The sequence below is a fragment of the Saccoglossus kowalevskii genome, chromosome 17 (assembly GCF_978046115.1).
Source record: "Saccoglossus kowalevskii chromosome 17, keSacKowa6.1, whole genome shotgun sequence".
Lineage (NCBI taxonomy): Eukaryota > Metazoa > Hemichordata > Enteropneusta > Harrimaniidae > Saccoglossus > Saccoglossus kowalevskii.
In genome coordinates this window covers 4319097-4391185 of record NC_140657.1, presented here as the reverse complement: position 1 = coordinate 4391185, position 72089 = coordinate 4319097, and the positions used below count along the sequence as shown (strand labels likewise).

General features: G+C 34.7%; 3 protein-coding genes across 3 annotated transcripts; 2 read left to right on the top strand and 1 right to left on the bottom strand.

Annotated features, from left to right (window-relative positions):
* Positions 1-39682: 39682 nt before the first annotated feature.
* On the bottom strand, positions 39683-42120 carry LOC102805338 (TNF receptor-associated factor 2-like). Its single transcript, XM_085492067.1, has 5 exons — positions 41785-42120; positions 40736-40811; positions 40490-40591; positions 40185-40310; positions 39683-40090 (listed from the first exon to the last, which is right to left on the bottom strand). Exons 1-5 carry the CDS (start codon positions 41955-41957, stop codon positions 39899-39901), a joined length of 669 nt encoding a protein of 222 aa, XP_085348193.1. The 5' UTR covers positions 41958-42120; the 3' UTR covers positions 39683-39898.
* Positions 42121-51207: 9087 nt separating this feature from the next.
* Positions 51208-54957, top strand: LOC144343495 (uncharacterized). The gene is made up of 6 exons (XM_078006018.1): positions 51208-51290; positions 51422-51488; positions 52271-52390; positions 53561-53652; positions 54236-54310; positions 54611-54957. The coding sequence occupies exons 2-6, from the start codon at positions 51428-51430 to the stop codon at positions 54743-54745; spliced, it is 483 nt and encodes a 160-aa protein (XP_077862144.1). The 5' UTR covers positions 51208-51290; positions 51422-51427; the 3' UTR covers positions 54746-54957.
* A 3725-nt stretch (positions 54958-58682) lies between these two features.
* On the top strand, positions 58683-62097 carry LOC100372854 (uncharacterized). Its single transcript, XM_006825309.3, has 7 exons — positions 58683-58835; positions 59055-59129; positions 59749-59862; positions 60261-60361; positions 60686-60763; positions 61076-61205; positions 61969-62097. Exons 2-7 carry the CDS (start codon positions 59072-59074, stop codon positions 61971-61973), a joined length of 486 nt encoding a protein of 161 aa, XP_006825372.1. The 5' UTR covers positions 58683-58835; positions 59055-59071; the 3' UTR covers positions 61974-62097.
* Positions 62098-72089: the final 9992 nt, after the last annotated feature.

The following is a 72089-nucleotide window of genomic DNA, read 5'->3' as shown; positions in this document are numbered from 1 at the left end:
GTGTATTAAGTGAGTGTTTATAATTTTCAAACCACAGAAAAGATCCCTGGATATTTACATTTACACCATTGCAGATGACGTGTTCATGCAGGCTTGCAAATGACATATTTAATTATGCAGGATTGCAGATGACATGTTTATGCAGGATTGCAGATGACATGTTTATGCAGGATTGTAGATGACATATTTATGCAGAATTGTAGATGACATGTTTATGCAGGATTGCATGCAGATGACATGTTTATGCAGATTGCAAAAGATGACATGTTTATACAGGATTGCCTATGACATGTTTATGCATACCTCGGTAATGCAAATTACATGTTTATGCAAGATTTCAGATGACATGTTTATACAGGATTGCAGATGACATGTTTATGCATACCCCGGTAATGCAAATTACATGTTTATGCAAGATTGCAGATGACATGTTTATGCAGGATTTCAGGTGACATGTTTATGCAGGATTGCAGATGACATGTTTATGCATACCCCGGTAATGCAAATTACATGTTTATGCAAGATTGCAGATGACATGTTTATGCAGGATTTCAGATGACATGTTTATGCAGGATTTCAGATGACATGTTTATACAGGATTGCAGATGACATGTTTATGCATACCCCGGTAATGCAAATTACATGTTTATGCAAGATTGCAGATGACATGTTTATGCAGGATTTCAGATGACATGTTTATGCAGGATTTCAGATGACATGTTTATGCAGAATTGTAGATGACATGTTTATGCAGGATTTCAGATGACATGTTTATGCAGGATTGCAGATGACATGTTTATACAGGATTGCAGATGACATGTTTATGCATACCCCGGTAATGCAAATTACATGTTTATGCAAGATTGCAGATGACATGTTTATGCAGGATTTCAGATGACATGTTTATGCAGGATTTCAGATGACATGTTTATGCATACCCTGGTAATGCAAATTACATGTTTATGCAAGATTGCAGATGACATGCTTATGCAGGATTGCAGATGACATGTTTATGCAGGATTGCAGATGACATGTTTATGCATACCCCAGTAATGCAAATTACATGTTTATGCAAGATTGCAGATGACATGTTTATGCAAGATTGCATGCAGATGACATGTTTATACAGGATTGCAGATGACATGTTTATGCAGAATTGTAGATGACATGTTTATGCAGGATTGCAGATGACATGTTTATGCATACCCCGGTAATGCAAATTACATGTTTATGCAAGATTTCAGATGACATGTTTATGCAGGATTTCAGATGACATGTTTATGCAGGATTTCAGATGACATGTTTATGCATACCCCGGTAATGCAAATTACATGTTTATGCAAGATTGCAGATGACATGTTTATGCAGGATTTCAGGTGACATGTTTATGCAGGATTGCAGATGACATGTTTATACAGGATTTCAGATGACATGTTTATGCAGGATTGCAGATGACATGTTTATGCAGGATTTCAGATGACATGTTTATGCAGGATTGCAGATGACATGTTTATGCAGGATTTCAGATAACATGTTTATGTAGGATTGCAAATGACATGTTTATACAGGATTGCATATTAAATCAAAACGTGACTAAATAATATGCAAATTATTTGTGTGTGTCATGTAGATGATTCTTTGATCGTCCGCAATACCATACCATACCATACCTCATCCATGTTCATCTATTAAAGCCTAGATTAGTATTGAACCATAGTTCCAAGAAGAAAAATCAAAGATGGAAGACATTTTTGAGAACCAAAAACAAATACAATTCTGTGATTGGTTGGAATTTTAGAAGCCAATATGTTCTGAAAATCTTCCAAGTAATTACTCGGTTGAACTTTTAGGGGAGTTTCAATGCTACTGTATATTTCAAATCAAATTTTCTTGAATTTTAAGTGAATTCAAATGCATATTCATTAGAATATTGGGTCAATTCTCAATGTGACTTATCAAGTTCAGTTTGAGTGGTTAGCACAACTTGAAGTCTGTGTAACAAGCATTAATTATAATTTCTTCCTTTTGACCCATTTCATTTACTTGTGACCCAAATTTTCATAGTTTCTGTTTTAAAAGGTCAAATAGAAGATTAATGAAAAAAAGTCAATATATACATCACAGAACAACGTCAAGACTTATACTCATTTAATGGTTTCAATGATTGCTTTTAAAGATAAAAAGAATATACTCTTGAGTTCAATCTAGAACTCACTGGATGCAGGGATAGTGTCAGACTGGCTGTATTTCATTTTCATAGTATCATGATTGCAACAACAAAATTTAGTTGAATTAATTATTAATTACCTAAAATCAAATTACCTTTTAAATACAAAACATATCATTTGCCAAGGCAGAAAGGCAAGTTAACATGTGTCAACTGCTAATGTCGATGTAAAATGAAACCAATTGCTAACCACAAGGTGGAATATAGCAAGGTATAATATATCAACTGTGTTATTGTCTTCTGACTGTATTGTTGACACCTGAAAGGCAAAAGTTTCAGAATTTATTTTAACATTGATGCAGAAAATAATTGTTAGCAAACAGCATAGAGTGTCATTTACACTATATATCAGCTTGCCTTCAACTTGTACATGTGTGGATTGGATCACTATAATATGCATCCTTAATGCATGTACTACCTTCTATTACTAGTACAGTGTATTTTAAAGTTGTGCGTACAGCCTTTGACATATTCACTCAAATATTTTTTGCAAATAGCTGCGCATTTCTGATCATTTCTACACCTTCAATTGTGAATTTTCAGCATTTTAGAGCATCATCAAGTCCACTGAATCACATGCAAGATTTCTGAGTGACATTTCAACTATGAAAATATTTGACACAAAGCATTCTCATATACTTGGCCTAGGATAAACACCCAGTTACTTGTATTTGCAACAAAATTTGCTAGTTTAATACAACTTTGCAATAAGATTTGTGTAAATTTAATACCTTATAATGCATAAGAATAATCATATACGTCTCCATCGATGAGGTTACTAAATAATCTAGTACCTTGCTAGTCTATTAATGTCAGTGTTTTGATGGAATAGTCAAATAGTATCAATGATTGCCACATATATTAAATGATATGGCTTAAACATTGGTTATTTAATTCACAAAATTTCAAAAGCTTTTTTTTAGTTATTAGAAACAAAGATCAGCTGAAAATTTAAACTGCCATGATTAAGGAAAAACATCATTTGTTTTTTCTGTTAAGAGAGTTCTTAATATAATTGCTCAAGTGACAGAATTTGCAGTGATGAATGAATATCCAAATAAAGCAGATGATAGCGTTCAGACAGCTGTGAGTGAAGTTTCAATCGAGCATCACGATCTAAAATGGACACCATAGACATTTTATAGCAGTGAACATCCTTTGTCAATCAAAAAACGCATGTTTGTGAAAGCATTCTGTTAAGCCATAAAACTGACGCCGTTATCCACTTAAATTGAAGTCTCTAGTCAATTTAGTGAATGCTGTCTATTCAAGTCCTTTTAAAAAGGCTACTTTATTCTACAGTTATGTATAACAATGTTTGCAGTATTTAGGGCAATTAAATATTTAATATTAACTAATTACTGACCAATTTATATTTTCAATACAAGTGTACATTACTTATAAAGGTGCAGGTGTTCTAGTATTGTCATGTTGTAACCATTATGTTAAATATTTAATGGTACATACATCAAATTATTCCATGCTATCTCTTATTGTGCCTTCAAATCCCGTATTTCATGCCTTAATATATTTCAAATAGCACACACTTTTAAGGATTGCATATTTTGCTTCCCAGATGGCCAATATAAAAGAGGACCCCCTCCCCCAACTGTAGTACAAAAAGGGATCCTATATGTTTACAGAATATATTTTTTTTTCTCTTTACACAATTTTATTACAGAATATATTGCCAGTTCTAGTTTATATTCTTATAAGACATGCTACAAAAAGAACTTCTTCTAACACATGTATTTACACATATTGCTGTGTAATTCATAACAACATAATCCACCAATATATAGAATACAAATTAATGTAGTAGCTATGGCACTGCAATGATTATGAAAGGACTGTATTATATTGCATGTAGATATTTATGACCTCAGTGCACATTTAAATCCACTCTCTTAAAACACCTGTGTTGATAGCTCAGCTATGGTCAAACTTATTTGGATTGGAATAATAACCATGTGTAATGGCAGAGGTCTAAGACTACAAAATTTGAAATATTACTAGGATGAAGCTGCATGGATGGAATCATTAATGAGAATTGACTAACAGCAGAATGATTCACGCAACACAAAGATATATACTTTCAAATATTAAATACGGTTTAATTAAAAATTAACTCATAAATAACATATTAAATAAACGATAATAACTTATAAATTATATTACAAAAAAGTGTGACCAAAGTAGGAGTGAGATGTGAGCATGTCTTAATAAATCTGACAAGGTTTTCTATGTGTAACCATTTAGCAAAGCAGTATAATACATGTACAGTGGATTTCTTTGATCACACAACACAAATACAAGCAGTTTCACAGTATAGCACAACAGACACAGGTAGCTCCAACATGTAGGTAGACCCTAGAAAAGACCACTTTTAGACTAGTGAATCTTAAGAGTACTTTTATATAGTCCTACTACCGAGTACTTTAATATGTGTATGGGCACATCTGAGTCTATGTAAGGCTATCGTTGGTATTGGATTCTCAGGAGATGTTACTGGTTCCAAAGTGGTACACATCTGCGATGATTGTCAAATGTAACTCCAGGAATTCAACTCCCATTTATACTGAAGTTCTGGGTATGTGGACATTTAAATAGCTGTACAGTTTATTAGCTAATGGGTTTTCCTTATCAGTGATTAACATTCACTGTGTATCAATATACACATATGTCTGGTTAAAACTTTGCTTTATTCATCATCTCACCAAGTGTTGAATATGAGGAAGAATATCAACTTTTTTCAAACATGAAAGAAAAATAACATTACCGTTGAAAATCGTCATACCAGTACATATACATGTAGTTGTATATTTGTTTGTATATGCAAATTAGACTTGAAAATGTTCAGCAACCAGTGTAATTCAAAGTCACATATCACATTAAAGATATAATTATATAAATTTAATTTATTGACACAACCCCATATCAAAGTTATACAGCAATCACTAAATACAACTATCAACAACATTACAAATGGAATACACATAGTTTGCAAAATCTATTGTAAGTTTATATTTAATTACATATATATAGTTTAATATATAATCACAACACACATGTGGTAGCAGACCAAGGTAATTGTCAGTACTCTCCAAAACATGAAAAATTTGTCTTTAATAATTATTACATAACTACATGCTATCCCATTAAATGTAATGGCAGTACCAGTTATGGATACAAATGATACCTTGGATATCTATCTATCAGCAGAACAAAACACAGCTAGTAAAGTGAGCCGCTGTGCAGTATTGATTTTCATCTATATCGCATTGAAATACTTATTATGTTATTGGATTGGAAAATGCTTTACCTTTTGTTTTCTGTTTTATTTCCAATTGAATGGCTGAAATGTTTCCTGTTGTGATAAAAAAAAAAGAACAATTACACAGAACTACATAACATGATTCACATGTAACTGCTTTTATTTTATTTTTTTAATAACCAACTGTGCAGTTTATTGTTCAATAAAACAATAAATTGAAAAAGCAAGTATTTTATTTCAATAATATGGTAGGTTACACTCTCACGCAATGTATTCATTTTTCTAGACTTCAAATAAAAAATATGTCTTCCATATTGAAGTATATAGACCAGTGATATAAAAAGTGTTCATCACTGAACTGTTCATGATAATCACTTCCATGATACATATATGGATTTTTTTTGAATTATCTATCATCATTCAGGTTTGTTTTTTTTATTTTTACTGTGTATATGTATGTAATTTGAAAGAACACATTCAATGCGATCCTTCTTGTTTGAAGCTCCCCTGTGTCAACATCTCATATACCTCAGCGATCAAGTCAAGTAAACAATTCAATTTAACATTCATTGTTTTGTGCAAAAATAACTCACTACATCACATAAATGACGTCATGACAGTCTTGGTAAGGCTGAATCTAGCTCAAACCAATCTTGTTAATATGTTTTAAACAAATTCAACACTATAGGTTGAATCAATAATTCAATTCAAATAGAATTCTAGCCTGTACTCAATCTGTTTAATACCATGGCATATCTTCACCATAGCTTTATGTTTTTTTGCTTACCTGTTTAGACAGTGTTTTCTGATTTGATGCAACCATTAATAGTCTCAAATTGACACCTTTGTCTGATCTACTCAGTAAGCTATGTAGAACAATTTATATTGTATTTTTCACTCACTGTACATGTAGCTGCTTTACAAAAGTCAGATTTCTATTTATTTATTTTTTTTATTTTCATTGTTTAATATTGTAACTGGCTGCCACCATATTGGCTTTAACCAACTGGCTGCCACCATATTGGCTTGAACCAACTGGATTCCACCATATTGGCTTGAAACAACTGGTCACCACCATATTGGCTTGAACCAATTGGCTACCACCATATTGGCTTGAACCAACTGGCTACCACCATATTGGCTTGAACCAACTGGATTCCACCATATTGGCTTGAAACAACTGGTCACCACCATATTGGCTTGAACCAATTGGCTACCACCATATTGGCTTGAACCAACTGGCTACCACCATATTGGCTTAAACCAACTGGCTACCACCATATTGGCTTGAACCAACTGGCTACCACCATATTGGCTTGAAAGAACTGGTCACCACCATGTTGGCTTGAACCAATTGGCTACCACCATATTGGCTTGAACCAACTGGCTACCACCATATTGGCTTGAAACAACTGGTCACCACCACATTGGCTTGAACCAATTGGCTACGACCATATTGGCTTGAACCAATTGGCTACCACCATATTGGCTTGAACCAATTGGCTACCACCATATTGGCTTGAACCAACTGGTCACCACCATATTGGCTTGAACCAATTGACTACCACCATATTGGCTTGAACCAACTGGCTACCACCATATTGGCTTGAACCAACTGGTCACCACCGTATTGGCTTGAACCAACTGGCTACCACCATATTGGCTTGAACCAATTGGCTACCACCATATTGGCTTGAACCAACTGGCTACCACCATATTGGCTTGAACCAATTGGCTAACACCATATTGGCTTGAACCAACTGGCTACCACCATATTGGCTTGAACCAACTGGCTAACACCATATTGGCTTGAACCAACTGGCTACCACCATATTGGCTTGAACCAACAGGCTACCACCATATTGGCTTGAACCAATTGGCTTGAACCATATTGGCTTAAACCAACTGGCTACCACCATATTGGCTTGAACCAACTGGCTACCATCAAATATAAGTATTGTCCATTTCTGCAGTTACTGCAATATGTAATCCCCATGTTTTACTACTGTAAAATACATTATTTTAGCTGGAATTAATTATTCAACTTTTTGGATTCTTTATATGGAGTTTATTGATTTTTTTGATGAGTGAATGTGAAATATGGGAAAAAAAGGTATATTCACTGGATTTTATCTTCACTGAATCATCCCTTCAGCGAAAATAAAGTGTTTGACAGTAAATCTCTGAGTTCCTCTCCTAATGGGAGTGTAGTAAGATTGTACTTTGTCCTGTAGGAGCATTCAAGTATATTATTTTATTTCCTTGTCTGATATTTACCCATTGGTATTTGCATTTCCTTTATGTACAGATATATAGTTCATAAAGTGAACATATTTACTCAATGTATATAGTATCTATTACCAACATACATTTGTCATTTTCTACTTTTTAAAATGGCTTAAGATAAAATATTAAAATAATGATTATTTTTGCAAATATGACATTTTATGTTACACAAATGAAAAACAAATTAAATAAAACTTCATTGTTAGTTCCGAGAATATTGCAATAATTTTCGGTTTTAAGAAATTTGGTGATTATTGTGTATGTCAAGGATATATATCTCAATGTCTCTCAAATTTTGTTTGGCAACATTGTGTAAAAATTATGATATAAATGTCTTACGGGGTACTTGTTGATGTCTACAACGAAATGTATTAAAAATTGACATTGTTACCTGTCCCAGGGCAAATAAAGAAGCTGTTCAGTTCTACATGTATGTATGTGTGTGTGTGTGTACTATATTTGATATTTAAAATGGCCATCTCCAACAGAAGCGAATGTAAATGAACAGTGGCATTTATTGTCTACTGGATCATTCAAATATGGCATATATAAACTATAGGCACCTCTCTCATATTATGTGCAATACTCAGAAGTGTATAGATGACTACATACATATGTGAGTATTACAGATGTGACGTAAAAGCAGGTCTTCCCCCAGGAGCCTCTTTTTGAGTTCACCTGAAAGGCCTCAATCTCCCAGAGGGAACAGTGAGGGCGCTATTTTCATGAAAAGGGTCTAGTAAAAGTGAAGGTATATGAAACATTGTATCTCTATCTGACCATGAATGATACTCATGTAACATCTTTAATGGTTTCTTACATATAATAAGTGTTAATATTTGTTATTTTATTAATATTTAGGAGATTCATATAGGAGACAGAAAAGAAACCAAGAAGGGGATATCTCGACCGTTCTTGGGAAGACGAAAAATCAGCAGTCCTGACTTGCCATCTACAGCTAAGACTGCCTCGCTGTTGAGTCGCAAAGTTAGCAGTCCAGAAATCAAAATAACTTCATTTGACAATGATGACAGTCAACTTAATAGAAATGCTGTAATCACAGAGGAATTATCCGACGACACAGGCATCATGATGAATAGTAGTAAAAACAGAAGCAAACTAGCAGTGGAATTATATAAAAAATCCCCCTCATGTGAGGACTGTTCTAAATCAGAGTCTACACAGAATAGCTTGGAGCAGTTAACCACAGCGTCAGCTCCAGGTAGTCCATTATTTCACATTAGTCGTAGTTGGAACTCATTGACTCCAACAGGTACTGTATCAGGGGGATACCCATGCAAATCAAACGAAGATTGTGCCAAGACCAGTAAAGACACATCCAGTACTAAGGCAAAACCTAAACGAAAAAACATTTTTCAACTTTTCACGGGTGATAATAAAAACAAGGACGAGATTGATGGACATGATGCCCCCCCACATGCATTATTTTTAAAAGAACCTGTGGAGGGGAAAAGTCAGGAAACCACATCACCTCGGAGGGTAAGTATTCAATTACAAAATTATCATTAAAATGCTACAATTGTGTTGATGTGTGTAGGTTTTGTACCTTGAAAGAACATAGTGTAATTATTACAACTTTGCCAGATATTGAAAAAAAATCAGGATGGTTGCAAATTAGGCTCAGTTTATAACACTGATTGTTGATGATTATCTGAGTGGAGCTTATCATATGTGAGTGATTGTCCACCGTCGTCTGCGCCTACTTTTTACTTTTCCAACTTCTTGAAAATTACAAGCTTGTTTGCTTTGATCTTTGGTGTAGATTTGTATATTTTGTGATGATATCTTTAATTCTCTAATTTACGAGAATACTTTTCTCATTTTTGGTAAAAAGTGATATTGTCCACTTCTTGTTGAAAACAGCAAGTTCGTTTGCTTTGATACAACACATATAGATACCTCAGGTAGATCTCTCTAAGAATTCTTTTCATTTCACGATGATATCCCCAATTTTTTAAATGAAATGTGCAGTGCTAACAGTGGAGCTGTCTCAGCCGTGAAGCTGCTTGTTCATGTGCATATACTAATCTAAAAGTTTCTTAACATAAACCTTTCTATATATTACAGCAATATATGTAAGCATAATTTAAAAAAAAAAATTGTGTTAGTTTTTGGCAAGGAAAGTGATATACATGTATACTGATAATGAAAAAGCATATTAACAGATCTTAAAGTGTACATGTATATTACTGATGTCTGGTTATCCAGTCAGATAATCTTTTTTTTTTTACTTATTGCAATCACAAGTATAAGACAATTTACGTTTCATTGTCACTGTTGATTGTCAATATCTACAAATAAGTGAGACATGCCACAAATGAACTTGGACACGACACCCTACTTATTAATATGATACCAAAGTTTGAAGATGATTGGATGAAAATTGCTTGAGTTTTTGTAACAACATAGACAAAAATGAGACATTTTCTTTTATACCATTTGTATATGTGGATTTCATGCTAATTAGTTTGGATACATACAGACAAGGGATTGTGAGCATCTACATTTGGATAAAACTGCAGATTGAAATAAATATTATACATCCAGGTTGGAATAAAGATTTAATATCAACCAGATTAAAAAAACAAAACATTAAAAGATTAAACAGAACAGAACTAGGCTAGTGATGCGATTTGTTGTGAGCAGCTCGATTTCTTGGGTCATTGAAACATCACCTAAAGCTAATGATTGGTAACACAACTGCAATATTGAAAATACCTGCAGTCTAACATAGCAACTAAGTGTACAGACATGTGGCAACTTGTGATATCCTGTCTTGCCTACGCACCTCATTCAGTCGTGATTAGATACTCTTGAAGAAAAGCTGAATAAGCCTAAGGGTAACTTTATATTGGTAGCTGAAGTAATTGGCAGCTTTGTGTGATAAGGGTTACTTTCATCGGCATGACAACAATCACAGACAAATGTGAAACTATGACGGTAATATATCTACCGCGTATATTACAATATTTATTCGAAGTTATACATGTACCTTAATTATATCTTAGGAAAGCTCCCACAATGCATTTAAGATTTTTACAGGCATTTGTACATTTCTGCATTAAGATGAACTGTCTCATCTTAACCTCTAGTCTTAGGATTTTACTTTGAAAAAGCTTTGACAGTAAAACAAATACTACATAATACTATAATTTTGGATACAAATAATTCCTTTAGTGTTAACTTAATTCTCCTAATATTTGAGTTTTGTATTTTCTTATTTTTGCCTGTTCACTTTATTAGCTGCAAAAATGACCAGATTCAGACAGATACATAGAATTTGAGATTATGAGCATATTCTTATAATAGTATTGATATGTAAATGACTGTCCCCATAAAGAATTGTGCTCAGTGGTTTATTATATTGTATATTTGTAGTAAAGTCTGTCACATATTCTTTCTACATAGAATTACAAAATCTAGTCAAATATAATCAATTTTTTTACCGAAATGAACAATGCCACTGAATATAATGAACATTTAACAATCATCGTTGAGCCATACATGAACATCTTGTCAATTTTCTTGTCCATTATACTGGTAATATATTAGATAAGATGTATTACGACAGACATTGTATCACCTGGCTAAGCAGAGAGATTTGCATCATTGCAGTTGCTAAGATACCACATCACTTCCTTCACTGCACAGTTGTCATGGCAATGGCTTGTAGAATGGTGTCAGATTCATTATCTTTCACTTAAAGATTATTAGTCAGATATATTTTAACTGTCATTTTAATATTCACTTGTTAAACTGACGTTATTATTTTGTCATATCCATCCTCTGTTATAAGATATGAATCAAGTTTGGTATATAATATGAAGAATAATTTGCATGAAGATTTTCATAATCATACATGTATAATCAGTCACTATTGCATAATTATGATATTTGAATAGGTATTCTATTTTATTAATTTTGTCCAGACTTGTAACTTTTTCCTATTAATTGTTCAAAATATTCAAGCATCCACAGTTCCCCTGCAGGCCTCACTTACATATCCTCAGGCATGCTAGGTTAAGTGCATAATTTTTTTAAGCAGATGAGTTTGGAACAAATAACATTAGAACTGAAATGAATTGAATTCTAAACCATTAGATGTTTTTTTTAGTCACATTATCACACTTTCATTGTCGTGTTTGTAACAATATTTCACTCGTACAATCACCTGTATTTTTCCATGCAAATATTTATGATTGAAATCTACAGCTAATTTCTGAATTCATAATTAACCGGTTACGTGAATAATTAAGTATGTGAATAATTATGGGCACACTATCAACATACCCTTACTATTATTTGGCAGTGTGTGAGTGGGATGGTATTTAAATTGAAATTGAATTATCTGTTAAATGTGGCACTTAATTAATGTCTAATATATTAATTATAGATAACGTTTATCGGAACAAATTAAATGATTTATTTACATGTACATGCAAGATTTAAAATAATGTGGCCTCCCTATTTATTTAAAGCAATGTGTAGTTTAACTGACACCCCCACCCCTACCTCTAGGGGATTGTTTGGTCAAACTCTAGGGACATATGATGTAATAATTCAACTGATTTGGTGATAGCAATTGATAACATTTATAAATAGAACAGGTTTGGAGGGAAAATGACGTTATCTGTATTTCAGTCTACCCGGTATATTAGATCTCGTACTAAACAACAATGCATCAACTTTAAAAGTACGGCTATTGTACACATTTGAATAGAAGGGTTTGTCTATTTTTTAATAATAAATGAATAAATATGCAATAATGTGACTGTGTTATGTCACGACTTGTTTAATCTTAAATAATAAACTAGCCGTATAATTGTGATTTTCACATTGTTACAACGTTAAAGTTGTTGACATTGTATTGGTATTTATAATGTACCCTACTCAATGTCTGCCTCTCTAATGTATCTATTAATTTAGACATTATTACTTGTCTGTTTTCATCCATTTTGACATTTTCTTGTCTTCTCACATTTACAATGTACGTGATAAATTTAAAACTAAATATGTACACGAATCTAACGTGTGTACGTGAGTGAATTTCCAAAATAATATGATTACATTTATATCTACAGTGTCAGGATATAATAACCACACTGGGAGATACAAAGTTCATTTTCCCCTCCAGCATTGCAATCCTGCCCATTCAAATTGATCAATGTCATTTTGGAAATCTCGTTATTAATTCCGTGAACTAACTCCTATATGCAAATTAAATTATTGTGAAGTTCATTATCCGCAGTGTCTTTACATGTGCATGTTAACATCTTTATACTATCATGCCGCTATTGGAGAAGATATTTGAGTTGATTAATTGTCACATTGAATATCCTGGTTGCTTGAAATGGTGATGAGTATAATACCCCATATCAAATTTAATTTTTTTTGTTTGTTATGTAATCAATAATTCTCAAATTTAGTATGAGTATCATTAATAAGAGGTTATTCCACTGCACATAATGATACTCCCGCTGTACTGTCTTCATGTATACTTTGTAGTATCCTTGTAATAACCTTATTATACATGTACATCTTTTCCATCCAGGAATGCATCATGGGAATGCAGAAATCCAGAACGTTTAGAACAGATTTAAAGAACCTCTTTGTGTGGGATCTGATCAAACCCTGGGGCAGCGATGTTTGTTTTTACAATTAGAGAACACTAACATGCGTAATTGTTCCATATTTGGATTTTGCATTTCCTAATATAGTAGGATGAAAATACCCAGTGCAATACTGCAAAATTACAGCATGCTGCAACTTATGGCATTACAGTGACAGATGTATAATAATATTGAAAATCAAAAAGTACAATTGTTATCAGCTGATATATAATTACAGGTCACATTTGTCCTGTCCATATAAGATCTCACTGAAATTATTTCATGCAAAGTAACTCATATTCATTTGTGTTTCTGGTCATCATATGGACAACAGATAAAAATGTGAGCATCACAGGTTTTTAGTCTCTGTGCGTCTGTCTCTATATCTGATTGCATCTAGCATATGCACATTTCATTCACTTATGATATTATTCAAGATAGCTGACCTACAGTGCTAAAATTGGCATTAAAATTTATATTATTCCAGACCACATATCAGCTGTGCATGGATGGATTTTGTTTATACTTAATTGGTATATACATCATGCAATATTTCGTCAATTTTATATTAATATTGATATTGAATATTTTTGCACAAAAAAGTACATATTTTCTTTCTCCTTGGAAACCATTAGCCTAGAAAGTAATTCAAAATGTATATAGTAATAACCGCCTATATTTGGTTTTCAACATTACGCATTTTCTTCAAATTGTTTGTGATCCGCACTTTTTACATAAAAATAAATTGTAGTCAATCTGATTGGCAGTAAACTAAGTAATAAGAAATGATTTTGCCTTCAGCAACTATAATCATTGTCATTTCAAGACTGGGTACTGATTTGATCAAAAGCACTGAAAAACATATGTCATTGATTACTGTACAGTTGTGTCTGAATGATGCGTGCTTGTAGGCCGTGACTGATTACAACATTTAATTCTTGTTTTATAGACAATAACTCGCATGCGGTCACGGTCGGTTGGATCAGAAGATGAGGCAATTGAAGAAGAACTTGAAGACCCTGGTTCAGGATCTGATTCACCAACAGATGATGCATTGCAGCTCCCTTCATTTAATACAGACAATGATAAACGCAAGAGAAAAAAAAATTTGTAAGTTTTCAATCTATAATTTCCAAATAAAGTAGTGCCTGGTGAGATAACAAGATACACAGTGTCTTCTTATCCAGTATGAAATGAAATATTTCCTTTCTCATTACAGAGCAAAAGATATGAAAGAGAAACTACGGTTTCTAAGGAGGCGCCACACTGACGGGTGTATTAAAGATGCAGAGAAACTCAAAACACTACGACCTTCTTATGCACAAGCCATTAAATGGAGCGAATCATTTGACAGTCTGCTGGCAGATAAATGTAATTATACCCGCTTCAACGCATCTGTGAATTATTATTAGTTTGTTCGAATTGACATATTTTCTTGAATGTGTCATTATGCAATTCAAAAATGTACATCTCTTCTCACTATGACAACCAATCATACCAATTAAACTTGTTAGTATTAATAGTAAATTGAGGTAAGAATGTAGAAGTCTGCTGACAACTCTTCCTAAAATGAACATAGTCCAAATAGATGTGTTCTTGGTTTTATGTCTTGGTCATGTGACCCATTATTCTGACTGTGTGTTTATTTCTCTATCACACTTGGTCTTATGTCTTTATGTAGATTTCTAATCAGTCACATGTTTTTCATAATGCAGATCTGTAAACTTAGAGATGGTCGTCATCAAGGTTTGGAATTTTAGAAATGAATGAGAGTTTTTTCTCAATACCTGGCCAACAGCTAATGCAGTTCTTTTAATTTATCAAACTCTTTTCTAAAGCAAAGTAACAGAAGTTTAACTACATTTCTGTTAATTGCCCATTAGAATTGATTTACTCACTCAGTTCATTGTCACGAATACACCTGCAAGGAACTGTCATCTAGTTTTCTGTAACACATTGATTTTCAAATGCATTTGGATAACACAAAGACCCTCTGGCTTTGATTGGCTACTACAATATTAAAGGCCAATCAATTAAACTCTACCAAAAATCTATCAGTTAATGATTTGTTGTTGACCTTTCCTCACATTATTTACCTTGTTCCAAACTGCCAGTACCTACAATATATTTACCTTGTTCCGAACTGTCACTACCTACAATATATTTACCTTGTTCCAAACTGTCACCACCTACAATATATTTACCTTGTTCCAAACTGTCACTACCTACAATATATTTACCTTGTTCCAAACTGTCACTACCTACAATATATTTACCTTGTTCCAAACTGTCACTACCTACAATATATTTACCTTGTTCCAAACTGCCAGTACCTACAATATATTTACCTTGTTCCAAACTGTCACTGCCTACAATATATTTACCTTGTTCCAAACCGTCACTGCCTACAATATATTTACCTTGTTCCAAACCGTCACTACCTGCAATATATTTATCTTGTTCCAAACTGTCACTACCTGCAATATATTTACCTTGTTCCAAACTGTCACTACCTACAATATATCTACCTTGTTCCAAACTGTCACTACCTACAATATATTTACCTTGTTCCAAACCATCACTACCTGCAATATATTTACCTTGTTCCAAACTGTCACTGCCTACAATATATTTACCTTGTTCCAAACCGTCACTACCTGCAATATATTTATCTTGTTCCAAACTGTCACTAACTACAATATATTTATCTTGTTTCAAAATGTCAGCACCAACAATATATTTACCTTGTTCCACACTGTTCCTTTTGTAAACTTTTCACAATCATCGTCACCCTTTCAGGCCCATTTTAACCCATTTCATTGTGTTCACCAATATTTTGGAGGAAAAAAAATATGATTGAAAAGAAAGCCTCATGTTGTGTCTTTTGTTTTTTAGTCCCTGTTTTTTGAAAATGTTGTATTTTGGACATGCTTTGTCAGTTTTCATTCAAATTTGGCACATACTTTATACATGTTAGGATACATGTCCATGACAATTTGTTTCAAAATCGGATCAAGGATGGCCGATTGACAGCCATCTGACTTTTTGGCCTTACTGCTATATTTCCAAGATTTATGTATCATTTTCATTTGTATTTGGCACATGCATCATACATGTCACTTTGTTTCAAAATCAGATCAAAGATGGACGAATAATGGTTGTATCTCTGTCACCCATGTATCATTTTCATTGATATTTAGCATGTCATAAATGGATACATGTACATGTTAATTCAATTTGCAATTTGATCAAATTTGTTTGTTTAAAATGTGATAACTTGGACATCCTTTCACTTGTGATCTATGTTTTTTTTGCTATGTCTTAAATCGGACGAGTCGTCACACAACACATGTTCAAATTTGATGTAAAATAAACAATCTGTTGTATACGTCACTTGGGACTCAAGTTTCAACAACATGCTCGCAACAACCCCTCCACTGTAATATGACGAGCACAAAGAGAACTTTCAAAAATTTGACGGGGACTGTGTCATTTTCAATGACTTGTCATATTTAATCTGTGAAGTAACAATGACCTTTATGTGAATTACAATGTGAATTTCACTACTGTATCATCTCAGTAAATCATTCAAAATTTTCTTGTGATGATACCCTTATTGCATGTCATTCATGTTTAAAGCCTTACAGGACAAGAAGGATGTGTTTTTAAGAAAACATTTTTTTATGCAAAAAATAAATTAGGAATTCATGGATAACTTTTACTAATATACAATATTTGATGTCGTTTTGTCAAAAACTATATTGTTACATTACAGTAACTCAACCTCTCTTGCTGGATTTCTGAGTATTTCTTTTAATAGCACAATATCATTCACTATTCCAAAATTTACAATTGAGATATAATTACTAATTTGATGGGAATGTTTTGTTTCTTTTCCTAGATGGCTTGGCTTCATTTCGTGCATTTCTTAAAACTGAGTTCAGCGATGAAAATATAGAGTTCTGGTTGGCTTGTGAGGATTACAAGAAAGTAAGACCCTCAAAGTGGTCGTCCAGAGCACAGAGAATTTACAATGATTATGTTGCAATCCAAGCACCTAGAGAGGTAAGTCAATTTGGCATTTACAAATCAATATCTATCGCTTACTCAGTATTGATGTGTGAAGCAATTTATTTCTCTCTAAATGTACTGAGAACATCTTCTCGTTGTCTTTGATTAGGATTCATAGTACGTAATTTCAAATGAAATTGTTAATTTAGGATTTAAGTCTACAGCATATAACCATGATTGCATCAATAAAGTAATCCCTATGTTAAATCGCTGCCATTATTAGGTGGGAATTTCTCCATTTGTGGGATTTCTAGTTTCTATTAGAGTATGTTCATGCACGACTTGCTTGTCATGGATTTCTGAGCGGGTGTTATAAATTTTTTTTCATTTCCTGATTTGCCCCAGTATATGTAGCCATCTGATATGTGTAAATTGAGACACAATGTGAAAACAAAATTTTATTGGTTTTATGTTATTTTTTACTGATTTCACTGCTACATTTTTTTGGTAAATTTGCCTACATATTTTTTCTTCATATTTTGATTCGACAACATATTAAAATTGTAAAATATACAACACACATTATTCAGGTACATCTATTTTTAACCTTTTCATCATCAATTCCTTTTTTTCACCAGAAATTCACAAAATAGTCCTATTTATAGCATATATTTTTATATATTTTTTTTCAAAAGATTTGGACAAAGTAGCCACATTTTTTGAATAAAAACTGAAAATTTACTCAAATTTTGTCTGTTGGCTTCAAAATTAAGGTTTATTTCCAGAAATATTGAAGAATATAAAAAAAAAAAAAAAATAAAGAAAAATTCAGGTGAGAATATCTGGTGGTGAAAAGGTTAAAAGATGTATAATTAATTAGACCATATTTGTTAAACCTGATCTATTTATAGCTTACAGTACTGATCCATGTTCCTAAGAAATCTATTGATTGATTTACAGGTGAATCTAGACTCTCATAGTCGACTTGCTACTGTCTCAAATCTCAGTAACCCTACAAAGCATGCTTTTGACCTGGCACAGAAACGCATTCAGTCGTTGATGGAGAAAGATTCATATCCACGGTTCTTACGATCAGAATTCTACCAGTCGCTCATCAATGACAAAAAACAAGTCAGCAATTGTTAAAATTGCCCAGTTGCTCTTCTGATATATGTCGTCCATCCCTCTGAAGCAATTTCTATGATGACCAAATATGGTGTTGGCTATTTATTTCTTTGTCACCAACCCCTGGAAGAATGACCAAGAAAAATTGTTCAGTTTTGAAAGCCATGATGTAAAATAGATGTGTTTTCTCTTCTTTCCATCTTTCTCAATTTCTGTCTTATTTTACTTAGAATTAGAGTTTATGTAGGTACAGTTGAATGAGCTGAGGATCAACAATGCTGTCTAAATTTACTTTTTTCTTCAACGTATCAGAATTTATTGCTCTAGTATACTTTTAAAATTTGCCTAATTTTAAAAAAAAAATGACTGTGATGACCAATACTAAGGGTAGGTTACAGTTATTTTTAGTATTCATGTACAAACTACAGACAGTGTCTGAATAACCAATGAACACTGCCCTCTGGAGGACAGTTTTTGCTGTAATATTATGCTGAGAATCACGTGTAAATACTTCAATCCAGCAGCATTGTATTTTGTTTTATGCTGTCACAACAAAATAGGCTGAACAATTTACCTTTTAAATCTTGAAAAAAAAATGTTGTTTTTACTGCACTTTTACATCACTCTCTATGCTACAAAGTGACAACAGATTGACAACTAATATTTGTAAAATATCATCAAAACTGTACACATGTGAATGAAAGGCTTTATTGACCTTTGACCTGACCTGCTAAAAGCCTGGTGCATATTTCCAAGCTAGTAAAATTGCCAAAGCTAAATTAAATTAAGGCTGGGTCATTAGTTTGAAGCTCTTTATGACAAGTATTAGTTATGACTTTTAGTAATGTGTATCACATTGCAGTCATATTGCAACCAACTTGTAGAAGGTAATGTACATGTTGTTAGGACAGACCAATCAGGAACACTAGAATTCTGAAACTGTGACTCTAAAGCTGTTTAAACATGCCCAGAAAGGATGCCTCCCAAAAAAAAAATTTTTTTTTTAAAAGTACATCACAACTTTCAACCTAATGTCCAGTTGATAGGGATTTACAAAAAAACTAAGAGGTCACCTGTACATGTCTTATATTTTTATCAAATTTGGACTGCAGCACTAACCTTTGACCTATACATATAGTAAATATATTTGTGAGATATTGAGGCTGAATAAGCTTCCAATTGACAGTATGTTTTCAGTATCATGAGGCTTCACAACAGAATTTATAGACAAAATATTGCTGAATACAAATCCAGTGTGAAATATTGTGAAAAGCAAGTAAACAACACTTTCCACCACCAGTTACTATAAGTGTTTTGTTTTTGAATAATGCTTTCACCATGCAACAATCACATGTTATTTTATCATACATGCAGTTTTTCCACCAATATCGTCAATAAATGATTTGTTGAACATAATTATTTTGAAATCAAAGTATTACCCATAATGCATGGCTAATTGAAAAATCACACTCTTACTTTAAAACAAATTTAATTTTGAATTTACAGTAAACTGAAGCTTTAACTTAATGGATCTCTTACCTTTTGTACTTTCATCAATAACGCCATGCATTGTGAGACTTCCAGGGTACATCTTCCTTACAGACAAAAACATTTCTTTGCACATAAGTGAGATGCATCATGGGTAACACAGTTAGTGTTGATTTTCCAAAGAGGGCATGTAGCTGATGTAGCTTTCACATACAAAAGACTTCTGAGTCAGTGCCAAGCTAGATTGAACCTGATTGGCTACCCAACCCTAATACCTGTCAGTCAGGCCAATAGGAAAGCAGCTTGTATGTATCAAATTTTGCCATGTATATATGCTTCAACTCACCTGTGTATTCTACTTGTTCATGCTTACAATTCATCATAAAGAACTGTACAAACTGATGTAATTCAAGTAGTATAACATTATTGTTTTTTTTATTTTGCCACTCTTTATTTCTTAACACAATCAAGCGTTATCAGAATGCGGGTTAAATATTTCAAAAGACGACCACAACGTGTATATAGAATATAAAGAAAAAAAATGTACTTAAAAATCATCTGCATGAAAATGTTGTATTTGATTCTCTACTTTACAATGTCATGTGAATATTCCAACAGTTTCAACATCTGTTATAGATACTTAAGTATTAAACATATTTCATATACAAAATGTTTGCTTGGGTGGTCTGCTTTTTGAGTCTGAAAGCTCCCCCAAATTAGTATTCAGTATTTTGCCTGTACAGTCACCTCATGTGACGCTCTGCTAATATATGCTGCTTTCAATTTTTTGATATTTTCGAATTTACAACTGCAGGGTTTGATATGCCAACAACTTGGGTCAAATATACATATACATCTACCAACGTTACAATCGCTTTGCACAACTTTGCACAGCTTATTATTAACATGTGCCGACCGCATCAACAACTTGTGATTTGATCATTAGGGGAGACATGAAAACTTTTCTTGAACTTACAAAAATTCATTAGTGTAAGTTTTACATATATTGGCTGCTTTCAACTGGTTTTTATTAAATTTGATGACTTTACAACTGCGCGTTTCTATATGCCAACAACTTAGGTCATATATACAAATACATCTACCAATTTTGCAACAACTTTGCACTCACTTTGAACAACTTTGCACGGTGTGTGAACAGCTAAAAACCCACTACATGCCAACAGTACCAACAACTTGTTCTCGAAAATTAGAAGGAATGTGAAAACTTGCCATTAATTAAAAACTTTACAAAAATGAAACGATTTTCCACTATAAATGATTGACATCGCAGTAAGGAAAAATGCACGAACGTTGCCTTGTATTATTTCCATGTGTGTGATGAAAAAAAAAGTAAAGCTAATTTCATTAGCTTGATTACTCAGGGACTCTCCCATGGAAGTACTAACCACGCCCGACTGTGCTTTACTTTAAACATTTGTCCGTCACTTAACAACACAGATGCATGAATTACTTGAAATTAATGCGAATTGGCGGCTATATCATGTTTTTGGAAGTTTTAAAATCGATATCGCTTGCACAAGTACCTTCTAGGATTGACTTATGACCTCAACATACTTGGGGTAACACTACGGTAATTTATCATCAATTTGCGAAATATTTATTCACATTTTCGAACTTTTAACTTTGGGATATGTTAATATGATATCACAGGTAACAATCCCGAATGAAACTATCAACTTTGTAATTGCTTTTCACAACATTGCAATTTTGCATGGTGAATTAACAGCTTAAAGCCCACTACGTGCCGGCAGCATCAACAACTTGTTCTCGAAAATTAGAAGGAATTTGAAAACGTTCCATTAATTAAAAAAGTTACAAAAATGCCACGGTTTCCCACTATCAATAATTGAAATCACATTAACGAAAATGTGTGTGATGAAAAAAAAAAGTAAAGATAAATTGAACAGGCCGTTTACTCAGAGAGTCTCCAATGCAAGTTCTAACCACGCCCGATTGTGCTTTACTTTAAACATTTGTCAGTCACCTAACCACACAGCTGCATGAATTATTTAAAATTATTCAATTGCGAAGAACAAATCCGATGCAAGCGAATTGGCGGCAAAAGAAAATGAAAAATTAGTTTTATTTTGTTGAATTTAAAATTACATTTCCGGCATACAGCAAAATATAGCACTAAAAGACCAAAAATGAAAGCCGCCAAAAGCGAATGTTTAAAGTGTCAGATCGACTTGGACGGACTTGATAGCAGCGCCATCCTGAGGCGACGACCGATTGGGGATTCTATGTAGAGCAGGTAAGCTTGTGAACGCAAGTCGCCCTGCGCTTTAATTGCTCCAGGGTCTGAAATGACTGAAATGCGAAAGTGGCGCCTCCACGGCGAAAGCTGTGACCGGAGTCGCTGTTTGGGTAAATGATGCGAAAAACAGAGGCGCTTCCGAAGGTGCTGGCAACATGTCCACCATCTGCTTGTAGGCTGATACTGGGCAGAGGGCGGATCCGGGGATAGCCAGGATGGGGATGCAGTACACGTTCACCGAACTGTATGGTTTTGGACCTTGTGATACGAATGATCAAACCTGTGGTGTAATAGGCAACTTGCGGCGAGGCTGGTGGATGGTTATCCGCTGTATTCCTCGGAGAACAAGTCGCAGTTTGAATGAGTTAAGTGAAGGTGGGGTCTCTGTGACGAACAGATGCAGCAGACGAACGCCGTTGAGGTAGTTGCGAATAGATGTTGTGTTTGAAAACGAGCGGGCGAAGAGCTGTGTGTAGCAAATAATCGTTCGTATTGTGGCCGGAACTGGCTGAATGCAAAAGAAGCGGCAGAAAAGCAAGAATTAACGCCATTGGAGTGGAGTGAGCGGGACGCCTGGTGGTCCAGAGCGGCGAGCGGAGCTCGACTACCTGCAGAAGTGAAAAAAAAATGATACAAATTACCAAGGATGAATGAACTGGAACGTTTCCTGAGGTACAGCGACTTCTGAGATGCCAAAGTTTGATTGTAACTCTTCCACACTCTTGTAAATGCCAGATAAATGTGAACGGCTTGGAGCGTCGCGACATTGCTCCGACCAGGGTTGTGTACAACTCAGAGATTGAATTCGAAAAGTGCTTGGAAGTTTGCGATCTCCCACAAACAGCTGAGTTCAAAATCTGAATGGGTATGATGAGAGTTGATAAATGCAACCGTTGTCATGTCGGAGGTTATTTGCAAGCGAAGTCCGCAACAAGCATGGGAGCAGAGTTTGAGTGCGACCACTACTGCAAGCAGTTCCAATGCGTTGGTAGACAGTCCCATGTTGATAATGTGTTGTGGGAAAGGCGAGCGGAAGAACTTGGTAACGGAAACAACAGTGTCTGACGGAGACCAAGGTTCGTTGTGAATGATCAAAACGCCGTTATAGTCCTGTAAAAATGTCTTCCACCATAAGGGTCTTTGCGAAACTCTGCATCAATACGGGTACGGGAATGTGCGAAGCGTGGACAGCATGCAGGAAATAAACAAGCAACCCGGGCGAGTATAAATAACAGTAATAGAAAATGCACGAACTGTAAACAAACAAAAAAATACCAGCTAGTTTTGTCAAGAAGTCTCCAATGCAAGTAATAACCATGTCCGATTGTTCTTAACTTTAGACATCGGTCGATAATATAACAATATTGCTGCCATACCAATTAGATGTTTGTCTAAATTGGCGGCTATTTAATATTTGTTTAGGTTTCCAAATTGATATCGTTTGCTTAAGTAACTTTTTGAATTGACCTTTGACCTCAATATGCTCCGAGTGACAATACGCTAATTTAACGGCATCTTACAAAAATATTTGTTCACATTTTCGAACTTTTAACTATAAGTCCCGCAAATATAGCATCATAGGTCACATTCCCAAATTGTTCAGCTTTCTGTCGAGATAATCTGCATATATACGGAGCATTTTCCAGATATTTAGTTCATGTTTTCAAAATTTAACTGCGGGGTTGGCATGAAAATGACTTAAGTCAAATATACATTCACCTCCACCCACTTTTTAATACCTTTTCACAATTTTGCATGGGTGTTTTAAAACATTGTACAGTCTAATGTGACGATCTGCTAATATAGGTTGTGTTCCTCTCGCTTTTATTCATATTTTCGACTTTACAACTGCGGAATTAGCTATGCCAACAACTTAGACCAAAATATACAAAAAACATCTACCAACTTTGAAATCGCTTTGCCCAACTTTGCCCAACTTTGCACAGTGTATAAACAGCTGCAAGCCATTATGTTCCGACCGCATCAACAACTTGTTATTTGATCATTAAAGGGGATTTGAAAACTTTTCTTGAACTTAAAAAAATACAAAAATTTCCACGCCTATCTAGTATAAATATTTGACATAACAGTAATACAATATACACGAAAGTTGATTCAAATCTTTTCAATGTCTGTGATGAAACTAAAAAAACACCAGCTGGTTTTGTCAAGGAGTCTCCCATGCAAGTACGAACCACGCCCGATTGAGCTTTACTTTAGACATGGGTCGATCATATAACCTTACTGCTGCCATACTAATTTGATTTTGTCTAAATTGGCGGCTTTTTCTTATTTGTTAAGGTTTTCAAACTGATATTGTTTGCTCAAGTAACTTCTTGAATTGGCCTCTACATGCTCCGAGTGACAGTTCGCTAATTAGTCCCCGTTCGGACGCAGTCCGAAAACGGGGACTTATGTTTTGCCCTGTGTGCGTCCGTCCGTCCGTGCGTCCGTGCGTCCGTGCGTCCGTGATCACCTGTATCTCGAACATGCATGGACCGATTAAGTTCAAACTTCACTCATACATCACACATTATATGGGACATATGCACATGCATTTTTTTCATGATCCGATTAACGATAGCCGAATAGCGGCCATTTTAATGCCGAAAATGCATCAAAATCGCACATTTTCACCATTCCCGACCCGGATCTCAGTTATGCATGGACGGATTTTATTCAAATTTGGTACATACATTAAACATAATAGGACCTTGATGCACATCTTTTTTTTTTTGGATCGGGTTCGAAATGGCCGACTGGCGGCCATTTTGTTTTAAAGAATTCAGTTCTGGATCCGTATCTGAGACATGCTTGGATTGATCGAGTTCAAACTTCACACACACAAGGTACATCATGTCACAAATATGTGTGTGCATTTGTTTCATGATCTCATTAACGATAGCCAAATGGCGGCCACTTTAAGGCCGAAAATGCATTGAAATCGCACATTTTCACGATTCCGGACCCGGATCTCAGTTATGCATGGACGGATTTCATTCAAATTTGGTACATACATTAAACATAATAGGACCTTGATGCACGTCATTTTTTTTTGCGGATCAAGTTCGAAATAGCCGACTGGCGGCCATTTTGTTTTAAAGAATTCAGTTCTGGATCTGTATCCGAGACATGTCTGGATTGATCAAGTTCAAACTTCACACACACAAGGTACATCATGTCACAAATATGTATGTGCATTTGTTTCATGATCTCATTAACGATAGCCAAATGGGGGCCGCTTTAAGGCCGAAAATGCATTGAAATCGCACATTTTCACCAATCCGGACCCAGATCTCAGTTATGCATGGACGGATTTCATTCAAATTTGGTACATACATTAAACATAATAGGACCTTGATGCACGTCTTTTTTTTCGGATCAAGTTCGAAATGGCCGACTGGCGGCCATTTTGTCAAAGAATTCAGTTCTGGATCCGTATCCAAGACATGTCTGGATTGATCAAGTTCAAACTTCACACACACATGGTACATCATGTCACAAATAGATATGTGCATTTGTTTCATGATCTGCTTAACAATAGCGGAATGATGGCCATTTTAAGGCCGAAAATGCATCAAAATCCCGTATTTTCACAATTCCAGAACCGGATCTCAGTCATGCATGGATGGATTTTGTTCAGATTTAGCACAATGTGTTGTACATATGCAGGTGCATTTCGGTCATGATCTGCTTTGAATGTATATGTCACTCAAATATGAACGGAACGGGGACGTGTCATTGACAATGACTTGTTTAACGGCAATTTATGAAATATTTGTTCACATTTTCAATCTTTTAACATATGAGTAATACAATATAACAATACAACATCATAGGTCACTTTCCAAAATGAGCCAAACATTGCACTCACTTTGCACAACTTTGTAAGCAGTTTGTCTTCTGTTTTTACAGTTTTCTGATGAGATAAGAGTATTTTATAGATGTTTAATTAATGTTTTCAAAATTTAACTACGGGGTTGGCATGACAATGACTTAGGTCAAATATACAAGCACCTCCACCACCTTTTCAATCGCTTTCCAAAACTGTGCAAGCTTGTTTTAAACATTGTGCAGCCATCTAATGTGACAATCTGCTTATATAGGCTGCTATCCTCTGAATTTTATTCATATTTTTGACTTTACAACAGCGGGGTTTGATATGCCAACAACTTAGGTCAAATATACATCCACCAACTTTGCAACCGCTTTGCACAACTTTGTACCATCTGCTCAATACAAGCGTAAGGTCAGTGACATATAGACCGAATGCCAATACCAGATAAATATTATCAAGTCGTGCAAGTGTCTCTGTTGTTACCAAGTAACAATTTGAGTATTTTATGCAAATACGATGAAACAATTAATATTCTTATGGTTGTGATTAATATATATGTTAACTGTTTATTGTATTTATTCAGAATTCTATATCTTACGTACTATAGAGTTATTCAACAATTGTTGGGCCGATATTTCAGTACAAATGCTGTCATTTCAGAAGTTGACAAAGACCTTTCAAGCGATTTCAGATAGCATTAAGGTACAGTTTAGTCATGTCTATATACACGTTTAACACGACACTTTGTAAATTGATTAATAATTGTAACTTCAGAACACAATTCATATTTATTGTTTCAAGGTTACAGATGAAATACATATCTATGCAGAGCCCCGGATGTGAATGACACTAACGCTTGTAGTTAACAACGTAAAGGCTTCAGATTGTAGTAGGGTTTCGGAAAAAAATTGAAAGATCAAGTTTAAGCCCTAATATTTGCATAAATGTTTTGGTAAATTTGTGGTACATATAATAGTACTTATTGAATATTTCTGTAATCACGGACCTGTTTGCAAATCAGAATAACAACTCTCGTACTATGATGTCACCTGACTAGGCTATAGTAATGATCCGTGGTACATCGTGGTCATTCCAGGATGTAAACTCATTCTTACAATTGAATAAATACATCATTAGTATATTAGGCCCATTTTATATGTCATTTCAATCGTGTGCATGCGACGCAAAACTTAATATATTGCCGAATATTTTGATTTTAATTATTTCTATGAGATTGCAAATTCAGTTTGTTTGTTTTTTTGGCAAATTTATAATTCATTACTAGTATCAGTGTGTTAAAATTTTTGCGAATTAACATAATAGAATTTTACGTCTGTCAAATAACGGCCAAATAAATACGTGGAATCATTAATTACTACCTGGCGTAGAATTGAAAATTACTGCAAATAAACAAATGTCCAATTCGGGAACAGGATAATTGTATATTTGGTTATTGATGAAATAGTAGGGCGCCACCAGATGGTCTGGCTTAGCAAGTGCGTCGTGTTTCTCTCATGAAGTTGACGCTGATTGTGCACAAAGGAAGCCGCTCATCCCGCCATTGGATGGCGGCACATCGTGTATGTGGTGTTCACAAAAGACGTTTAGATGATCCGTGGTTCGTCGTGACCAAATAATAAAATGATTGGTTGTCCAACTGTGGGCGTGTCATTTATTTCTGTGCTATGTGCAACACCAAAGTCCCGCCATTTATTTCTCATGGTTGTTTGACCATCGTCGTCTGCACCAGTATCGTGAGTTCTATATTTGGTTTACTATGTTGGTAAAAGCGCGCAAATTCATTTTGCTGACACCAGTTAATTCCGCTACCAGACACGCCCTAAAACAGATGACGAGATTTGACAAGATCGGCCAATGCGCATGCGTATATAACAGCTGGTACTAATATCCTAATTTTTAATAACTTATTTTTCACTCGTACAATGCAAAATACATATTTGATTAGGTTGGTTGGCCATCAAGTACTATCCTATGGCACCCAATTCATATATCACCAATACCATAGTACAGAGTTATGTTAACAACGATTCAAAATTAAGACTAATATACTAACTTTTTATTTAATTAATTGTAAGGATGAGATAACATTGTGAAATGGCCACGATGTAACACGTATCATTACCTGACTGTTCAAACACATGACATTGACAGTTGTTGCACATACAATATTGTTCTCTGTTATGCCTCTATATCACTACAACACCATCATATAGAAATCCTACAAGAAAACGGTTAAACCGACCTCTAATTTGTGTTGGGTTGTATTCATAATCTAATATCTATGACAAGCCTTTGGAGAAATACGATTATTTCATGAGAAGACAAAACGTTGATACGTGACTTAGAAATACAATTTTAAAACTTTTCTCCTTTAGACCCAAGTTAATATCCTACCTTAGATATTGATTAAAAGTTAAGCTCAGTGAAAAATACTGCAGAAAAAAAATGGTAAATTCGTGTGACTTTAATGATTTAATATTGCAATAATCACTGCTTCTTCTACAGAATAAATCACAAAATAATTTAAAAACGTAACGCCCTATACCGGCATCTTTATGGTTTTTTATGTTAATTAATGACTGACCACATACATGCATATATCAAACGATATACTATGCTAACATATGATAACAGGGATACAAATAAATGCAACAAACTACCACTTCAAACGAATTCAATATTATTGTTTTCAATATATAAAATGAAATATGCAATTAGGTGAAAACAACTGTTTATTTTGCGAGAATAAGTCTATTCATGCCTGATTACTGGAGACTTTACTGTGATTTGGACAGTTGGTAGGAACGTCAATAAATTTGTGTCTGCGTTGCGACAACCTGACAATGAACGAATTATAGATTTATAATTAAACAGTAAATAATCAGATCTGGCACTTTTTAACTAGCGCGAAGTTAACAGTTTACACAATATAACACACCACTACTATGTTAGTCATTATAGATAACCTATGATTGCAAACACTCAGTGGATCTTTGTGAACTTGAAATCACACTAGTATACAGTGGAAATGCAGTTAACGTTGCCCTCGTGATGACGACGTCAAGGATGGAGTTACTATGAATTAAATTATAAATGTTATCATAGTATTAAAGTATGAATTTTAAATATATATAACATTTTTGGGTATTTCCTTGTTTTAGGAAGAATGTTCGTGTTTTCTTTGTTGAAAAAAAATATTGTCTCTTGTTTTATCTAGATTACCACATATATATTTTATAAACGTTGTGCCAACACGCCCCCAACGGCCACTTTCAAAATATACCATCCTTTGCATCAACTATCATAAATAATTGATGATTTATTTATAGTTCTGCTTTCTGCCTGTGTAATTAAGAAGATACAATAACTAAAGGTGAAAAGAGTTGAATAATATCCACCGTCAACTACAAGGCTGTTAAAACACCATCTAAATAATCAATACGCAATAACATAATATAATTGTCACATTAATTTTTATTTGACCTACATCTATGTGACGATGAGTTAAACTTCATTAACTAAAGATATGGCTGACGCAATATGCCCATGTAGACAACTTGTTTAGTCTCAATTATTTGTCACCAATACGCTAAATTGTAATTGTTTACACTACCTAATGGCAATAATGCAGCAGCGGCAGAGTCTCTCGCGTCTGTTTTGTTATGGAATGACTTTGCCCATCATTACAAAGTGTATCATTAGTGTGATAGAAAAGTACTAGCAACGTGAACGTAATAGCTCCCGGGATGATAATCATCGTATCACTAAATTAATCTAAAAACCTGTATATTTTCTGATTTTTGGGGAGTTTCAAAACAACTCAAGTCAACTATACAACAACTTATGATTTTATTCGATACATCAGTATAAAACAATGCTTGCTTTTTGTATATAAATGATGTGATTTATCACTGAATAGCATACATTGTCATTTACGATCGAAAAGAGCATCCATAAAAATCGCCTAACTTAACATTAATAAAATGCGGGGAGAAATTAAAAATTAGCCCACCAATTTTTAATGATATGTTTCGATAATAAAATATCAAACCAAAGACAAATATTGGTTTCGCGTCAAGAAGAAAGGTACATAAAATAGAGTTCATTTCAATCACCCCAGAAGTCAAACACAAACAATTTTTGGGTAAAGGTATGAAAATTTGTTGCGAAAATGTATCGCTGCCGGTAAAATAGATAACTGTATAAACATTGATTTTTATTTCAGCTTCATCTGTGTGGGTAAGTTTCTCGGGTCAGGTTTGTTATTGCATATCTAGTCGTCGTATTTATTTCTTAGCCCTGGTGACCTTTGCAAATCGTTACAGACCGACTGTGTCATAAGCATGGCATTATTTAAATTATTTGAAAACAATTGAATATCATATTGTAATCCAGATTGAAATACTGAATCACTGAAAGTGATTAAATAATATGTACGATTGAATGACCCGATAATAACGCATCTAAAATGCTGGTTCTTATATAGAATTACCCAGAGATTGATTCAAAAATAATAACGCCCTCCACCGGCAGCTATACCGAAAATTCATGAGATGTTATTAATTGTACTGCATAACACAGATATACACGTATTTACCAATGAACCATGTCATCATATAACAGGTGTGCAAATAAATACTACAAACTGTCTCTCTAACGGATATAACTACTCATTGAATATAAGAACGTAAGTTTTTTTTTAAATAAATCTTTAACTTGCGAAGTTGAATCTTTCAATTTATTCCTGCTGTGTAAAGGATTTACTATAATTTGCACAAGCGGATATGGTCGTCAAAAATTCGATTTCTTTGTAATTAATAATAATTTAAAAATAAGTAAAAATAATAACACTTTTATGACAATTAACAAATAAAAGTTTATTTTAATTGTAGAAATACTAAGTAATAGACTTTATAAGTAACGTCTCTATAACATAAGGCAAACACATGTCGGATTGCCACACACAACCCAAAGCTCGTGTCATGACCGCCTACTCTGTCTAAATCAATCAAAATTAGAAAATTTATGATTTCCAAATAAAATTGACAATATAGAGAGGTTCACCTGAAATACTCAAATATGAAAGTAATATCTATAATGTAAATAGCAAATCTGAGAGAGCCACCCGGGGTAACTATGTATTAAATATCAAAACATGCTTAATATTTACCAAAACCTATTCATAAAAATCACAGGATTGAAGATAATTGCATTTATTCTTGCATAGGACAATTTCGTGATGTACGCGAAATAAAAACGTGTAATTTATCCTCCGTATCAACACATCGTTTATTACTGTTAATGCCGTATCTCATCGGAAAACAACACAGCCTACATTACTTACTGATGCACCCACACAGCTTGACACAAACAGCTCAAAGGTCGTGTCGTACACTGTCTCTTGTCCTTTGACCTTTGCTATATAATCTCGAAAACAGAGTATTTATATACCTTGGTTAGACTTTTGTCAGATGTCTTAATTTCGTGACGCTATCTTCAATTCTAAATTTTTAGCGAATACTTTTCACAATTTTGGTTAAAAAATGCTATTGTTGACGTCTTGTTGAAAACAACTAGCTAAATTGCTTTGATACATGGGTTGACCTCCATGAGATGTGTAACATGATAACAATTACTATTTTATTGTTATTTTATGTCGTGTTTAATAAATACGTATTCTATAGCTATAGTCATAGCTAGAAGCAGTTTAATACATGGTATATTACCAATCTGCCAATGTTATAAACCAGTCATTTTACTGTTGTTTTGTTTTATATTTCCAATTTACACTACATCTATACTCTTGAATGGTTTGATTATAAATAAACAACAAATAATATACCGAGATCGACAATAAATAGCTACGTATCTGGAAACCGACGCCATCTTAGTGGCATTGAAAAAAAAACATTTTTCCTTTGAAATTGATGTTAAAGAGCATCAAACAACCGCCAGACACACACTTTGACAATTTGTCACGAAACCCTAATCTTTCTAGACAATAAACATTATACTATCAAATAACTAGTAAAAATACAATGTAAGATTTAGCTAACTGCAATATATCCACAGTGAAATTTATTATTATGTGTCACAATTACTACCATACAGTTGTGATTCAAACAACACATACTGCATAAAATGTCACTAGAGATCAGTGATAACAAACAAACAAAAGTTCGCCAAAGTCAATAAATGTATAAGCTAATGCACATCAAACTAAATCAGTGAAAATCAGCAACCATGTTGTTGACATATTTTCCGTACAAAGTGTCTAAAACTCACGCACAGGCGAACACAATTTCGCCTGGAAATAAACCGACACGGACAACACCGAAAAAAACATGGAAAACATCGATATTCCCCCAAAGGTGCTCCACAGTCAGTGAATACAAAGGTAATAAAACATCGTTACGTACATCATTTCACTGGTAAACTGGAAAGCCCAGTTAATCAGGCAAGACTAATACTACATTTTCCAATCCATCACAGTGTTTGATGCTAAGATGATTCAGAATTACAGTTGTATTTACTTCCTACGTTTAGATGCGTTTTGCTCCCTATGTTAATAAACAACTCGAGTTGTATAACAAAGTGACATTAAATGGCAAGTTGCCGTAAAAGGGTGCTATATATGGAATTGCATTATTTGTTCATGGCTGTTGTTTTGTTTGACAATAACACGGTGATGAAAATAACTATATTTCTTGAACTGGATCGTGTAAGCATAATATTCGATCTGCTGTCTACTTACTAAGAATACATTTCATGTACCAATAGAGTCTTGAACTAACCTTAGATAATTTATAGCAAGTTCATATAACCCGTGGTTCGTTATTCACCAGGTTTGTAAAAAAAATAATAAAACAAGTCTAATAAAGAATAGGAGCCTGCGGCTTAATTTGACCCAACACGGGAAAACTCACCCGGCCCGGACACGGCGAGGATTGACAGATTGAGAGCTCCAAATATATATTAAATAGACCATAGTCAATAATTTCTTTTTTAGATAATAGCATATTTATGAAGTGATTAATCACTGAACCTTAAACTTAATGCGAATTTGCTCAAGTATGCAATATAGGAAGTGTTTGAACTTTCAGCTCATTTAATTCCATTTTTATGTTATCTAGTTCTTTTGTCATTATTCGCGCCTCATAACTCTAAATGGGTTGGTCGAAAACCATGCGTAGTTTGGATATATCACACTTCATACAAACCATGATTTTCTATCTTGGAAGATCAGCAGTGACTTCATGATTAAAATAAAGAATACTAAAAATGTTAGTGTATAGACACTATGCGCTGTTATGATGATGGTAATGTTTACAGATACATCAAAATACAATTACCTGTCTATTGATTATAACATCACAAACGTCAATAGTTTCTATCTGATGTATGGTCGGACGGATACTCTCAGCTCTGCATCTTCTATCCAGACAAGGAGATTCCAATAAACAGTTTTCCATGTGATCCTGTGGGCAAATGAAAAGTAACCATATATGTAAAAGTAAAGTGTGTACAAATAAAGCATATCTACTAGCAAAGATTATTTTAACTCGACGTTAATGCCTAATTGAAACAATTATTTCGATAATATATTAATTGGGTAGTAGTTGTGGGAAAAATACACAACATTTCGTAAATAACGTAAAATCCATTCCAATCACATCCAATGCTAGGAAAATTAACATAAAGTTTCTGAATATCTTTGGCACATGCTTTGCCTGTGTGAATCTGATTTAATATAACAATTCAAATTATGAATGTTTAACGTATAGCAATTATAATACATGTTTCTGAAAGTTTGATGAACTAACTGAGAATTTTAAAATTGATACATATAAACTAACACGTTCACAAGTATGATTTCACATTTTTCATTTTTGTCAATAGCTTGGCATTCCATCTTCATTGTCACTGAGTTAAGAAAATAATACAACTTAGATTAGTGTAGCTGTTCTGATTTCGAAACTACCCAGAGTAGTTTGAATGTTCTTGCCGCTACTCGAGAAATAGCTTGCTTGTTGTTTATAACCTAAATGAAACTCATTTACAGACAGATTGTATGAATGTTTGCAATGAATATAATCAAACAGACAGTGATTGTAATCATAGATATACCTATGATTATAATCAGATTACATACACATACCCAGATCACCAGAAACATCCTACTCATGTTACTGGTAAATTACAAACTCTAAGATTGAATCATCAAAATCTATGATAGTGAACGCATTTTAATTATTAAAATATATAATCATTTATATTCATAGATGGACACAAATAACACCTGTTCCAGGTCGATAAACTATGTATGACGTAAACATCACGCGATCCTGTCACACCACTTACCATGCAACATTGTTGTAAACAACAAGATGTAAGTCAACGCTCTAACCAGGTCTTCGAAAGCCTATCCACAATATATGAATGTAATTATCATCCTAGCCGACAAACACAAAATATCATGTTTTTAACAATAAGCGGTTCTATGGATTTGTTTTTAATATTTTAGTACTCCGTCTTACAACATGTTATATATCATAGATGACTTACCAACTGAAAATGCAACCGACGGCATATGTATTTCGGCATACAAAAACAAGTGAATCACTGTACCCACACGATTCCAATTAAACCGGAAAAGACTTGCTACAATATGTGAGGAACAATCCACAACAAACTATTCAGAATTATCATGCGAGTCGCATTTTTTTATGAGCTTTATGACCATTTTATTATTATTTTTTTAAATTATTAAAAGTACTGAGTATAAGCAGTGTTATACCACACGGGCAAAAGTGATATAAATAAATTACACGACTGTCTCCGTGCTATTGATAAGCGGCTCTTTTTCAATTGTTGCTATCCAGTCTCAAATTCTTCGTAATCATGCATTCACGCCGAAAAAATAATACGTATAGTTTGATTGATTGAGGGATTTATTGATAACCGCCCACAATCATATGTAGTTTCTATAGTACAGTAGACACAGAGAGTGGTTCGTATTTCGTGCCCGGACTTCAGTGAATGGGTATCCGATGATGAGTGTCATGGATCAACTAATGATTGACGCAATACTGTGTGAAGTCATGCCATTTAAAACTAGGAAAGCGTGGTTAAAATATTGAATATTAGTGGGTGTTTGGGTTAATAGTTGACCCGACATCGTTAGAGCAGCCAAGGTGAAGGATATTCAGACTTGTTGACCACAACATTTGTAGTACAACACCAAGTGCTGCACTGCAAGATTCCCCTTGTCCGGTGAAGCATCTAGAAGATTCTTAATTTATATTTCATAATCTCTGCTGGTGTGCAGTGTGATGTCTACGTAAAAACTGGGCGTAGAGTAAATTTGGTGAGCAGAAAATGTTAAAGTTGCTAGACGTATTAAGTGAAAGTTCAAATATATATATATACATATATTGACCGGAACATGCGCGAATCTGATTGGCTGATAGCGCTATGAGTTGCAATAATTTACAAAATATACATACGATTTAATCATCCGCCGATTATCTACTATGTTTTGAAGGAACTGGAGAATAATCTCCTGCATTTTCTCTGAAAGTTGAACAAATGAACCAAACAAACCAAATAACAAAACTGTACAACTAAATGACCATTATTGATGCATACCTGGGAGAGCCACCTGAAATTAACAATTAGATTAACAATTAATGGATAATGTTGTCGGTGATAATGCATTTTGGAACACATTCTCTTAGATTGACATACAATTTATGTAGCTTTCGCTTCACATAGATCTCCCCATAATAATTCAAAAAATTACAAAAATGGACAATATTTTGTTGTAAAACAAAACTTCATTTATAACGCAGAAACTATCGTATGGCGTTGCTGACCGGGCAACACAAATAGTATATCTGTGTAAATTATTTTCATTAAAATGCAACGCATTGCTAGGAATAGGGCAAGCTGTTAATGTGGATTAAATAAAAGCATGCATTTAACTTTTCGTGTCAAAGCGTCGTTGAGTTTATGGATGTAAATTCCGTATTCTGCCAGAAAACCATGTAGTCTATATTACTCACTAATAAAAAAAACACAGATTGACATGAACAGCCTACAAATCGTGATATGACCGCCTTCACGTGACACTAGGTAAACGCACACTGCCTGGAGCTCTGAATTCTATATCTGAACGCATGTCAATTAATCAAATTATAAAATTGACGTTTTCGTCATGAAATGAACAAAGAGAGGTTAACCTGAAATACCTAAATATCAAAGCAGTATCGCTTTTTATCAAAAATGACAAAAATCTTCACAGAAATGTGTTATCGCGAAATATCTGAGATAACTATATAATAAATATGAAAGCATCTTCGCTTGTTGAAAATATCACGTTTTAAGTGTATAAAAATATTGTCGATAATTGGGTTTATTCTTGGATAGGCAAGTTGGTAATGTTTGCGAAATAAAAGCGTGCATTTTACCTTATATATACCTCTACCTTATATCAAAGCGTCGCATATAAATGCCGTGTTCCATCCAAACACCATGCAGTTTACATTACTTACTGATGCAAACATGCATGGTGATACAAATAGCTCAAAGATCGTTACATGTCCGCCTTCACTGAACAAACATTCACCGGTGAAACAGTGATTAAATAATGTACTCGTAAACTGGTATAAGGTCGACCTGTACTATAGAACGATACACCTCAATGTCCGGTAATTAAAAATTTTGATATAGTCCCCTTCACTAAGGGTTTATCTCAAACACCTGCACCCTTCGCCATATGTGCCGACATAGTTCCTTAATGGCGTTTTTCAATGATAAAGGAGATCCAATATATTAAGATCTTTTAGAAGATTCATACCCCCCTCCAAATAAACCGAAGGTCATTTGTAGAGTCAAAACATTAAAAATCTCAACATTGGAATTGATCTACTCCGTTTTACTTTCGGACATTGAAATGCACATGACGAAAAACTTGACCATGTCTATATGATGAACTACATATTTTGGCTAACATATAGCAGAATTGTTCAAAAGAATGTCCCTTGCACATCTACGAATCCCATGTAGAGCTGATTATATTTGGCAGTCACTATGCATTTCTCAGCTTGCAATAACCACAGTGAATTAATGCATTTGATCATCAATCGCTATAAGATTTTTTTCTTGCGACCGTTACATTTGTTTAGCTCCGCTGTTAACTAATATAACAGAGTAGAGCTGTTAACGAAGGCAATTGATGCTTGGTATATTGGTAGCTTGGGTAGACTATTGGCAGATATGTTCATTTCGTGTAGATATTTTAACTCTCACGTTTTGGCTAAAATGTTAACATTATTTGGTAAAAATGCTATTTGCCACGTCTTCTTGGAAACAACTAGCTTAATAGCTTTGATACTTTGTAAGTAGGTAACATGAGTTGACCTCTGTGATATTTGTAACAACTAAATGTTTGTGATTGAAACATGTCCATAAATACTCAAAAACATGGCTAATTTGTGATTCTATGAAGAGATATTTTAGGCAAGTTCAAACAATGTCTCGAACATTGTACACCCCTACTGACATATGTTTATAACATAACTGAAACATTTCCGGTGGAAATTATCATTTTAAAACTTGTTTTAGACTAGTCTATTAAATGCTGGCATGTTTTAGGGTAGTCTGGAAAACGTCTCAGACATCTCAAATGTTCATACCATGCTGTTCATTAAGATGTATTCAAATTAAATAGATGGATATGGACATTTTTCAGACTAGTCTCAAATGTGTCTAGTCACACAATATATCACAAGAATTTTTGAGATATGAAGTCGGTCATGTTGGATTAGTTAAACGTGGTGTAGTATCATTGCTACAGTTGAGAAATGCCATAGTCTCAGCAACCAATGCCCAAGGTCTCTGCGGCTATTTATTGGACAGTAATTTTCACAGCATCACAATGCCAGGCATGGCGTTAGTCCTGTTGATGAACACGTGATTTTTAGCATATTAATGAATATACAAAACAGTTTTACTGCTCACATTGATGATTTAATTTTCAGATTTACTGACTCTATAACTGAAATCTACTATATATAAATATGATTTTAATAAATTAATTTGTTACTTTTAGGGTTTTTGATTTTGACATATAATTTATTCGGAAAAATGTTAAATAATCACTGATGTCAGAGTATCTTTGTTCATTATGACCACTAATTGTATTCATGTTTGCAATGTGCCTGAAACATATTTATATCAAGGAAATGTTTGAAACATGTTTCAGATATGGTCACATAGAATGTTTAAAGCCCCCGAACATGCCTACACTGCGTGTTTTTGTAGCAAACCTACATTCATGTCCCAAAAGTGTCTGCACCAGTTTCCGAAATTATACTATTTTCAAACTAGTAGATGAGTCTGAAACATGTTTGTGACACATCTGAAGTATGTCTCAGACACAGTAACCAAACTTGTTTCATGCCAAACATGAGTGAAACTACTCTTATTTCGGTAAAGGATGACAAGATTATTGTGGGAACACTATTAATCAGGACACACTAATTGAGAAAACATCGTCTAAATGCCGATGTGACTATATAATATTTCACCTCAAACCTAGTACATAATGTGACTGATATTTCTAAAATTTTATTTCTACAACCAATATTTTCTATTGTTATAAAATCAGATAAACACGTTTTCTCTACAATATAGCCATGACTATAGCCAGGGGAAGTTTACTATGCGGTATGGTACTGTCTGTCACAATACTGCAAACAATCCTTTTATCGTTAGGATGTCGGCCTTTTGTTTCATATTTCCAATTTGCAATAACTACGTATCTAAAGATCGTCTCGACAAACCACTCAATAGCATTAAAACACATTTATTTTTTGATAGTGATGTTAATTTTCTATTGTTTGGTGTGAATGCTGCATGGTCCAGATTTACATATAGATAACATATCATGGAATATAAGGATACTGATTAAACCAGCAACAGTAAAAATAGTGCATACATGATTATGCTGGAATAAAGTGTACATACACACTTCCTAAGTTTTGAAGCTTTTTGCTCGACATATCAATAAACATCCCAACATCCCAAACAACGAAGTGACTAAAACTGGCAGGATTGCCATAAAAGGGTTCTACCTCTAGATTTGCAGGCGTGACGTATGGCTGTTGGTTTTGTTTGAAATAATACTGAGATCAAAAATTTACACAAAATATATACTTTAGAATATATAGAGCTTAAAATACAAGAAAACGCTGTTGTAATAGTTTCTCACATAAGATAACCTTGGCATTGTTAGAATTACGTATTGTGTATCAAAGGTTTTGTGTACCAAATCGTCTATCACTGAAAATACCTTTCATGTATCAATTGAGTCTTAACTAACGTTCAATAATTACGTTATTATACAGGGGCATTTGATAAATTGCGACATTCGTGAATAAAATGATATAACTCCGCACAATGACAAAACACACAAGCTAATAAATGCGTAAGTAAACCAAAATATCAATAATAAGCATTTAATCAATTCATCAGCTAGTAGTTCAAAATCAATTAACATAACACTATTATAATACATAGTCTAATCCGTGAATACAGCCAGGGCGTGAATTGTGTTCAAAATGAGTAAAATAGTTGTTATGACCTTTAAGTTGTAGAGGATTTGTGTATTATTTAGTATGTGATTAATCGCTGAACTTTAAACTGAATGCGAATTTACTCAAGTATGCAAAATAGGAAGAGTTTGAACTTCCAGGTCATTTAATTCCATTTTTATATTCTTTAGTTTCTTTGTCAGTATCCGCACCACGTTGCTCTGAATGGGTTGATCGAGAACCATGCGTAGTTTGGATATATCACACTTTATACAAGCCATGATTTCCGATCCAGGAATCTCAGTAGTGACTTCATGCTTTAAAAAATGTACACAAAAACAAGTTAGCGTATAGGCACCATGTGTGCTAATTATAATAGTTATGTTAACAGATACATCTAAATACAATTACCTGTCTATTGATTATAACATCACAAACGTCCGTATTATTTATCTGATGTATGGTCGGACGGATACTCTCAGCTCTGCATCTTCTATCTAGAAAAGGAGATTCTAATAAGCAGTTTTCCATGTGATCCTGCGGGAAAATAAGTATTTATTGGTAAATGAAAACCTTTTATGTAAAAGGAAAGAGTGTACAAATAAAATAAAACTAGTAAAGATGATTTTAACTCGACATTAATGTCTAATTCAAACAGTTATTCCGATAATATATTAACGGGAGAAATATATAGCAGTTGTGAGAAAATTGCATACCATTTCGTACTGAACGTGAAATCCATTCCAATCGCATCCAATGCTCGGACAATTAACACATAGTTTCTGAATATCACTGGCACATGCTTTGTCTGTGTGAATCTGTTTTAATATAACAATTCAAATTATGAATGTTTAACAAATAGAAATTATGGTATATGTTTAAGAAAATGACCGTTTCATAAAAACAAACTAAAAAACATGATATAATTATGTCAATTAGCATATATTTGGTTACGTCTGTACCTCTTCAAGTCTAAGTATGGCTTCACATTTTTCATCTTCGTTAACAGCTTGGCATCTCATTCCATTTTCATAGTCACTGAGTTGGGAAATACATATAAATTAAACATTGGTGTTGCTGCGAAGCTGTTTTCATTTAGAGAACTTATTGCAACTATTAAATGGCATTAAATGGCATTGTTGATCAAACTAATATGACAATATAACAAGATACATTTGCTATGAATATAATCGGAAAGACAGTTTTCTATTGAATACAATCAGACATGCAGTTTGCCCTGAACATAATAGGACACAGTGTGTGCAACAAATATAATCAAACAGGCTGTTGAAATGATGTTATCAGAAATTTGAAGAGGACAGTTTCCAAAACAGGCAAAATTCAATAATCAGACAAATAGTTGCCATACATATAATCGGATAGTTGCAGTCAATGAAAGAAAAAAGATTGAATGTTAGAAAGACCGTTCGCAATGAATACAATTAGACAGACATTTTGAAATGATTGTAATAAGCAGCAATCTGCAATAAATAGTCAGACAGAAACACTGCGCTCATGAGGAAAAAAGTTCATATAATGTACATACTTAAATTTATATATACAGATTTTTACACAAATAATCCAAAGTTAGCATCTCTCGCTAATAAAACACACACTGTATAATTGGCTTTTAGACTAAATTAGCGACAGAAAACACTGTAACCCTATTCCAGGTTGCAGTCCGATATAATATGACACTGTATGATGTAAACATCACGAGATACTGTATCATGTGACATTGAGCAAACATTGCTTGTTTGCAAACAAGGCGTGGGCCAAAGCTTTAACAAGGTCAGTTCAGTAGGTTACTTCGTAGAAAAGTTTATCAACAATACGAATATAAACATCACCCTGGCCGACTGGATATGAATTTACAGTGGATTCTAGGATTCACATAGTCTGCAAGCGAATACGTGAGCGGTTCTTCAAGGGAATATATTTTAAATTTAGTACAAGTGAATACTGTTAGACGACAGTACTCCGTCTCAAATGTTATAAAAAAATGACCTACCAACTGAAAATATTCTGCCAACAACGTCTACAATAGCGGTGTCCACATTGTGTTTGTACTGGGTCTTTTAAAATGTATGAACACTTCGCACACGAGTACGTCTTATCTAGGGGTTCAGACGGTGCCGGTGCCAGTGCCAGTGCCGGTGGCCGGGTAGTCAGCGATTCAGGCATGATGATCAGGATCGATGATTAAGCGAGTCTAGTCGATAGGTTGGTGGTGCTCTATTTCACGCCAGCAGTTCAGAAGCATAGCAAAATGTAATTCAAAAGTCAGGGACGATGAAAGCATAATACCAAACTGACGGAGACTAAAATTACTGATGCATGATCGACAACGACATGCAAAAGACTAAAGGTTAAACGAACAAGGTATTTAAGTTGGCTGCTTCACATACCATGTATCAAGGCGCCATAGTTTTACACCTGTAGTTAAAGTTGTGTCCGTCCATGTTTAGAGATGTAACGCAACTTTTACTATATAAATACGTTTCTAGGATATCAATAACTTCTATATTTTCAATGTGCCCCAAAACGTTGCGATTTTGAAGTAATAAAGGGTTGAAACGTGATAGATTTCAGTGGTATATGTGTGCATCGGTCAATGAATTGCGTCGTCGTCTCAGACCACAGACCTGGCAATTGTTATTGTAAAATAGCTGGGCAATGCATCTTGCTTAGTCAGTAGGACGTAATGAATTAAAAGTTATTAAACTTTTATGATCAGCAATTCGAACGTGTTTCAACGGAAAAATCAATCATCTAGTAAAATATGATTAACGGATTTAATACCGTCGGATACCTAGAAGTTACCGTAATGTCAATCTGCGATAACCTGTTATTCTGCATAATAATCAAGGTGATATACGAAATAATGAATAAGTAGATACAATAACCTTATTGCGCATGAGCGTGTCGATAAAGCATGGTTTGAAACTCAAATTCGAACCACTCGGTTTTTTAATCAATCTTCAGAGGAATATTAAAATATGGCGTCGAAAGTGGTTGTCGATTCTGTGACATAAGAAAAAACGGCAAAAGATCGAAGAGAAGCAGCAGTCCAAACAAATATGTGGAGTTCATGTTTGAGGCATGATAGCAGAGTATGCCTAGATTGGTTTTGACAAGACTCGGAATTGTGCCAAATTCATTTATTAGAGACAAATTACATTTTTAGATTTGCAAGATGGTCATCATGTCCGTGTATAGAACAGTATAGGCAGATAGGTGGAATACGAGTGTTTGATTGTGATAGAAGGACAATAACCGTTTTGTTAAATACAAGAATAACTGATCCTTAAAACGGTGGGGTTGGCACCTGCGCATGCGCAGGAATTGAGTCCAAGCGACTGTAACAACGCACACTAAAACGCGAAAGCTCATGGATAGACTTTATGTCCGTTTGGCGCATGCGCAGGTGACGATTCCCCCCTTTAAGTGAAAACTAACAGTCTGCCGTGAACTTGGTCAGCATTTCAAAGATTGACATTACCTATATTATTAAATTTTCTTTATGTTGTTGTATATTCTTCACTGTTTTGATTTGAATAAAATACACAGAAAGTCTGCCATGTCACGTGATTCACGAGGGATATATGTAAAACGTTTATGCAGTTTTCTATTTAATACATTATTTATGAAAGGCGCTGTAATTTAATGTTCTCTACCGCCGCCCACATGTACACATTTTCTGGTAAATCTAATATTCGTAAATCACAACATAAATATTATAGAGTATACTTCCACATTAATTATTTACCTTAAAGTTTTTTTTTTGAATTTTGAAATTGTTGAATTGTTTCCTAACCCTTTTGAACACATTTCCTTATGCGTATATTATTCGGAAATCAACACATACAAAATGTTTCAAATTTGAACCAACAATATATAACTATCTACCGTATATCATGTACTTTTGTTATCAATATAACTGAGTGTGGTACCGTACAGAGGTTATTTTATACGCCTCATATCAGAGAGGTTGACTTTATCTCTTGTCTAACTGTTAGCATGGCTGTAAAAACTATTCTTCGTAGTGTGAAATCCACCAACCACCTAACATTTGTTCACTGCATATTATTTTATCGATACACTAGTTTAAATCTTTCGTGGTATCCCATAAGCTGCGAGCATATACTGGGATTAATTGTTGATGTATGTACATTAATGATAGGGTATCTTAGTTAATATCTGTTATGTCAACTATAATTTTAATAAATGCTACGTCATTCTTCACGTAAGCACAACGAAAACTACGTTTAGAAAGAGGCAAGAACAACGGACACCCACTAGCAATATTCATGTCTTGTTCTGGTCGTTTGAAAAAACTGGACGTTGGGTCAGGTCGAAATGAATCAATAACATGCTCTCTATGATTTTGATCCAGCCACATTAAGGTACATTTCTGACGAAATGACCATCTCAGAAGAGCGTCAAACTGTCCTTTCATGGTCACAAAGAACAAAGACACATGATTGCCCTTTCCCCATTCCATCTCCATTCAGGTAAATACAGGCACACATTTTGTAACCATGGCGACTAGAGTAGAAACGTGGGGAATAAATTGATATTGTTTTGTCCGAGGTCGCATCATTACGTCCAAACAAATTCGCCATCGTAGCATGTCATGTTTAAATGTTTTCTTTCGAATATTCTGCTCTGAAAGTGCAAAATCCTTCAATGTCAGAATTCTGTCTCGGGTGCTGATTTTACGTTCCAATGCCTTCAGGTGATCTAATTGTTGAATTGTTTCACTCTTTATAGTTTGTATAGTTTTTGCATCTTGTTCAATTTGATTGTTTAACACTGTGATCGCCCTCGCCGTTGGTTTCCACCTAGCAGCAAGGCAAAATGGTAGAAAGATGTTCTACATGAATAATATGCCAGACTATCGAAGCCTTCACTGAAAGGAATACCACTGCTATATGGGCATATGTTCAATATATACTTACAAGTGATTGGCAGCCAATTGCATGGAATTTGCAGTGTGTCATCTTCCTAGAACATTTGCCTTTAACAATGTCAAGGTGCTCATTCAACTAATAATAACAATAACAAAACACTATACAATAATTACCAAAAAAGAGTCGATTTCAAGATATTATTTACTTATTCTCTATAACGGATATGTTTTTGTCAACGTGTCTGTGTTGATTTGCCCGTCTGTCAGTAGGACATCTCAATTTTTTTATGAAAATTTGCCCGGGACATTTTCAGCAAAAAGTCATGGATAAAAGTTGCTGAAGCTATGGTGAAGGTCTGCATTTGTTCGTTCGTTCGTTTTTTCGTTACTGAATGAGAACAAGAAATCATTAAGGTCTATTCACCTTTCCTCTTGGAATGCCATCTCTTTCACAATATGAAAAAGTCACCGGAAATTGCGAGCATACATCGCGATGACCCTGAAAGAAACAGAAAAAAAAGAAGCATTTGGACTATGCAATTGAATTTGAATACAAGTAGTGTTTTCCATGCTACGATTGGCATACCTGTAGTTCACGGAATACATATTCTGTATGACAGTATATACATCTGTCAAGTCTCATAACACAATGCTTCTCCAGATGATTTGCCAAATCGTTTCTTCTGACGAGCTCTTGGCAACCTTGTTTCATGCAGTTTATTAATGTCCATGGGCACATTGCTTCGTGAGTCTGAAGAAGTAATAATTGACTTAGTACATGATATACATAATGGCAAAACAAATGCTTTCATAAATGATCCATTTATGTGACTATAATAGTAAACATATTTATCCCGTTCGAAAACTTAAATACGTTTTGTGAAATGCAAATAAATGCACGTTCATGTTTCATTATACTTCAGCCAAAATACTAGTATTACCATGTCGTATTCCTCATAGCTGCCTGTCCATTCACATTTATCTGTAGGACAATTTACTTGTATCGTATTGAGTTCCCTGCGGATTCCTCGATCTGAAAAATAACTGCAAAAATCAATTATAAATAAACGAATACAAACTCTATCTCTGTCAAATGTTAAATAAACTAATACATTATACATTGTTTTTATATTTATTTATTCATTTATTTATTTATTAAAGGGTAGTGGTTGTCGCGCCGCGTCGTATTAGATATGGGATTCATATAGCAACGTACACAACGCGTGTAAAATGCATTATTAACATGAAATTTAACATGCTCTGCGTGACGACCACCACCCTTTAATGTATTATATCGGTTGTACGATGGTAAGCAACTTACCTCACCAATTTTCAGAATGCAATTTTCGTTTTCGTCGCATGCCGGGCATTTTATGCATTCCTTCCCATTGGAAAATTAAGAACAATTAGTAAACAATATACAGTTACTTGTGTGAAGATACAATTAGCAATTACGTTTTGTGATTGTTTATCAATATTGCGACACTAAACCTACTCATTGTTTAGATAAGCACGCCAATTTTGAATTTTAAACCCTTCAGGTTAATGGGGAGGAATACAGATTTATATCCGTGTTGCGTCATGCTCTTGATTTAATCGAAACAATCGAACAAGTCATAGTTAGTGGTGCTACTGACTACCAAGTCCAGTATAATAATTATATCTGCACGTTACCAGCAAACAATGTGGAATGGTTTTAACACGCCGCTAACATGCAAGCCAATGGACACATTCCTGGGTGGACACTAAATATTGGTAGCTTACATGTACGCTAGGCTATTTCCACGTTACTAAGTAAACAAGGTGGAGTGGTTTTAACACGACGCTCACATGCAAGCCAACCATGTTCACATCTACCCTATTCATCGGCAGCTTATATACAATCCCCACGTTACCCAGTAAACAAGGTGGAGTGGTTTTAACACGACGCTTACATGCAAGCCAACCATGTTCACATCAACCCTATTCACCGGCAGCTTATATGCAATCCCCACGTTACCCAGTAAACAAGGTGGAGTGGTTTTAACACGACGCTTACATGCAAGCCAACCATGTTCACATCTACCCTATTCACCGGCAGCTTATATGCAATCCCCACGTTACCCAGTAAACAAGGTGGAGTGGTTTTAAGACGACGCTTACATGCAAGCTAACCATGTTCACATCTACCCTATTCACCGGCAGCTTATATGCAATCCCCACGTTACCCAGTAAACAAGGTGGAGTGATTTTAACACGACGCTTACATGCAAGCTAACCATGTTCACATCTACCCTATTCACCGGCAGCTTATATGCAATCCCCACGTTACCCAGTGAACAAGGTGGAGTGGTTTTAACACGACGCTTACATGCAAGCCAATGGACACTAACTATATCTCCATGTTACCAGTGTACAGCGTGGAACGGTTATTATGACGAATATATGCCATCAGAACATGTTATTCGCGTGGTTTGTGTATAGGTTTGTTTTTGTAAAGCCATCTACAATAGTTTGCCATGCAAAACGCTATGATTTGACACATTTTGCATTGTGTCAAATGATAACGTAGATAATGCAGTGTCCAATTATAAACAACAACAATTCTTTTTTAAATTTCCGATTTCTTAATTGGAAATATATAAATAAGTATTTTAATATAATTGTTCTCCTTAGTGGTAGTTCGTAGCTTTTGATAATATACACATCGTGTATATTTGTCATAGAAACAAGCTATAGCTGCAAGCAGACATTACGATACCGTATTAATATTGACGCACGCAACTAGAAAATGAACCCCCAAATTACCTGTTGTCAAACATGTGTTTAAAGCAGCATCTACAGTAGCGATGTCCACAGTATGTCTGCACCGGATCTCTGAGAATTCTTGTACAATGGAAATCCAACCATATTGCAGTTACTATGATTAAGCTTCAACCGTTATCTATTTTGCTGTATCGTTTTTTACCACACGTCTTCAAGCTGTAAAGATTTAGACAATTTAGTTCTAAGGTAATAATGTTTTCCAATACAAATTTCTCCCGAGTAACAATCTTAGTTGCTCGATGCATAGCCTTGCTGACAATATAATAATGGATACATGGTGGAAAATACTGTTGCCTAAAGGCTAGTACAGCTGCTACTAACTGCTAGTTAACGCACTGTTTGCTTGATTACAAGGTCCAATCTGATTTAAATATAGCTATTGACAAAATAGTTTCCTAATCAGACCACACCCACAACAAAAATACGGCCTAAGATAAACATGTACTTGTACAGGATCTATGCATAGCAATACTAGTGTGCTAACGAAATAGTTGCGAATTTAAGGAAAAAGTTTTGCTAACTAATCTCAGTAAAATGGACACGCCAACAGATAATAATCATTTCACCGATGTGAACTTAGTTTATCTTTACTAATATTGACTAATATCGGTTACCATGGTTGGTGTTGATTACGTAATGCTATAATTCGGCTGCGCCCGGGTAGTATTAAGTTTCTGAATGTGTTTATACAAGTTTTTTGTCATTCAAGCAGAACCTGCGAAATTGTACTACTTCATGAAAAGTTTCCTGCGGTTCGCCAATATAGCGGGAAAATATTGTCTTCACATGCTGTTAATATCCAATCATAAGCTTTATGTCAGGCACGTGATTTGTAGGTGTAATGCAGAAGTCTTTACTTTAGTAATGTGAATTTTAGTTTTGGCGGTTTTAAACCGGCGGGCTGTTTCGGAGTGGCGTTTGTGCAAATGAGTAAATAATTGGTTGGTCGGACTGTCCCAGTGGCTACACCCTGCAACCTAACCATATACCTATCGTGTATAGTGTAGTGTGTTAGTGAGTGGGTGTGCAGTCTGGTGCAGACACACGATTCCAGACTTACGCGTTTTCGGGCTTCGCCAGAACACCACTGGAAGGCGTAACAAAGCGCCTGGAGTGAGGATGAATTAATACAATATTGTATGCACCCTATTAGCGTTGTGCGGGAAGCTTATTATTTCCAAATATTTCCTTTTGATTATTAATATTTCTCCGTGTTAGTCTGCCACTCAGGAAACATACGAACGATGATGATAACTAAACCCATGAATGGTAATGAATATATTTGTATGAATAACGGCAGTGACGATAGCAGTAAACGTGAAACTGATAGGATCAGCGATGTTTTTATTACAGTAGAAAATTTACGAAGAACAATCTGTACTTATAGTTTTGGTAGGAAATAAATATGAAATACACATAATTATATTATTATTATTATTATTATTGGTGGTGTTTTTATGTTGCTATTCCTGGTAAAAAATGCAAAAGTAAATTACAATGTCCGTATGACGGTTTTGCAAAGTACGACGGGACTTACTCGATATTCCACGATCACAAGGTTACAATGGGACGAACATATAGTTTACCAGCATGTTCTACATGTTCAATAAGCTTTGCTTTTCTTGTATTACTGAATGTTATTGCACGTTCCTGAGGGAATTTTAAAAGTTCTGGAACTTTCCTTCGAATTAAGATTATTCAACATGTTACGTCTCGGCCATTCGAAAACAAACCCACTCGCAGCGCGCCCGCACGCGTTTAAACATTGTAATGGTTATACAAATGAGCAGCCATTAGCAACTCGAAAGTCAGGAATTATATTTAAAGAGTGGTGGTCGTCGCGCCACGCCACGCATGCGCGGACTTTGATGAACAAAGATGGCGACTTTGAATGTTGAGCAGACCAATGAGTACAAACCGAGACGTTACCAAGCTTTAACTTGGTAATTTCTCTGGTGATTGGAAGGTATCAAAAGAGTCACCGGCGGTGATTAGTGCACCTCGCACCAAGTCAAAACTCACTTTCATTGAAAGGGCGCATTGGATTGTGGGAAAATTAATGTTTGTCAACACAAATGTCGCACATGCGCGGCGCTGCGACCAGGTTAATATGTGGCACAAAAAATAAATAGTAGTGGTCTTGCGAATTGTCGCAATATTAATTGTCGGTGTTATTGTTATCACAGTGAACATATTTAATATTTCTTAACTGGCGTATGATGGTGCCTTCGCGTGACAATCATCGATTTCCAACCAGGATTAACGCACTTCCGGAAATACCCTAACGTAATCCTACTATCCTCGGCGGATGCGGTGAGAGAATATTTATACATTTAGGGTGAATTAAAACTGCAAACCATGCTTGCTTGGATGTACTTGTTGGGGATTTTATGTATTTTATAAAATGGGACAAAAAGATTGCAGACATAAGCTGATAATATAAAAAATTATATATTCAAATGTATTTATTAGGCTCATAAATTTCACATTGTAACAAAAAGACATTCTACATTTTATAGTACACATGTTCGACTGAAGTTAATGTGATTATGTCACCACAAACGACAACAGTGTAGTTGCATCACACACAGAATAGTGTTTGCCTAAACCATTCAACAGCGCTCTCATTCCCCCAAATCTCTCTTGACGACAAAGCCACTGGTGGCGCTGTGGTGACAGGTTTAGTGTGATAGAAAGCATAAACAGTCTTTTAAACAAAGTAGAGGTCAAGGCCGAAAATATGTGCTTGCGGCGTTTTGAAATAAATGTTTCTTTTTAATAGTTGCATCCTGAAATTATATTCACGAGATATGTTTACGTCATAACCTCGTTAAGGTTATTAGTATATTGTGCTAGCAGTGCGCATGCTTCAGGTCGTTCTTATGTATTCCACAACGCATGCGTGACAGTGCCGTCGTAAAGTTGGTATCAAATGTTCGTCGATCTGTGAAGGGCAATGCCACATACCCGCTCTAAATTGTGGGCCACCTTCCCAGTTCCCAACCTTCTACACATGTCTTTTTCCTCAACACCAAGAAACAATCTTTCCTCCCCTTAAAAACAAATAAATAATCTATGTCTAATTGTGAACTTCACCAATTTCATTTTCTGATTCCAATAACCCTGGATACCAAGTAGCAATTTTAACATAAATTTGATTGTGTGTTACAGTACAGTTTATAATGAATTGATGCTTTTTAATGTAGTTTGATTGTTGTCACAGAATTTCTAGAGAACCCTTATTTTCAAAAACGCGTTACTATAACTACAGCACATATTAGAACATACATGTTCTTCTGAGTAGTACCAAATGATTAATACAATTTATTGCACCGGATTTTAATTTCTGAAATGAAACTTGTATATCACACACTATAAAATTATATCAAGAACGAAAGGATGAATTGAATCCAACACAAGTTGTGAAATATATCACGAGCAAAGTATGTAATTGCGTGTACTGTGTGTACTAGGATATTATGTGTGATATTCTGTATACTTATCACATAAATAAAACCTATTCATGTCCGATTAGTATCAGTGGGTACACTGCAATTTTAAACCTGCTATTTTCAAAAAATAATCGTCTAACTTTTAACAATTTTTTTGTTGGCGGTGCCCTCAACAATCGGTAGCGTGTATTTGGATAATAAAATTGTTGTTGTGAAGGTCACATGATATGTGAGTCAATACCCGCTGAAAAAAACAAAAAAAAACAGGTGTTTATCTTCACATGTACTTTACAGACGCGACAAAGAGCATCTAGTGATAATTGTTAATTGTTCCTGATACAGAGATAGGTAATAATGAAATTCATAATTATAATTCACACTGTGTTATTGACGTTTTGATAGTAGCTTTATCAAAGTTACCTGAAATATGTATCAATACACCACGTCGTTATCTAATGATATGTCCAACTTTGCTGCAGATTACAATGTACGGGATACTATATGGGACGTTGACGCTGGTAGCAAGTGTGTATGTATTCGCACAAGGTATGTATATCAGATAGACAGGTGATAGCAATGTAGCATATGGCAATAATGACGTATAATCTCGTCTTGTCATGGAATATCTGTTAATATAAAAGTCGATTTTAATAATTTAGGCAATATATATATATTAATATATTTTAAGCATATAATTTCAGTGTCGACAATTACAAATTGTATTGGGTAGATTCTAAGAAGTTTGATAACAACATAAAGCTTATGGAAAAATAGCAGTAGTTTTATTGTGTTAAATATAACAGTTTTAAATGCTTCTAGTGAAGCATCGGAGGTCGATGCGATGCGTATTGTCTGAGTGCATACTTTGAGGTAACCTCGTGATAACCTTATTATTATACATCTTTTCCTTCCAAGGATACATCATGGAAATGCCGAAATCAAAAAAGTTTAAAACAGAATCAGCGAACTTTTTTGTGTGGAGTCCGGTCAAACCCTAGTGGCAGCGATGTTTGTTTTTATTATTACAGGACGCTAATCATTACATAATTGGAATTCGCATTTCCTTATATGGTAGAATGAAAATACCCAGTACAACTATACGGCACACTTTAACTTATGGCGTTATGGTGACAGATGTATAATAATGTTTTATATTTACAGTTTGACTTGCTCGAAAAGAGTATAACAAGAATTGCTTCTTCTCTGTAAATAATAGTACACCTAAATGAAAAAACAAACTGTCATGTAACCCAGTAAAACCACGGTTCTGCTAAAGTGAAAACTATGATACTTGTTGTCCCACATCTTTGAATGTCACTGTATTTCAGACGAGACTCCGTGCGAAGGACGTTATGTTTTCCAATGTAACACTGGTGAATGCTTCCCAACTTATTTGAAATGTGACGGTCACAGATCATGCCCCGGAGGAGAGGACGAAAAAAACTGCGGTAAGTCGTACACATTACATCTTTTTGCATATGATCTAGGTTGGCTCACACCATTCAATCGGATTGATGTGTCCAATTAACATTTTCTTGTTGTTGTGACGTTAATAAAATAGTTTGGTAAATTCAAATACGGGGAATATGTGTTTAAGGCATCGCGTTTTCAAATTGTGCATAAATAAACAACGATTACTACTCGCGTTTATATCAAACACGACTGAGCGCGTTCTTTAGCTCTTTATACATTCGCTGTGTTGGGGTGCACGTAATTTAGCTCTGCTGTCATTGTTGATGTCTGTGTGGGGCTGTTCATATATATTTGTCTTTGCCCGTCGTCCGCAAGCAATTACATTTTATGACTTCTTCTTGAAAACTTCCAGCTCAATTACTTTGATACTAGCTCTGTAGGTACCTTGGGTACCCCTAAAATAATTGTTTATTTCATAACAATATTATAATATCTCTATTCCTAGCGAATATTTTTTGTCATTTTTGGTAAAAATGTATTTGTCAACTTTTTTTTAAACTACCACCACAATAACTTTGATACATCTTGATACATGTCTGTCAGATTTGTTCATTTCGTGAAGATTCTCTAGTTTAAATTTTCTAGTTTTGTGACTCGAACACTATTTTGACTGTTAGGTCGCCTAGTTATAAGATGTACAGGTGTATGTATATCAGCGGATGACGAAATATTTCTTCTATATTTGTCATGTTGATAAAGCTGTGGGCTATGTAAATGGTAAACGACTATGTACATTTTGTTACTTCCACACACAGTATTAAATAATGCTACATGTTTGCAAAGCAATTTTCACATTTGTTACTGGTAAAATGTGACATACATGTGATTTTTATTTCACTATTTAGCCCCCCCTCCCCTCCAAAAAAGAGACATACATTCTAAATAACCTCCTTCATAATGTAATATCATCGAAACCTTGGAGTTGGCTTGAATATTTGTTGGTGCTATTTAATTTATAAATTCTCTATATGCATACCAGCAAAAGTAATATTGACATTACGACGTCCGTATACTTTGCCTTATGGCACAAACAATTGTCAATATTAGCCGTGATCACTTGAGGGCGTCAAGAGGCATCCTGGTTTAACCATGATGACGTCACCTCTGTACATTGTACTGACATATAGATACATTTATCGATACAGGTCTCCATTGCAGAGAGTGCTCAGAATGGTATAACATTGAAGACGGTTGTACTGTGATACCAAGCAAATACAAATTGCCGTGTGCAGAAGAGGTAAAAATACAATCAATTAAATGCGTTAATTTCATTGGCGGCAGCACTACTCAGTTTAGAGAGGATGGCCTTTTTGCTGTTTACAGAAATTGAAGTTGTATTTTGCATATTTTGAATATGTGTCCGCTTGTTTTTACTTGTTTAATATAAGGGACCGACTGTTGCATTTTATTTTAGTGAATGTAAATTCATGGTGATCGGTGTTTAAAAAGACCCTATTAGATCGCATCGTCTGCACGCCAGATAAACTTGCACCGTAATATGGTATACTGCCCTGGAACCAAATTCATTATTCCACAACTTTAAATACATAAATGTTCTTTGTTTTTTTCATCTCGAATTACTCATTGGGTTAATAAAACTACTAAGACTCGTGCTAAACTTTTTCACCGTTTGGAAATTGACTATTTTATCCGCGAACTAAGCATTCAAATGTTCCAAAGGGTAAATTACGTTTCCGGCTAAATGTAATTAATAAAATATAAGTTTCGAATTATTTGCAAAAAACTGTCATACTGAGTATATATGTTGTGTGCATTCGCACATTACCTAAATAAATGCTCTATATCTCATTAAATCCTAGTCTAATGTGTGTATCACACGAGTGAAAAAAGTCAGTAAGAAACTGAGGTACTGGAGAGGATGCTTTTCTGCAAAGGTAGGTTTTAGTTTTATGACGTACGTCTTTTTACACGACTCAAGGGGGAGATAGCTTTCACGTTGCTAGATATATGGATAAATTTATATATATAATACCACAGCGTAAATACATATGGGCTTGAACAACTTGATGTAGTTTTAATTTCACCAGCTTGTTATCGAATGCAGACAATGTAACAAAGAAAACCAAAATTTAGCGCCTACAGAGGGAGACAGCCCCAGCTATGCTGTGAATGTACATCCACATGCATGATATCTTTTGACAGAAAATAAAACGATTGTGTCATTTCCTTCTCAGCGATGCGCAGTACTTGAAAGCGAGAATCCACCTGAGTGCTATGCAGACCCGATTACTGTTGGCAGTCACTGTGTGTTCTGCTGTGAAGGAGACTACTGTAACGATCACGACGCTGAGGACGCTGTCATAGGTTAACAAGGAAGCGCTCTCGAACAGTTATAATTGTATACATATCGGGACATAACTAATAACTGCAAATATTGGTCGTTGAAATCTATTCCTCAGCTTAAAAGACAGACTGATGACATTACCAAATGAGGAATTGATCTTAAATCGTATTAATGACCTCATTTTGCGTTAACTTTATTTCTTTTAATTAAAACATCGCAATATATTATTGGCTTAAACGTTTCATTGATTTAATGTTTTTTTGCTACGTATTAAATATGGGGGCTTCTATGCCTATCATATCATATAAACGCGATTCATTGTTATTTGGACACAGTTATGATATCTGTGTGAAAATAATCACGTGCCAATATTCACATTATTTGTCTTGGTCGAACCGTGTGTACTTTGCTTAGCTACGTGCTATCGGGCGTTATTCATAACTCTCGACATCGGATGGTAATATTAGGGAATGATACCAGTTAGAACGTGTTTACAGCTACGAATGTGTACATATGGCGACCTTGTAAATGAGCACGTAGGCGTTCATATTAACAACAACAATGACGCAGGCAGAATAGGTAATTAAGTTTGGTTTAATTACAAGAGTGATATACGTTTTATACCAAGCATATAAGTAAGACAGGGTCGTATCCAACTTATTCGAGAAAACCGATCTGCTCAGATCCTGTGAGTAATTACAAATATATGACTGGAAACATAGTTTTAATCTGTAGAAATAGATGTATACTAAATAATTTTCTATATTCATAGGAAACATGGTAATAATTTCAAACACAGTTGGCAGGGATTCTCGATAACCCAATATCGATGCCGTGTGATATTTCATGCGCATATAACGCCATCGTAGGAACAAAACAAATATGTCGGCAAGTTAACTTTGTATGAAAAAGAAACCCGCACTGAAACCTTACGGCCGCAAGTGAATATGTTAAGCTACTTAGATTCACTTGTCGGACAACAAGAAACATCCATATGGCGACAGAAGTTACCGAAATCATACTGTTGTATGTGTGTCCGATATTTGTGCGTTGATGACGCGCGTTTTATTGTGTGTGTGTGCCGCATTGTGGACCCGGTATTTACATTGTAATACTAGATCAGCGGATCAGATATATGGTTCTATACAATATAAGCTTTACGGTTATGTTGATTGATTTGAAAAAAAAATATGTCCTGTCGACACATCTTACAAATATCATTTCGTTATTACCATTCGTCTTGTTCCTGTAAGCAAAATCACGTTTTTATTACCACAATCATCAAGATGTATCACGGATCATACACCCAAACAGTTATTTACTGTTAAAAATAATGCATAGATAATTTTGTCTTCAGAATATTAATTACTATTGCTACAGGGATTCAAACCACCGTCCATATCTAATAGACTGACATTTTACAATGAAGAAATAATGTTGTAATATTTTTATAGATTTGTTTAATATGATTTATCAATGAGATATAAGCATTTTTTTTATTTGTTCCGAGTATTAAATGAACAAATATATATAGTTACACGAGTTTAATAAATCGGATATTTAGGGTCACGAATTTGATGTCGTCTTTATCCCATATCCCATCTGTCAGCTTCTAAAAGGTAATTCACGGACCGTAGTTTGAAAACGCGTATTCAATACATTGTAGAGCGTTCAGGTTCATTTGCATAACCGATCGCCGTCCATGAAAACTGATTAATATCAGTAATTTATGTGCGGTTTAGTCGACTGATTTTTTGCCGGAATAGTTATTACATATTATAGCATTATCAATACCGGTGGATTTTATGATGTCATTGCAGCAGATTATTTGCGAAAAACAGTAACATCTACCTTGATGGTTTGGAAACTCTAGTTGGATGGGGTAACGATGCAACTACGTACATGTACCCCGGGTACGCACCCCTACGCATAGTCAATTCAGCTGGACCACGGCGGCGATCTAGCATAGCATAGAGCAAGGTCGCGGCGGACATCAGTCACGGTGTACCGTTCGCCCGGGCGATCACTGCAATGCTACTCTACACCACACATCAGTCACTCATTCACTCGCGATGCAAATTAATTAAATACAATATAGGTGGATTAAAACTAGTTTCTTTCTTAGTTTGCCATATGAGATTGTAGAAACAATTACCAGAAAGACATTTGAAACTATTCAAATTCACGGGCAGTGACTGTGAAATTATTTCGTTCACTGTGGATTTTTCTCAAAATGTTCCGCTTTTCAGAGTCAGCAAATCCACTGATATTGAATCAAGCACACTTTATGCTTCTTATATCTACTCGGCTCACGCCTCGTACATATATCTCGCACAAAGTGAGCTTTCGCCCATCACGGGTTGGCGGGTCGTACATTATTGTTTAAGTATGGATACAAAGAAAACTATTAAACTGAACTGCCATGGGATAACAAACAAATGATTCGGCAGCAAAGGTGGCGAGTATTCTCTCGATACAAACAAACTAGTAGGCATGCGTGTTGAATATCTTGTACGTGTAACTGAACACGAGCGCTTAGGCATTGCTTCTTACTCTGTTTCTTCGAAATAATGTGCTGTCAAATATTTTCAACGATAAATCTTCATTGTTTTCAATATGAAAATGAATTAAGTATGCTTAATGTTAACCCCATTATCTCTTACATACTGTAGGATTGTATTATAAATAAAGTTCAAGTTGAATTCAATTGAAGTATAGTTATATAAACAGGTAGATATTGACAGAATATCTATCCTAACCCTTAAACTAAGACACGTATTTCATTAAACTGACTTTAATATGGTATGCAAAAGATTCTACGAAATTCAATATAAATGGAACTTCTACGCATACAAATAGAGGATTTGTGAATGTCATTTAATAGCAAATGGAGGTTTACCAATATAGAAAAGTCATTTATAAATATTAATATAAATTCCTGTACATAAATATTTGTAATGAATATCGGCCGTTCATACTTATATCACCTCCTGTCTCAGCTGTTAGCGAATAATACGGTTAGCAGAAAATCGAACATCCAGATTTGTAATTGGGCTATTTTCTTGTCGATTCGAGTAACACATAAACAACGAAATCCACATTAGTCAGACGGCACTGGTGTAACACAAAATCAACCAAAGAAAAAAAAGAGAGTTCTAATTCTAAGTACTTGAAATCAAAATATACACCGTTGGGGCTAACACTGGAGTAAAATACACTACGTTTCTTGAAGTTGCATGCAATCTAAACCATGAAAATCGGTGTTACAAATTTTGTAAAACCCATGTATACTCTAAGGAATACGTTACACCTCGTTCACATCTATTTAAATTAAACTAACACAAGGGCAATGGATATTTAAAATATCTGCACATCGAAGGTATTCTCTTTGTTTACGTGGGGTGCCGGTAGTCGGTGGTGATTTCAATTAATGTACGTGAAAATAGTTTATTACACTCTTACATAATTTTGTTTACGGTGGGAGAAGATGAACGAAAAGGTTACATTGATTGATTGATTGTTCGTCAATTACAAGAGGAAGTGCTGACAATACGCTCCAATAAACCATACTGTTTTGTTAATTAGTTACTATTATGTGTGATGTTATATTCTGGTAACAATCCGTATGGTGAATGTAACCACACGCGATATAGTAATATCAGTAAAATAACATTCACAGTGTAACCAATAACAAAACTGTCGCCAAAATATATTATAAGCTGTCCGCAGGTATTGTTATACACTTCAGGCAATTAAAGTGATTATATACATGAAATACACATTTAATTAATAATAATAGTGACTAGATGATTGTATTTTGCATGTCTGGCTTAACGCCCATCTGCTAGAATTTCTAATAATTAGCACGTCTAAACAACGTTAGCCGGAAGTATTTTCTGCCCGGTCTATACCATTGCAAAGGGACGGCATTCATTTATATTGCAAGCACGTCTTCTAATATTGCTAAACCAATCTGAGCACCATATTGTCCAGCAATATATTTAAAATTACCTTTCTCATTCTAAAATCATTATAACGAAGGTAGTCATTTCGACCACATTGCACCCAACTAGATCATTGGAAGGGAACTACCAAATTCTACATACGTAAAACAGGTTCGTATATATTTTTAAAAGATCAACAAATGCATCGTTTTTTATGTGTCCTTAAATTTTTTTCTTGCCCTGACTAATTGAAGTTTGAGTATTGATTGACGAACGTTTATATCTACCCATATAAACATTGACATTCGTGTTTGCGTAATACTGCTGTCACAAGTCACACATCGTAATTTTACAAAACAATAATTACATATTACGTAATTCATTTTGAAGGTTACCGCAATTCCGCTATGCTGAACTACCGAATAACATGGATGCTGGTTTTAATAGTCTGTGTATCTGCACAGGGTACGTATATTAGACGAGAGTAAAGCGTGCATTGAACATTATTTTGCTATGCTCAAATTTGTTTGGCAATTATATGACAGTGTATTTCATTCACATTTTATTTTAGGTGTATTGACTGTAGTTTAGGTGTATTTGAGTTTGAGTTTGTTATTCCGTGGTTTTGTCCATACTGCAATTTTGAAATGTTGTCCATACTGGAATCTGGAAACGCTATTTATATAACTTAGTGTGACCAGCGTGATACACATAAGTTTTACCGAATGTTCAACGAACTGTTAAAAACACCCTGACTTTCGAATAAACAAGGGTGACAGAAAGTGATAAACTTTGATACAGACTCACCATTGTGTCTGTCTTCGTGATAATATTGGCAATGCAAGCACGTGTTGTCATAGTCACTCGTGGGGTATAACCATGGCATTTTGCACCACTGCCACCAGCTCTACGACTGTTCAACGAGCGACAGTATAGATTTCGTCACACACAACAACGATTTTGTTTTGAATTGTACTGGTAGTTTAACTGTGTTTGATCTGAACTTGTTGTAGACTCAAGCGAGAAATACTCGTAATGTTTTCAGATTCCTTTTCATTCATCATTTAAATTAACTTTTTTTCAGATTTATGCGATAGTGAATTTGAGTTTAAATGCAACACCGGCGAGTGTTTTCCTGCCTATGTGAAGTGTGATGGGTACCCAACATGCCCCAATGGAGAGGACGAAGACAGTTGTGGTAAAACTTATATTCATATATCTATATGACATTGAGAAAGCTATAACTTTACGCAGTAAAAAGACAATACAATAATTACTATATTGCGTGCAGACAAAAATAATTCCAATATCCACATTAATACTTAGGATAATTTATTTGGACGTCAAGTTCTCAGACAATTAATGTGTTACAAACTTTGTCAAGCGCGTCGTGTCCCCTGTGTTATTTTTTCTAGTGTACAATAATTTTATTTCGTTTGTCTAGATAACACTTTTATATCGAAAAAAGACTATTTAGTTCCTATATCACTTTTTCGACTATGTATTTTCCTACTTGTAAACAATGTTCTGAAAAATTACCCGAGTTCATACAGTTTATATGTTCAAATTGTCTTTCAATGCATGTGCATTTTTAAGGATTACAGTGTTTTCAGTGCGATAATGAATGGCATACTGCTCGACGTGGCTGTCGCGAAACGTGGTCTGGTAGTAAATTCGGGGCTCCACTATGTGCCGAGGTAAGCAGTGTTTAATTCTTGTTAAAATCTCAAATTGTGTTGTTGACTAATGTAAATTCATTCTATAATTCATTTCTAGAAAACTGGTCAAACATGTTTAAACCTATTTAACATAGCAAATTATTGATATTGACACCCTAACTGATTCTGGTAGATCATGTTGATTATTGAGAGCAGGTGTAGTGTTCTCATAACACCTTGATTTGTATGTGTTTTCCTGTCATTGTAAATGTAATTTACTTTAACACAGATGATTTTTTCAGGATGTGTTAAAACAATTAGTGTAACTTACACGTATTTGTAATGTCTGTTACTGTTTTACAGGATGAAATATGCATTACAAAAATAAAAAAGACTAGCAAGCAACAGCTTAAATTCTTTAGAGACTGCTTTTCGAAAGAGGTAAGTTGAATTATGCCTCATTCAATGTTATGATACAATATTTGTCTCCAATCTCATTTTACCAAATTTTGCGATTATTTAAGATAATGTTATACACAAACATTGGCATTGCATATGTATTCACATACATTAACGCTTTCAGATGGTGTATAAGTTGTTATTTTAGCATGTTTGTTAACGTTTCCAGAGTGTCTGAATAGTAGATTATAATTAATTAGGTCCCCCTTGCTGCTACCTTAAAACGGCTAAAAACAATTACTGTATCTGAAAATCGGTATTTTGTAGTAATAATGATCAATATGTTTCCTGCAGCTATGTCTAGCCCGTCAGAGCAAAAATCCACCAGAATGTTACGAGGATCCGGTTCACGTAAGCACTAAGTGTGTGTTCTGCTGCGAAGAGAGCTATTGTAATCAATTCACTGCAGAAGACGCCGTCATGGGTAAGAAGTATAAATCAATTCGAAAACATAGCTATATAAAAAGCAATATGAGAATTGACTCGGTAATAACAATTATATTCCAGAAAAATGCGTTTACAAATCTGTTTCTATAATTTCGATGTTGTCAATTCAACACAATTGACAAAACATGAATAAACAATCTCACACAGTCCAATACTGCGTGATAACAGGGCAGTTGGGGGCGAGACTTATCCGAGTTCATTCTTTACATGTAAGCAATCCTGTCCGTTCTGACTCTGTTATCATGCATTATAATACCTGTTGATGCATCGTATTTTAAGTCGCGATTTTTTTAAGCGTAACGGAAGTGCGAGCGTCCACGGCGCGCTAACCACACTGCACGTTAAATTTTTAGACATTACACTTAAAATAATGTACTCCACTCTAGCCATTATGTAGGAAATATACGACGACGCACTAGCCATTATGGCGTGATAGTAAGGGCATGTGCGAGCCCAATATTTACATAAACATAAGCGTCCTTGTCCTTTTATCACGCAATAAATGGATAGGCAAAATAATTAAACAAATAAATTGTGAGGCGAATCCGAACATATTAGCGCGCCCAGTCCCTTCTCCGGTTCCAACCTTTCTCATTGTTGTTACAAATCACCACCATCAAAATGAAACAAATTTATTTAGACCTTTTTGTTGAAATGAATTTACTTGTTACTATAGATTTAAGTAGATATGTCGGTTTCAAGTCTAGTAATCTTTCATGTTTTTCATGTTTCTATTGCAGTGTGATGGCGTTTCCACGATGGTGATATCAGTATAGCATTTTGAAGAATATAATCATATTGAACATTATCAATTTCAAAGTACTTTAATATTTGTCCAATAAATAAAGGTTGGCCATTCAAACAAATAATGTTCACGTAGTGTCAAATTGTGATTGGAAGTTATTACGCGGCAATATTCTACAATGCAGCATTAATATGGTTGTTCGTTGTACAAATAATCCAATAATTAGAAAGTATTAACAACAAGTCATGAATGACATAGCCTTCGCTAGTTGTCATTCCAAAGTTGAATGGACACAAATTAGCAAGCGTGATTTCTATGGCATTTTCAAATTTATAGCACTCTCCATCCAGGTCAGCATTATTCTCAGCAAGAAAACCAGATAGCGACAAACCAGTACAACAGGTAAAATGACAAGGAAGTATACAAATCAGATCTGCAAATATGTAGAGTCAGTCTTTTGTCTGTTTGGATAAACTAGTTTGTGGCCCTGGATTAGTTTCAATATCTCTAATAAGGACAAGATTACTTCTCATACGACAATGATACAAATAAAGTGCAAAAATCCAGAAGAATATTATCAAGTTTTTATTATCATACATTAATATTAACAAATCGTGTGAAATTTTATGTACAGAGAAAACACATATTTATGCTTTGGTTGACAGCACTTCTCAAAGTAAAAAAAAGAGGACCTGCGAAACTTTATACAATTTTCAGACACGCAGCGAATAGTACCGGTATGTTTTTGTAATACATGCAGTTCCAGTGGCTTTGCTTTCTGAAAAAAAACATTCTGGCTCTGCACCTGCAAAAACAAAACAAAAAAACATTTAGTCCAAAGTAAGCAGAGGTTGTAGCATATGTGCTCCCATTGGCTTTTAAATTTAATTTAAAAATGATATTTGATTTTTTTAGTACGAACAAATATTACTTATATATTTGCACCAACCAGAAAGAAATTGCAGTTCACACTGTACTATTTTAAACATGTTCTACCAAAGTCTAGGATGAACTAATTCACCAGTCTGTTTCCACTCTACAAAGTTGTCAAATTAATATTCACGGGAAAAATAAAATATTAAGAATGTGCAAAAAGCCAGAGTACTTGTTTTTTCAATGTCATTAAAATCTGAAGATTTCACTTGAGCTGAGGTAGTAATCATGTAGCCTAAGTGTATGTCAAATTTCCTTTGAACTGGATTGCAGTGTTCATTCCAGAAAATTGTTTCAGTTTGGCTGCTAATTAGCATAATAATTTGCATACTAATTAACATATTGTAGTTTTGTATTTTTTTAAATCAAGATTTACTGTATACGGTGAAACAAATTTAGATACTTAAAATGAGATATATTGTCAAAAATATATTAGTTAATATTGTTAACTGTTTACAATTATATAAAATAATATCTGGAGTTTTGAAAAAAAAAATATGACTATTAAGTCAACATCATTAAAATTGAGGATTACGTGAATTTGACCCACTCTCTTATCTTGATCCCTTAATAGCTTCGCGCGCGTGCTGGTAATTTGCATACTGCACATTGACAAAAATAAAAACATGGCCGCCGTTGAGAACTATCTATCGCAATCGGCGTCCGTAATTTATTTTTCTGCTCATAATTGAGATACATTATGGTAGCTAAACATTGGAATTGCCACCCTGAATTAATCAGTACCGAAATAAATAGCTTTCGTCACGAAACCAAGTTTCACACTTTCTTTCAATCTGCTAGCAAGTGCCAATGAATACCGGAAATAGCAATTGTGCAGAATCACGATCAACGTGTTCAAAACTTTTACGTTTTTATTATTCCAGTATTTTATATGCCAAACGTTATTCCCAAGCCTCCTAAATGACGAAATAAACTTTCGATTTACACGTTTCATAACCAGTTCTTACAATACTAGCAGGACTGTTTTTTCAGGCAAAGCGTGACACTGTGCGATCGCTAGTTTCTCACCAAGGTCAGGATAAATCAAAGTTCATAATAAATACCATAAGCACAGTTTTTTACCTTTGAAACTTACGAGATAAAATTTAATCTTTATAAGACTTGTGCAAAGAAAGATACAGTCCCGGAATGCAATATCCACAGACAAAAATTACGGTTAGACTGGCGCATGCGCAATACGTTATGCCAGTTCTCTTGCGAGATGTCGTTAAAATTCGGATTTTTCCGGCAAAATTCGGCATTTTTACTAGTAAAATGTTGCAAATCACAAAAACACACAGCGAAATTTTGGCGAATCAAAAAATACTTGGCGTGCATATGTATGGAATTGAGAATTACATTTGCACCAACTTTGAAAAAAATGGACAGAGCATATCAAAGTTAGGAGAGGTAAAAGACAGACGAACGCACGCACGAACGAACGAACGAAAGCCAATCGTCTGCGAAGGCTAAAACACACCATAAGGTACAAAAATAGTGAGATAATTAACACGTAAAAGAGGCACTGAAGTCAACGTTTTGGGAGCCAGAAACGTTGGACAACACGTCTCTTCTCGCACAAGCAGTTTGAATGTGGTTAAGTCAAATATCAAATAACTCTATGGCAACCGTTGTACTCAATATTTAGGCAATGCATGCATCGAACATCCCCAGACAAATGCGTCAATGTACTTTCATTCATTCAAAAAAATACATACATACAAATTATAGTAATTTTTATCTGGAATTCTAGCAATGTGCGTTTGTTTACAAGTTTGTGCTTGTTCATTTGTACGCCTAACCGAAAAGCAAGCTTTCACGACGCACTAACCACACTGTATATTTTTTTCTTGTCAAGCTGACGCTGCACTCCTAATTAAAATTCCCTTCCCCGTCCTTGCCCTTTTATCACCCAATATTGGGCTGTGTGGAGTCCATTATTTCAATTATAATACCACTTCAAATTGAACACACGTGCAATCGCACACACACAATCGTGAAATTACATCAGACAAAACCATTTTATTGTCTTGGCTGCATTATTATGCCAATTTTACAATGCAATAACTATAGTACAGACAAGGTTTCTCTTGTCTTCGATTAAAATCACATGTGATTTGTACACGTGTCCTATATAAACTAATCAATACACAATCACAATGCAAACAATTCTGAGAGTTAAAAGCACCAACCTTTAGCAATAACACATATTCCAATAACAGCAGTGTAGGCTCTTATGAGATTCGTAAACTAATAGGGGTTTGTTGACCTCTTTGATACCCAATGCAGTGCTGTCAGATTATTGCTTTATAGCATAATTATGCTGAAATTACAATTATCCAATAAGCAGATAAACGAATGACAGTCGATATGAAAAAAAATAATCAATCCAACGACATTATATTATTAACCCAAAAAAATGTAAGCATTTGCCAATGTGATGTCCAAAATTCGACTTGCGATGTGAGCGTCGTTCGCTACATGCTATTCCTAACTGTGCAATGAGTGTGGCGTAGTATGTATTATGTTCCGAGCACAGGGGCTTGACGATCTATTCGTCTCAATGCGTGGACGTCTATGGGGCAGTGCGACTATGTCCCGGTACAGGACCTTGCCCATGCTCAAAATAATAGAAATGATGGAATTAAAAGAGTTTAGTAAAGTAAAGCAAACATATGTTATTAAATTTAATCATCACGCCCCGAAACCACAAAAACCACTAATACTTGTTTTCGGTCGAACTGCTTGCACTATATATAAGACAAGGGAGGAAACAAAATGTGCACACATTTTTCAAGCTGCCGAAAATCATACCTCAAAATACAAAATACCTTGTCCAAACGAGTTACGAGTGCTTATAAGACATTGAACTATCGCAAAATGTTGTTAGATTACATATAAATCATATATGTTTCCAGATTTTACGCATTTATGACGAAATTTGACAATTTCTATTCTCTGTGATACCAGCCTTCAAGTTGTGTCAATCTGCGCATGCGTTCGCGCCCTCAAACGCCAGGGCTGCATTTTCTTTCTTCGCTGCCAGAGTTTGAAATTCTCAACTATTTTTTTTTTGGCATTTTTCAGTACGGCTCATTGGAACCACCGTCAAATCAAGTGCATTCGAGCTATGCCATTCAAACTCGCACTTATCGTTCAAAAGATAATGACGGTGCAAAATATGCGAAATATTTTTTGATGGAAAATGCTTTGTCACCAAATAATAGTCTGTTAAAAGTGCCAAGTATGAACTAATTAGCGGACACAAAAACAAACCTGCATAGAATTCGGAAAAATAGGTCTTTTGATTACCGGGACACATTTCGATGGACTTAGTTACGGACATTGCTTGACGTAAATTCCTTACGGAAATTCCGCATTTTGCTTTCGCAATCGCAAGTTTAGTAGATTTTACAAGGTTCGCCATTTTTGTTGTACCGTTGTACTTATGTAGAAAATGGCTGTCTAGTTTGCGCGAAATTGTCCCTCTATACTTATGCTTTTGAATGAGAAACGTTAAATTACGGTTGTGAATGAAACAACAGACAGCTACCTTAAACTATTTAACTGAATCGTGATCACGACTATAGGCACTGTTCATAATGGATAAATGATCAACTGATCACAGTATGGAAACCAGGTACAAGTACTAATAGGAAATATTTAAAATGTCAAGATATTGTACATTGCGTTTTCATTGCAGTATATTGTGCGACGACACAAAATGAGAGATAGGGCTGCAAAAAACACCTAAAAATCACCAAATTGGCAGTAATCCTTCGTTAAAGTATTGTTACGCGGATCTTAATGGTAGTTAACGACCTCTTCAGTTTCGGGATTCTAGTCAACGTCGAAACCCATAAACAGAACAATACTAGACTCGCGAACATTTTACCTGATTCACTAATGTTACTTTCAACCACAAAGGTCTGCTCAGCTTCTTCAGTATTCACAGAACTCGTCCATCTGAAAATCTTATATTCGAATCTAGAATGTTATTTTTTTTAAAGTGAGGGGAATGCTGTGCTCTTCACCTGAGTCATGAAGGAACAAGCTAGTTCTGTAAATCAGTTCTTTCCTCGTAACTAAATATTGTTGGGAAACATTAAACTAGTAAGAATACTTTCTCAATAAACAGGCAATGTTTAAAACCAATAAATTAGTAAACGGGTACTGTTTTGAAGAGGGACTAATTTCCTAGTAACTGCTGGACAAACAATGTCCGCTAACGAAGGCAGGGGACTCTTAGAACAATACTGGCAATCCATAAATTTACCTATTACAATGTATTATAATTGAACTAACAAATAAATAGATACTTTGGATGCGTTGTGTCGTAAAATGCACAGGCACTTGTGTCGCCAGGCAACCAAACTCATACAGGCTATTGGACCAATATTACAGATTCGAAGTGGACGCTGGGGGAGCTTCAATTTGTTCACCTTTCTTTAAATATAGCCAGCACACAAATTCCCCAGAGAATGATCCCCTCAATTCAAATCAAGGGCAACGAATAAGTATTGTGTCAAACCAGCCTTAACCGTTCCCACAAACACGCTATAACGAATAATGACACCTTAATAATTTTAATTAATAAACAGTATAGTATCAAACAACTAGTAAATGTACAATGCAAGATTAGCCAGCTGCAATATATCCACAGTGAAATTTATTATTATGACTCATAATTACTACTATACAGTTGTGATTCAAACAATACTTAATGCATGAAATGTCACTACAGTTCAGTGATAATAAGCTATCAAATATCACTACATAAACTATCAACCAGCACTATGCACTAAACGTGTAATTCCACTAACGGCAATAGTCTTAATGACGTCACAATATTTACTGATCGTCATAACACACAATGAAACAACTCGCACAGAAAGGTAACAAATCAGAAGTTCGACAAAAGTCAATAAATGTGAAAGCTAAGCACATCATACTTAATCGCTGGAAACCAGCAACCTATTATGGAAATACATTTGTGTAACAGTATTCAGGGCTCTCTCAGGCTCACAGCTGACTCCAACGGTGACTCGGATGATTCCTTTTTTTGTCACATGTGTTCAGTAAGAATCAATACGGTAAGTCGCCTGACTTGGATGACTTTCTGCTCCGCTCACTGTAACAATAATTAACTGCTAAAATAATGATATATCCAGTTATCAGTCAACAGTAATACTATGTGTGACACTTGCAGCATAATAATTATCGGATACCGATTAGTTGCAGGCATAAAGTGAATTGAACAATGTAGAAATTAATAACTTAAACATAATTTATTATTTTTAATCCGAGTCTATAATATTATGTCATGTCACATGACCTGATATCAAAAGCGATTTCACTAGATTTGATGGTTTTACTGTCACATCTGGCAGTGGGGACCGGGACACTGAATTTCGTATTTGAGTGTGGTGTTTACGCCATGTACGGGAACACACACATACACATTTGGGTCTTTATAACAACAGATCATGGTCACACGGGCAAGATAATGCAAGTGACCTGTGAGGAGACAGTCTGAAATAGTTAGGCAAATGCCCTGTTAATGAATACACAATGTTTCTGGATATAAACAAATTTCAACAAAGAGAGAAATATTTGAGAAATACATTACTATAAACAAGATTTTTTGTATAACATTGTCATGAAAACAAACTAGAGAAAATTAGACGACGACACGAGAAAAATATACAACAAAAAATATATAAATATGCAGATCAAATGATACCAAGTTATGTTCTTGGGCATATACAACAGTAAGTCAGTGTGTCACGTCGCTGTCACAGAATGTTATGTAGTAATAACGTTCAATATACAATTATATATTAAATATACATGTGTTTAACTTTTTTGAGTTTTTTGCCGGGCACTGGCCTCATTATAATTTCTGGTATGTTGCTTTTTAGACAAATTAGCTCTCTCTTCGCTTCTCTTCTCTACTACACGTTTGATATGTCGTCTAGCAATAACAATCCCTCCAATCAATAGAGCAGCAACAATGCATAGCAGTATAGACTGCGTTGCAGTTCCTGGTCATGGGTAAAACAGATATGAAAAACCGTCATTACATTATTACCATATACATTGGTTGCAGCACGTGCATATACTTATATAGAGAATAAAATGTGACAGACTACCTGTTACGCTGTCTTCACTATTTTCGTTATTGTCACCAATGGGAAAACCTTCAAACTCTAAAAATAAAGTAGAAATTATTCATAACAGGTAATTTATACAACACCCACATTATTACTAAATAAATAAATAAATTAATAAATAAATAAATAAATAAATAAATAAATTTTCCCATACCTACCTTCTATATATATTTCTGTTGTAGACTCGCTCGTATTTCTGTTGACTGTAGATTCTACAAGAATGGAAGAAAAGTGTAAATAATTACAACTTTAACTGCAGTGTCTTTTGTGTGTGAGTATGAATATTTACAGTAGTACATACCAATATTGCCTATTTTTCTAAAGTTCTTTTAATGTAAATGCAGCTTATATTTGGTCTCGTAAAGTTTAGTACAATTATAACGCTTCTTTTCAACATGCGTATATTTATAGCTAAATATATAACAATCGAATCAGCATTTTCAAATGCCACAGTGTTACATCAGCGTGATGTTTTTAAATTGCTTAATTATCTACAGCTTATAACTTTGGTTGCTAAAATGATTAATTATTAGAACGCGAAAAACGTTCATGATGTTTAAATTGCTACAGGTTTACGCAATTTACATTCCATGTACAATGTAAATTTCTTTCCATTGTAGGCGTTCCTAATATAGTCAAACATTCAAATATTCATTCGTTTGTATAGATACAGTAGTTAGGTAGAGTAGGTCTGAGATTGTGTGTATTACGTGTCATGGCCAAACGACTGAGACTATTTAGATATAATAATGACTTGTCGATATGGGGAAAATCTTGTACGTCAATATCAATTAAAATGACAGATGTTCAATGTCGAACGTATTTTATGTACGATGTCCAATGTCGAAAGTAGTTTATCTACGAATTATAAATACACTTTAATATTCAGCTTGCAATACACGTGGGTGTCACGTGCTGAATAATTCACAATTAACTTAACTCTTGTGTTGCTGTGTATTGTATTGATATGCAATCATGTGGGGATACAAACAAATGCACAAATATATAAAACGTCAAATTTTGTATGTGTCTCGAGTCACTTCGAGATCAGTATAATATGTTTTTATGAATGCATTTATACCTCTATATTGATAGACATCGGAAGTAAGTTCTTCTTTGGTACTAATGTAGCTTGCAATACACGTCGGTGTCACGTGCTGAATAATTCACAATAACTTAACACTTTTATTGTTTTGCTGTGTATTGTATTGATATGCAATCATGTGGGGATATAAATAAATAAACAAATATATAAAACGTCAAATTTTGTATGTGTCTCGAGTCACTTCGAGATCAGTATAATATGTTTTTATGAGTGCATTTATACCTCTATATTGATAGACATCGGAAGTAAGTTCTTCTTTGGTACTAATATAGTTACTTGTTGAATACGATGTAACTGGAATGACTGTCGCTATGTAACATATAGAGTAAAACAAATTTATATTAATGAATGGACAATTATTGGATTGTATTTATAAGAAAGAGAGTGACATTTAAATTTACTAAAGATGACAATGTGTTATCGTTGATCAAGTGTTTCACAAACTTGTTTTTACATGTGTACCTTTTATATGCTAGCAATGTACGCCACCATTACAATATTACATTTATTTATATATGGTATTATTATACATCTGTCACCGTAACGATTACAGTGTCGCTTAATTATGCAGTATTGTACTGGGTATTTTCATCCTACCACAAAGGAAATGCGAATTCAAAATATGAAATGATTACGTGCATAAGTGTTCTCTAATAATAAAAAAAACCATTACATCCCCCAAGATTTGACCGGACCCCACACAAATAAGGCTCTATTTAAGCGCTTCGCTCTTCGCATATCAAATTTGTTTTAAGTTCTTTACATTACCCCTTTCGGCAAAAATGAAATTTCGCTTCAATATATTCACGGGCACGGTAATCAATTAGTTTCTAGTTGCAATCTGCATATAATAATTACTTAGTTAGCATTATTAATCACCCAATTTTTTGCTTTTCCACCAATTGCTACGTTTACATAATTTTTATCAGAGCCCTGTGGCTCGATCCAGCAAAAATGGTCGTGTATACGGGTTGGGGACGAGCCAACTACGGCTACATTATACTCTCGGGGTTAAACGCCGATAGTGTTTAGCTCTGACATGGCTCAAACCGTGTATACGCATCGGGGCCCAACTATTGGTCCGAAATAACGCCCTCAATCGTATTCTTCAATTAACCTCTCATTTCAAATATGGAGGACAAATCATCGTTTGTAATTTCGCGTAATTTCTGGCTTAACAAAGAGGTACGCGCCCTAATATATATTTGGCAGAGTGAAAAAATACTGCTATAGCTCAACGGAAAGTGGAAAATGGCTTATGAAATTTGGCAGAAAAAGCTGGAAAGAACGACAGATCTAATGGACATTGAAGAAACTGTTTGAAGACACCCAAAAAATATATCGTAGAAGCGGTCACTGTACGGCGACGTAACCAGTGCATTGTTGTAGACTCATGACTGTTTATTTTTTTTCTCCCAGCTCAACAGCACCGTACCATGTAATGACACAACACAGAGACACCCAAGATCGTTTCCAGCCATGTTGTTTTTATACAAGTATTTGACGACGCTGTTCCTTCCGGCGTTGATCGAACTCAATTGAACTTTGGAAGATCTCGGCTCTCGTTCGGCCTCCGACCGTGTATGCGCATTAGTGTCTTGTTAATTGATGGGAAGAACAGTAGTTTGGCTCATCAGATTTAAATAATCGATATAGAAGTTTAGCTTGCGTTTAAATGTTTGGCTTACTAATTAATCATGTATACTGTAATATACTTTATTTTACTTTACTTTACTTTATACGACATTATGGTGAGCGATTAAACGAATATGTTGTCATACTACCCTGAAAATATGTTTAAGTCGGATTTAATTATATTCCAAAATGTAAATCTATTTGTATGTGTCATAAGTGTATAAAGTTGTTTTGCTGGCCAAAGTTTCTGCTGACCAAATGCTGGCAAAA

What these genes read in the sequence shown, in the direction of transcription:
- LOC100372854 (XM_006825309.3), top strand. Translation starts at nt 59,072, where the DNA reads ATGCTGAACTACCGAATAACATGGATGCTGGTTTTAATAGTCTGTGTA. An exon ending in AGTCTGTGTATCTGCACAGG is followed by an intron (nt 59,130 to 59,748) that starts GTACGTATATTA and finishes ACTTTTTTTCAG; the next exon opens with ATTTATGCGATAGTGAATTT. An exon ending in GGGCTCCACTATGTGCCGAG is followed by an intron (nt 60,362 to 60,685) that starts GTAAGCAGTGTT and finishes ACTGTTTTACAG; the next exon opens with GATGAAATATGCATTACAAA.
- LOC144343495 (XM_078006018.1), top strand. Translation starts at nt 51,428, where the DNA reads ATGTACGGGATACTATATGGGACGTTGACGCTGGTAGCAAGTGTGTAT. An exon ending in AGAGGACGAAAAAAACTGCG is followed by an intron (nt 52,391 to 53,560) that starts GTAAGTCGTACA and finishes TTATCGATACAG; the next exon opens with GTCTCCATTGCAGAGAGTGC. An exon ending in AATTGCCGTGTGCAGAAGAG is followed by an intron (nt 53,653 to 54,235) that starts GTAAAAATACAA and finishes ATTAAATCCTAG; the next exon opens with TCTAATGTGTGTATCACACG.
- LOC102805338 (XM_085492067.1), bottom strand. Translation starts at nt 41,957, where the DNA reads ATGCCTGAATCGCTGACTACCCGGCCACCGGCACTGGCACTGGCACCG. An exon ending in CCATACTTAGACTTGAAGAG is followed by an intron (nt 40,592 to 40,735) that starts GTACAGACGTAA and finishes ATATTAAAACAG; the next exon opens with ATTCACACAGACAAAGCATG. An exon ending in ATGTTATAATCAATAGACAG is followed by an intron (nt 40,091 to 40,184) that starts GTAATTGTATTT and finishes CATTTTTTAAAG; the next exon opens with CATGAAGTCACTACTGAGAT.